General features: G+C 40.0%; 2 protein-coding genes across 4 annotated transcripts; one reads left to right on the top strand and one right to left on the bottom strand.

Moving 5' to 3' along the window:
- Positions 1 to 31,212: 31,212 nt before the first annotated feature.
- ZBED5 (zinc finger BED-type containing 5) lies at positions 31,213 to 36,632 on the bottom strand. Of its 3 annotated transcripts, none has more exons than XM_054440101.2 (3): positions 36,275 to 36,632; positions 34,561 to 34,674; positions 31,213 to 33,502 (listed from the first exon to the last, which is right to left on the bottom strand). In XM_054440101.2, the coding sequence occupies exon 3, from the start codon at positions 33,359 to 33,361 to the stop codon at positions 31,280 to 31,282; it is 2,082 nt and encodes a 693-aa protein (XP_054296076.2). In that variant the 5' UTR covers positions 33,362 to 33,502; positions 34,561 to 34,674; positions 36,275 to 36,632; the 3' UTR covers positions 31,213 to 31,279. The 3 variants fall into 3 exon arrangements, with proteins under 3 accessions (XP_054296076.2, XP_054296075.2, XP_063527223.1); XM_054440100.2 differs by having other exon boundaries at positions 31,213 to 33,534; positions 36,275 to 36,482; XM_063671153.1 differs by having other exon boundaries at positions 31,213 to 34,674; positions 36,275 to 36,413.
- On the top strand, positions 36,388 to 59,226 carry LOC129008642 (uncharacterized). The gene is made up of 3 exons (XM_054441013.2): positions 36,388 to 36,775; positions 45,216 to 45,282; positions 58,334 to 59,226. Exons 1-3 carry the CDS (start codon positions 36,388 to 36,390, stop codon positions 58,383 to 58,385), a joined length of 507 nt encoding a protein of 168 aa, XP_054296988.1. The 3' UTR covers positions 58,386 to 59,226.
- Positions 59,227 to 72,089: the final 12,863 nt, after the last annotated feature.

The following is a 72,089-nucleotide window of genomic DNA, read 5'->3' as shown; positions in this document are numbered from 1 at the left end:
CTAGTTCCTTCAGATGGAAAGTTATGTTACTTATTTGAGATCTTTCTTTTTCTTAATTAGGTATTTATCGCTGTCACTTTCCCTCTTGAACTCCTTTTGCTGCATCTCATAAATTTGTGTGTGTGTGTGATAGATCTCGCTCTGTTGCCCAGGCTGGAGTGCAGTGGTGTGATCATGGCTCACTGCAACCTCTGCCTCCCAGGTTCAAGCAATTCTTCCACCTCAGCCTCCCAGGTAGCTGGGACTACAGGTGCCTGCCACCACGCCCAGCTAATTTTTGTATTTTTAGTAGAGATGGGGGTTTCACCATGTTGGCCAGGCTAGTCTTGAACTCCTGACCTCGAGTGATGTGCCAGCCTTGGCCTCCCAAAGTGCTGAGATTACAGGCATAAGCCACTGCACCTAGCCACATCCCATATATTTTGGTATGTTGTGTTTCCATTTTCATTTGTCTTAAGATATTTCTGATTTCTTCTTTGACCCATTGGTTGTTCAAGAGTGTTAATTCCACATACTTGCGAATTTTCCAAGTTTTCTCCTGTTACTTATTTCCAGTTTCATACCAGTGTATGAAACCTTTCCTTGATGTGGTAATAGATATAAATACACACATATGTATAGGTTTCCATTTATGATTCCTGGCTTATAACTCCCAGAGTCCTTGTTACAGTCTTTTGTTACAATGTTGGTATGTTAGGCCTCTCTGACTTTCTCCAGTGTTCCTTTCACCTGCCCCAAGGCAGGTCTGTAATCTGATTGTGGGTCATAAGACCACTATTCCAGAGAGGGTCCCATCCCATACCCTGGGGGAAGGAATGCTAACGTCATGAAGCTTCTATAAAAAGCCAGGATGACTGGATTTAGAGAGCTTCTGGATAGCTGAACACATGCAAGTTCCTGGAGGGCAGCTCGCCCAGGGAGGGCATGGGAGTTCTGTGCCCCTTCCCCAATACCTCACCCTGAGCATCTCTTCATCTATATCCTTTGTAATAAAATAAATTGGTAAACATGTTTCCCTGAGTTCTGTGAGTCACTATAGCAAATTAATTGAACCCCAAGAGGGAATGTGGGAACCCCAACTTGAAGCCAGTTGTCAGAAGTTCCAGAGGCCCCAGACCTGTGACTGGTGTCTAGCAGTGTTGGGAGAGGGAAAGAAGACAATCCTGGGGGGGCTGAGCCCTTACCCTGTGGGATCAGACACTATTTCCAGGTAGATAGTGTTGGAATTGAATTGGAAGACATCCAGTCGGTGTTTGTTGCCAAACTGATTGCTTGCTTGTTGCTAGGGAGAAATCCCCACATATTTTGGGGTCACAGAAGTTTTCTGTATTGATGGTTGTTGTGCTGGCATGAGAGCAGAGAAAAAACACAGTTTGAGGGTTTTTCCAAAACACTTGGCTATAAAAACACACTGTTCTGGTTGACAGTTACATTTTATTGTGACTGATTAGATAAAAGGTGGAGAAAAAGAGAACATTTGTGAACCAACAAGGAACTCAAAACAGAAAGCAAAAATACTACGGTAAAACAATGTCAGCCAATGCTGTCTCAGAGACTAATCTTGGCCCTAGAGCACTGCACATCTCCATTATCACATTTCTACAGTGGAGCTTAGGGCCTCTAACTACTTGCCTCCCTTAGAAGAGAAAGTGCCTGTCAGAATATACAAATACACAAATATCCCTCCGTTTTGGGAGGAGAATGGTAAACCAAACAAAGAACTGTCTTTTATTTTTAGTTAATTCACTGTATCTTTTTAAATTCTTTTTTCTGTCTCAAGCATCATTTTTACTAGAACTTCATGTTTTTTTAGATAGTGTTCTTATTCTTTTCTGGACAGAACATTTTAAAAGTTTGTGTCTCCTTTTTGCATTCTTTCACCGTGATCACAAGTCAGATATAAAATCCAGCTGGATCTGGCTAACAACTGTTGAGAAAGGGACTTAAATGAAGACATTCAATGGTAAATTCAGTGATGTCTTTCTGGTTACAGCTCACCTTTCTACATTTATGTGTAGCCCAAAGGCAAACACATATATACTGACAAACCACCAAAACAAAACCAGAGTAGGGGCAGGGGGCAGGGGCTCACGCCTGTACTCAAAGGGATACCAAGATTGGAGGAAGGCTTGAGCCCAGGAATTTGAGGCCAGCCTGGGCAACATAGCAAGACTCTGTCTTTACCTATATATACACATGTATTTTATATAAATATAAAAGCCAGATGGGGGTGGAACAGAGTCATCATTTCAAGGTCTGAAGTTATGATTTCTGAGAACTTGGAGAACTGAAAATTTAGGAAAAAGATAAGGTATGCAGGAAAATAGGAAAAGATATAATTTTGACAATCTGATAAATTTAAGAGAGACAAGGATCATGTTTGATGTTTACAGCATGTGCTTCTGATCTTTTGAAGAAGAGAGAATATAAGATAATATTAGAAGTCAAAAGGCAAATGTTCTTTCTTGTATTCAAGAGTCAATAGAGGCAAAAGTAAAGAACTACTTTTTTTAAGAGATGGGGTCTAGCGATATTGCCCAGCCTGGTCTTGAACTCCAGAGCTCAAGCAATCCCCTCACTTCAACATCCCAAAGTGCTGGGATTACAGACGTGAGCCACCTCATCCGGCCTATAAATGATTATTTAAATAAAAAGCTACTCGTTTGCCATCATTACTATCTATAAACCAAATGTCGCTCATTGAAGTCAGCATTAGTTTTTGCTTCATCTCTATGTTCTTCCCAGCATAGTGTGTGATACATTATGGTCATTCAATAAACATTTGTTAAATTATTAGGGTGGTAGAAGTGACGTGGGTCTCTCTCCAACAAGGTCATGGGTGAACTCATAATCAATAAACACTTACTAAGTGCTTACCATCTTTTATACTTTTCTAAGTGTTTTACATGTATACACCACTACAGGAGATGGTTGATATTACTATTCTCTCTTTACAGACAAGGAAGCTGAGGCACAGAGAAATAAGTACATGACAGAATTGGGATTTGAGACTAGGCAGTATGGGTTATAGAGCCTATATGCTATACTAGCACTCATATGATCTCAGGTCAATCAGAAAAATACCCCAGGATAACTCCACAATACATTAAACCAGAGCTAGATACCTGCCTGACCCAAGAACCAAAAACAGGAAGTGTTACACTAGGCTGGAGAGTCACTATACATGTATAAAGTGGCAGTGGGCTAATAGTAAGCCAGGAATCAAGAAGGGCCTCTGCTAGCCTGTAGAGTGGGGCAAACTCACTCACCAATACCCAAAGCTTGTTTAGTGGATATGGTACAGTAGATTTCAGAAGATCTTAAACCCTTGGCTGGGTGCCTTTATGCTGTGCAAAAATTGCAGAGAGTGTAAGCAAGAGCGAGACCAAGAAAATGAGGAGGAAGAGAAAGATTAAAAGCCAAGGACAAAAACAGGCATGGGAGATGGGGGTGAGGGACAGATGGATCCAGAAGGCCAAGTTCAGAAAGTGATAAATCAATTGTGGTCACACCATGCTTCAATTGAGAGAATTTTAAAACTTCCCCCTAACTCCACCCATCAAATCCTGCTCCTAAAAAGCCTTGTTCCTTTTGATCAAAGGAATAATATAAATACTGACAAGTAACAATAAACATGGCCTATTATTTTTATTTTTCATTTATCATTATTTTTTTAGAGACAGCATCTTTCTCTGTTGCTCAGGTTGGAGTCCAATGGCATGTTCATAGTTCACTATAGCTTCAAACTCTCAGGCTCAAGGGATCCTCCTTCCTCAGCCTCCTGAGTAGCTAGGGCCACAGGTATGTGCCACCACACCCAAACTGAGACTATGCCTTAAAAAACAAAAACAAAACAAAACAAAAAACAAGAAAAACACCTCTGTTACAGTCTGAAAGCTTGTGTCTCCCCTAAATTCATACATTGAAATTCTAACCCCCAAAGTGACTGTATTAAGAAATGGGGGCCCTTAGTGGGAGGTAATTAAATCCTGAGGACAGAACCCTCATCAATGGGATTAATTATCTCATGAAAGAGGCCTGAGGTGTTTGTTTGCTCCTTCTGCCATGTGAGGGTACATCAAGAAGGCACAATTTATGTATCAGAACAAGGGCCCTCATCAGACACTGAATCTGTTGGTGTTTTTTTTTTTTTTTTTTTGAGATGGAGTCTCACTCTGTAGCCCAGGCTGGAGTGCAGTGGCATGATCTTGGCTCACTGTAACCTCTACCTCCCGGGTTCAAGCGATTCTCCTGCCTCAGTCTCCTGAGCAGCTGGCATTACAGGCACTCACCACCATGCCCAGCTAATTTGTTTTGTATTTTTAGTAGAGATGGGGTTTCACCATGTTGGCCAGGCTGGTCTCAACTCTTGACCTCAAGTGATCCACCCACCTCGGCTTCCCAAAGTGCTGGGATATAGGTGTGAGCCACACGCTCAGCCTGTTGGTGTTTTTATTTTGGATTTTCCAGCCTCCAAAACTGTCAAAAATAAATTACTGTAGCTTAAAAGCTACCTGTTTTATGGTATTTTGTTATAGCAGCCTGCACAGACTAATACACTTTCAAACCAATCCTTTATAACAGAGACTAGACTAGCAGGTGGAGTGATATATTGATATATGAAATTTAGCTTGACTTTAATTAAAAATTTTTAATTTGGCATAATAATCTCTCCAAGGGAGATTATTAGGAAGAAATGGTACTGATTAGACAAAAGTAGTACACAATTTTTTCCTCATTGACTAAAGATGCTTGCCATTTTCATTGGTCCAACTACTACAGATAGATGCACAGAAAGAAAAACTGCTAATAGGCACAAGGAGAAGAGTAAGAACAACAGTTCATCCAAAAAAAAAAAAAAAAAAAGGCCCATTATCCCATTCATGTGCAATTTTTCCCAGGACTTACATACCTGAGACCTCAGGGAAGAAAGGGGACAAGGGAAGAAAGGGGACCAAGGAAGAACACACTAGCTGAATGGCAACATCGAGTAGGATGTGGAACAGACATCATGAGCCTGGGCATTAATCAGTATGTGTCAGAACAGAAAGCTATACTTAAAAAAATAAATTTTATTAAATAAAGCTGTATTTTTGAAATTTGAATTTTCTTTTTTGTAGTTTGTTTAACTTCCTTTTGGAATCCATTACGTTTTAATAAAACTCACTTTGAAAAAAATCTCAAATACACTAACAAGGGAAATACATTTTGTTATTTACAAATATGGGCCAGGGAGAAATGTGAGACAGTATAACTTGGGGCCAGGCACAGAGTTATTCATTTATTCAATAAATATTTACTGAATGCCTACTATGTGCCAGGCATTATGCTAAGATGCTGGGGATATACCTAGTAATGAAGAAGGAAGAAATTGTCTCTGCGTACATGTAACTAAAAGTCCTTGGGAGAAGAAAGTGAAAAATAAATCCAAATGCGATGTGTTATGAAAGAGGAAGTACAAAGTGCCATGAGTATGAGTGGAAAGAGCAGTTAAAGGTGAGCAGAGGAGCAGCTCTCAGTGGAAAGAAATCAAAAGCTAAGATAAAAACCAGGAACACTCTGGATGGGTGGGAATAGACTGAAATCCATAAAGCCGAAGAGATTTGATTTACTTGACTTCAAATAGGTTGAATATTTCAGTAAGGTAAGGACTCTATTCTTTTTCTTTCTGGGCCGTTGTCCAGAGAGTGGGAAAATTTTGAAAGACTTGGTCTGAATCCAGGTTTTAAAAATTATTTTTATGGATTGACTAATATTGTTATACATAACAGGACTAAAGAATGTAGGAGATGGGGTGACTGTCCCCAAAAGAGGTCATAGCCTTGTTGGAGAGACAATATATAAACACAGAAAAAAATAAAAGAGGTCTCTTAGGAGACTATAAATGAATAAAGCCTTAATGAAGGCAGAGGAAGAAGTTTCTATGGGCACAAATAATAAGTAATGATGTCTTGCTAGAGATGTCCTGTTTTAGAACTTATTGGTGAATTATGACATTCTAAGACAGGCCTAAGTGTACAACACTTAGGTCTAAAATTAGGCATTAGAAACTGCCTCCCTGTTTGGCCTGGCTGATGGCAGAGGGAGGTTCAGCAATACAGGGGAGATTCAGTAGCCAAAGATGGGTCCATCTATAGCTATGATGAGATAAACAGTTGACACCAAGATTATACATTCTTGTGTCTAGAAGGGGGATCTTCGTGTATTCATCTGTTCTCACACTGCTATAAAGATACTACCTGAGACTAAGTAATTTATAAAGAAAAGAGGTTAATTGACTCACAGTTCTACATGGCTGGCGAGGCTTCAGGAGACTTACAATCATGGTGGAAGGTGAAGAAAAAGCAAGGACCTTCTTCACATGGCAACAAGAGAGAGAAGGGTGAGCAGGGGAAATGCCAGATGCTTATAGAACCATCAGATCTTGTGAGAACTCATTCACTATCACAAGAACAGCATCGGAGGGAACCACCCCCATGATCCAATCACCTCCCACCAGGTCCCTCCCTTGACACATGGGGATTATGGGGATTACAATTCAAGATGAGATTTGGGTGGGAAAACAAAGCCTCCATATCATTCCGCCCCTGGCCCCTCCCAAGTCTTTTTCTCAAATTTCAAAACATAATCATGCCTTCCCAACAGTACCTCAAAGCCTTAACTCATTCCAGCATTAAACCAAAAGTCCAAGTTCAAAGTCCCATCTGAGACAAGGCATGCCACTTCTGCCTACTAGCCTATAAAATCAAAAGCAAGTTAATTACTTCCAAGATACTATGGGGGCATAGGCATTGGATAAATGCTCCCATTCCAAATGGGAGAAATTGGCCAAAACAAAGGGGATACAGGCCCCATGCAAGTCTGAAATCCAGCAGGGCAGTCATTAAATCTTTAAGCTCCAAAAGGATCTCCTGTGACTCCATGTCTCACATCCAGGTCATGCTGATGAAAAAGGTGGGCTCCCATGGTCTTGGGCAGCCCTGCCCCTGTGGCTTTGCAGGGTACAGCCCCCGCCCTGGCTGCTTTCATGGCTGGCATCGAGTATCTGCGGCTTTTCCAGGCTAATGGTGCAACCTGTTTGGAGGATGATGGCCCTCTTCTCACAGCTCCAATTAGGCAGTGCCCCAGCGGGGACTCTGCATGAGAAATCCAACTTCACATTTCCCTTCCACGCTGCACTAGTAGAGGTTCTCTGTGAGAGCTCTGCCCCTGCAGAAGACTTCTGCCTGGACATCTGGGCATTTCCATGTATCCTCCGAAATCTAGGCAGAGGTTCCCAAATCTCACTTCTTGTTTTTCTGTGCACCCGCAGGCCCAACACCACGTGGAAGCTGCCAAGACTTGGGGCTTGCACCCTCTGAAGGCACGACCCAAGCTGTACCTTGGCCCCTTTCAGCCACAGCTAGGATGAAGGGTGCCAAGTCCCAAGGCTACAAACACAGAGCAGCAGCGGGTCCTGGCCCACAAAACCATTTTTTCCTCCTAGGCCTCCAGGTCTGTGATGGGAGGGGCTGCCATGAAGGTCTCTGACATGCCCTGGAGACATTTACCCCATCGTCCTGGCTATTAACATTTGGCCTCTGGTTACCCATGCAAATTTCTGCAGCTGGCTTGAATTCTTCCCCATAAATGGTTTTTTCTTTTCTACTACAGGGTCAGCTGCAAATTTTCCACATTTTTACACTCTGTAGCCCCCTTTTTTTGTTTTTGAGATGGAGTCTCACTCTGTCACCCAAGCTAGAGTGCAGTGGCGTGATCTCAGCTCACTGCAACCTCTGCCTCCCAGGTTCAAGTGATTCTTGCACCTCAGCCTCCAGAGTAGTAGCTGGGATTACAGGCACCCACCACCAAGCCTGGCTAATTTTTGTATTTTTCATAGAGACAAGGTTTTGCCATGTAGGCCAGGCTGGTCTCCAACCCCTGACCTCAAGTGATCCACCTGCATTGGCCTCCCAAAGGGCTGGGATTACAGGCATGAGCCACTGCGACTGACCCCCTTTTAAAAATAAGTTCCAATTTCAAATTATCTCTTTGTGAATGTATAAGACTGAACACTTTCAAAATCAACCAGGTCACCTATTGAACGCTTTGCTACTTAGAAATTTCTTCTGCCAGATGCCTTAAATCATCTCTCTCAAGTTCAAAGTTTCACAGATCTCTAGGGCAGTGGCAAAATGCCAGCTGTCTCTTTGCTAAAGCATAGCAAGAGTGACCCTTTGCTCCAGTTCCCAAGAAGTTGCTCATCTCCATCTGAGACCACCTCAGCCTGGACTACATTGTCCACATCATTATCAGCATTTGGGTCAAAACCATTCAACAAGTCTCTAGGAAGTTTCAAACTTTCCCACATCTTCCTGTCTTCTTCTGAGCCCTCCAAACTGTTCCAACATCTGCCTGTTACCCAGTCCCAAAGTCGCTTCCAAATTTTCAAGTATCTTTATAGCAGTGCCCCAAACTCTTGGTACCAATTTACTGTATTAGTTCGTTTTCTCACACTGCTATAAAGAATATTACCCGGCCAGGCACACTGGCTCACGCCTGTAATCCCAGCACTTTGTGAGGCCGAGGTGGGTGGATCACAAGGTCAGGAGATCGAGACCATCCTGGCTAACATGATGAAACCCCGTCTCTACTAAAAATACAAAAATTAGCCGGGCGTGGCGGCATGCGCCTACAGTCCCAGCTGCTGGGGAGGCTGAGGCAGGAGAATGGCGTGAACCTGTGAGGTGGAGCTTGCAGTCAGCTGAGATTGTGCCACTGCATTCCAGCCCGGGCGACAGAGCAAGACTCTGTCTCAAAAAAAAAAAAAGAAAAAAAGAAAGAGAATATTACCCAAGACTGGGTAATTTATAAAGGAAAAAGATTTAATTGACTCACAGTTCCACATGGCTGGGGAGGCCTCAGGATTTACAATCACAGCGGAAGGTGAAGAGAAAACAAGGACCTTCTTCGCATGGCAGCAGGAGAGAGAAGGGTGAGCAGGGGAAATGCCAGATGTTTACAAAACCATCAGATCCCTTGAGAACTTCCTCACTATCACAAGAACAGCATGGGGAAAATTGCCCTCATGATCCAATCACCTCCCATTGGGTTCCTCCCTTGACATGTGGGGATTATGGAGATTACAATTCAAGATGAGATTTAGGTGGGAACACAAAGCCTAACCATATCACTTGGATTCCAGAATGTTGGGATGAAAACTTCCCTTTCAGCAGAAGGCATATAGGAATGAGTTGACCTTGAGACAATGATCAAGACAAGAAAGCTATTCTGGGCCAGTGGAACAGGAAAGATACACATTTAGTCTCACGCAAGGGAAGATAAGAAAATCTACTCAAATAAGCTTTTATCAGGGATCTGAGGTGCAACTGTGTCAATATATAGGACATGGTGTATCAACATGTATAGGAGATGAGCCAGATAAGCTGGAGTAGGTAGAAATGGGAGACGTGAAGCTTCACCTCCTTTGGCTTTCAGCTTATTAGTATTATGCAGCTGGACTAGATAAACTCTTATGTTCTTTACAATTCCAAAATTATATTTATGAGGTGGAGGAAGACATTTTAATAATCGTATAAAGTGTCTACTATGTGCTAGGTACTTCCATACACTATCTCACATTATCCTCACAACTTTGAGGTTAATTATTACTATCCTAATAGTATAGCTAAGGTTTAGAGGCATCAGTAACTTACCCATGATTATATAGCTAGCAAGTGGATAAGCCAAAATTCAAACACAAATTTGTCTGATACCCAAATCCTTAATCTTTCCAATCACTATGGTATTTTCTAAGATGTGATAAGAAATGATGTGGAGGAAATGTCAGTTTCAGCCAGGGGTTGAGTGAAGGCAATGAGTAGCATCTGGCAGAAAAAGGAAATCATGCAAGGATGAGTCTTACATACATAAAGGTTCTTAGTAAGTATTAATAATACAAATTCATAAAATAGTATTGTGTTGGCCGGGCGCGGTGGCTCACGCCTGTAATCCCAGCACTTTGGGAGGCTGAGGCGGGCGGATCACAAGGTCAGGAGATCGAGACCATCCTGGCTAACACGGTGAAACCCCGTCTCTACTAAAACTACAAAAAATTAGCCGGGCATGGTGGCAGGTGCCTGTGGTCCCAGCTACTCGGGAGGCTGAGGCAGGAGAATGGCGTGAACCCGGGAGGCAGAGCTTGCAGTGAGCCAAGATCTTGCCACTGCACTCCAGCCTGGGCAACAGAGCAAGACTCCGTCTCAAAAAAAAAAAAATAGTATTTTGTTTGTGGCACTGCATTTGAGGGAGGCACTGGTAAATGCTGGGTATTCTAAATATGAATAAAATTTTATCTCTGTTTTAAAAGAACTCTCAATCTGATATAATGAATTCTACTAACCAATTCTATAGTACAATATTTGATCTGAACAAAATGTTTTGAGAGCTGTGGACTGATGCTCAATCCATTTCTAATCTGCAAAAGCTGGAAAGCTAACAAGTGACATTTACCAGAATCCCTTTCAGTTAGCATTCCTGCCATGATTTGGTTCAGTACATCTTGTGAGAAATGAATTCAGAACTGAGTCATGTCAGGAGAGAGGAAAGATGCATGGACTCTAATTTGCTATGTGGATTGGCAGAGGTGATTTGTATGATTCTGGAGCAAGTAGTTTCCTATAATAGCAGCAGCAGAAGAGGTAATAAGTTGTGTGGTAAGCAAAAATGGCAGCAGGTTCCTACAGCAATGGTGGCATGAGCTATTCTTTTCTCTCTTTCTTTCGAGACAGGGTCTCACTCTGTGGCTCAGGCTGGAGTGCAGTAGCACAATCACAGTGCACTGTAACTTCAACCTGCCAGGCTCAAGTGGTCCTTACCCCTCAGCCACTGGAGTAGCTGGGACAACAGGTGTGCCCCAACACTCCTGGCTTTTTCTTTTTTTTAGAGATGTGATCTCACTATGTTGCCCAGGCTGGTCTCAAACTCCTGGGCTCAAGCAGTCCTCCTCCCTCAGCCTCCCAAAGTTTTGGGATTACAGGTGTAAGCCACTGTGCTCGTCTAGTGGGAGCTTTTCTAATCATGGTAGAAAGAGTTGTGAGTGATGGAAGTTGTGAGTAGTTGTAAGTGGTGGAAGGTGTTCCAAGGAGTTGGACCTACAGCTTTGCTCCTCTAGTCCTTTCAGTAGTTTTGTACACACTCAATTCCTTGCTTTAAATCCCTTTATGCTTAAACTTGACCAGATTCTCTGTTATGCAACTGAACATGGATTGATGCAGAAATAAGAAAAGTTGTAAGCAATAAACTTTCCACTTGTATCTGAAGGCAGTGAGGAGCTTGTTACTATTAGAGAAAACTTGGCTGGGTATGGTGGCTCACACTTGTAATCCCAGCACTTTGGGAGGCCAAGGCAGGTGGATTGTATGAGGTCAGGAGTTTAAGACCAGCCTGGCCAACAGGGCAAAACCCCATCTCTACTAAAAATACAAAAATTAGCTGGGCATGGTGGCATGTGCCTGTAATCCCAGCTGAGGCAGGAGAACGCTTGAACCCGGGAGGTGGAGGTTGCAGTGAGCCGGGATTGCACCATTGTACTCCGGCCTGGGCGACAAGAGCGAAACTCCATCTCAAAATAAATAAATAAATAAATATTTTTTTTTAAAGAAAGGATCATCGCTGGTCATCTGGAATGAAGTGTCTATTAAAGTCAAGGCTTTGGGGCTGGGTGAAGTGGTTCACATCTGTAGTCCAGGGCTCTGGGAAGCTGAGGTGGGAGAAGTGCTTGAGGCCAGGTGTTTGAGACCATCTTGGGCAACATAGTGAGACCCCCATCTGCATGAAAAAATAATAGGCCTGGTGTGGTGGCTCATGCCTGTAATCTCAGCACTTTGGGAGGCCGAGACAGGTGGATTGCTTGAAACCAAGAGTTCAAGACCAGCCTGGCCAACATGGTGAAACCCTGTCTCTACTGAAAATACAAAAATTAGCTGGGCATGGTGGCATGCACCTGTAATCCCAGCTACTTGGGAAGCTGAAGCAAGAGAATTGCTTGAACCCATGAGGCGGAGGTTGCAGTAAGCTGAGATTGTGCCACTGTATTCCAGTCTGGGCGACAGAGCAAGACTCTGTCTCAAAACAATAATAATAATAAAATTAGCCAGGTGTGGTGGCATGTGCCTGTAGTCTTAGCTACTTAGGAGGCTGAGGTAAGAGAATCGCTTAAGCACAGGAGATGGAGGCTGCAGTGAGCTATAACCACACCAGTGCTCTCCAGCCTGGGTGACAGAGCAAGACTATATCTGAAAAAAAATAAAAAAATAAATAAATAAATAAATAAATAAATAAATTTTTTTTTTTTTTAAATTTGAAAAGGAAAAGGCAAGGTTTTGGTGCACCAACTGGCTGCTGGGAGGGACTATTATGGAAGGTACAAGGAATAGAAGGGCAGGGGTTGTGCTGGTTGCTTCTCTTTTTTTGAGACGGAGTCTCGCTGTTTCGCCCAGGCCAGAGTGCAGTGGCGCTATCTCGGCTCACTGCAAGCTCTGCCTCCCGGGTTCACGCCATTCTCCTGCCTCAGCCTCCCGAGTAGCTGGGACTACAGGTGCCCGCCACCGTGCCTGGCTAATTTTTTGTATTTTTAGTAGAGACGGGGTTTCACCATGTTAGCCAGGATGGTCTCGATCTCCTGACCTCGTGATCCACCCGCCTTGGCCTCCCAAAGTGCTGGGATTACAGGCGTGAGCCACCGTGCCCAGCCTGGTTGCTTCTAACTATGCTAGAAAAGTTAAAGAAAATTATAGGCCCAAGATTTCAAATTTTTAACTCAGCACTTCAGAAAAGCAGGGATTTTCCATGATTGCCCTAAAAAATCCCGTAAAGCCACAAGTCTAACACACCAAAAATTAGAAGCAGAATCTGATTCAGTAGAAAGCTGAATTATGACCAAAGTAGAATTAATGATTTTACTTGATCTCTGATTGTGGAAGTTAGGGCAGTGACTGAAAGAGTAGGACTGTGAAAATGGTATCCTGTGCTCCCAAAATCTACTGAATGTCCCATGTCTACAGAAGCAGCCTGTTTACTCCTCTCATGAGGCTGGTCTTGCCTTTGCTGCAAACTGTATTAGTCCATTCTTATGCTGCTATAAGGACATACCTGAGACTAGGTAATTTATAAAAAAAAGAGGTTTAATTGACTCACAGTTCTGCAGGGCTGGGGACACCTCAGGAAACTTACAATCATGGTGGAAGTGGAAGCAAACATGTCCTTCTTCACAGGCAGCAGAAGACAGAAGAGAGAGCCAAGAGAAGGGGGAAGCCCCTTATAAAACCATCATGATCTCGTGACAATTCACTTACTATCACAAGAACAGCATGGAGGAAACTGCCCCCATGATTCAATTATCTCCACCTGGTCTCTACAATTCAAGATGAGATATGGGTGGGGACACAGAAAAGCCATATCAAAAACCATATTGTGATCCTTCGCTAACCAGTCTCCAAGAAGGCCCCAGTGATCTCCACTTTCTAGTATTAAATGATCTTATGTAGCCTCCTCCCATACTCAATAGGGTTGACCTGTGTAACCTATAGAATATTGCAGACATGATGGTGTGTGACTTCTGAGGCTATAGATATCATAATAGATACTGTCATTTCTGCCTTACATCTGGAGAAACCCAGATGCCATATTGTAAAGACACTACAGAGAAGTTCAAATGGCATGGAACTGAGGCCTGCTACCAAGACCCAGCACAAACTTGCCAAGTATGTCAGTGAACCATATTGAAAGCAGATCCTCCAGCCCGTCAAGCCCCAAATGACATCTTGACACCAACGTTATGAGATAACCTGAGCCAGAATCACCCCCCTAGGCCAATTCTAGATTCCTGACCTAAAGAAACTGTGTGAGATAATGCTTGTTATTTTCAGTTGCTAAATTTTGGGTAATGTGTCACACAATAACAGATAATAAAGGTCTCATGTTGCACAGGGATGGAAATTTTCCTCTTCTCTATCCTATCTCCTATAACTAACTCCAGACTTGTATATTGAGTCGGATCCTCACATGCTGTAAGGCAGAGGTCCCCAGCCTGTTAGGACCAGGCTGCACAGCAGGAGGTGAGGGTAGGTGAGTGAGTGAAGCTTCATCTGTATTTATAGCCATTCCCCATTGCTTGCATGACCGCCTGAACTCTGCCTCCTGTCAGATCAGCAGCAGCATTAGATTCTCATAGGAGCACAAACCCTATTGTGGACTGCACATGTGAGGGATCTAGGTTGCATGCTCCTTATGAGAATCTAATGCCTGATGATCTTCACTGTCTCCCATTACTCCCAGATGGGACCATCTAGTTGCAAGAAAACAAGCTCAGGGCTTCCACTGATTCTACATTATGGTGAGTTGTATAATTATTTCATTATATATTACAATGTAATAATAATATAAATAAAATGTACAATAAATGTAATGAGCTTGAATCATCCTACCCCCACCCCTCCCCACCAATCCCCCATACTGGTCCATGGAAAAACTGTCTTCCATGAAATCAGTCCCTGGAAAATGTTGAGGACTCTAAAGGACCAACAATAAAGTAAGTTTGGGAAGAGAAGGATTACATGTCAGAAGAATGGTTAAGATTTTGCTAAACTGCATTGGCAAAAAGCTGGAGAATATATGTAGAAATAGACTTGAAGATGCAAGATCAAGGAAAAAGGAACATAATTTTGGATTGGGCTGAATGTATTGATATGAGAACATTTGTCTAAGATTCTGGTACTAGTTCAGGTAGCTTTGAGTGTTCTAGTTATGCTCAGTTGATTAAAAACTAGACTCAACTGGTGACTGAAACCAAATAGGATTGAGTTGGCAATAATTTTTTTTTTTTTCTTGAGACAGTCTCACTCTGTCACCCAGGCTGGCGTGCAGGGGCCGGTCTCAGCTTACTGCAACCTCTGCCTCTTGGGTTCGAGTGATTCTCCTGCCTCAGCGTCCCGAGCAGCTGGGATTATAGGCATGCACCACTAAACTCACCTAATTTCTATATTTTTAGTAGAGACGGGGTTTCTCCATGTTGGCCAGACTGGTCTCAAACTCCCAACCTCAGGTGATCTGCCCACCTTGACCTCCCAAAATGCTGGGATTACAGGCATGAGCCACTGCGCCTGGCATGCCCCAAAATTTTCCTTAATTTTTATTTTGGATCCAGGGGTACCTGTGAGGTTTGTTATATAGGTACATTCATGTCACGGGTTTGTTGTGCAGATTATTTTGTCACCCAGGTACTAAGCCAATAGTTATTTTTTCTGCTCATCTCCCTCCTCCCACCTTCCATCCTCAAGTAGGCCCCAGCGTCTGTTGTTCCTCTCTGTGTGTCCATGTGTTCTCATCATTTAGCTCTCACCTGTAAGTGGGAACATGCAGTATTTGGTTTTCTGTTCCTGCATTAGAATAATGGCCACCAGCTCCATCTATGTTTCTGTAAAAGACATGATCTCGTTCTTTTTCATGGCCACATAGTATTCCATGGTGTATATGTACCACATTTTCTTTATCCAGTCTGTCACTGATGGGCATTTAGGTTGATTCCGTGTCTTTGCTACTGTGTACAGTGCTGCAATGAACATTTGTGTGTTTGTATCTTTATGGTAGAATGATTTATATTCTTCTGGGTATCTACCCAGTAATGGGATTGCTGGGTTGAATAAATTTCTTGATACAATGCTGAAGATAAGCTCCAAAGGCTTAGGAAGAAAGAAGAAAGCAAACTCAAGGTGGGTTTTTTGTTTGTTTTTTAAGACAGAGCCTTGCTCTGTTGCTCAGGCCGAAGTGCAGTGGCACAATCACAGCTCACTGCAACCTTGAACTCTTAGGCTCGAGCAAACCTCCTGCCTAGGCCTCCCCAAAGTTCTTGGATTACAGGTGTGAGCCACTGTGCCCAGCCTGAAATGGGTTGTTATTTGCATTGGATCATCAACCCCTGTGTCCCCCAAAGGACCTAGAGCACATTATCTTCACACCATAGCATAAATAAATAGACTGGTGAGTATAGTGCAAGTGCCCCTGAACATTACTATAACGGCTGTCCTCTGGGGATAAAGGTTGCATATGTTGGCACTGAAATGGGCTTCCCCCCTCCCCCTTTCTTGTTCTTTTTTCTTTTCTTTGAAATGGGCTTTCTACTTCCAGTGATGGTGAGGGATCCTGAGGTGGTAGAGGCCAGACAGGAGAACATAACTGCCATAGTAACATTAAGCACAATTACCAACAGTGGTAATTGAAAGGTTTGACCTACAGAAATCTCTGATGGTTGCTAATTGATCATAGTTTTTAATACTGAAACAGATGTGTAGCTCACTAAGGACTTAAAGATTTGTGCAAATGAACAAACTCTAGATTAGGAAAACACAGGCCTGACTAGAGACACCACTAAAAGTCAGAGCCCACATCTATTTCTATTCCTGGGAAGTTCAGAGACTCAGAATACAGGGTATGCTATGTACCTTTGAGAAAGAACTGTGTGATTACATCAAAAGTATGATAAATCTTTCAGCCTTCAATCAAAAGGACATACAGCTATTTGCTAGGGTAAAATTGTGCACAAGAGGAAATATCTTGATCTTTAAGGGATTATCAGACACAAGTGTTAATCCTTGGTGACCCAGAATACTATGCTCACAGACTCACTGGTCTTACTGTATATTCCATCATCCAGAAGCAACTGGTCTTCAGAACTCTTGAACAGCTTTTTGAAGACTCAGTTCCAGCTGTTCCATTTTGTGACTCAGGTACTAAGCCAATAGTTATTTTTTCTGCTCATCTCCCTCCTCCCACCTTCCATCCTCAAGTAGGCCCCAGTGTCTGTTGTTCCTCTCTGTGTGTCCATGTGTTCTCAACATTTAGCTCTCACCTGTAAGTGGGAACATGCAGTATTTGGTTTTCTGTTCCTGCATTAGTTTACTAAGAATAATGGCCACCAGCTCCATCCATGTTCCTGCAAAAGACATGATCTCATTCTCTTTTATGGCCACTTAGTATTCCATGGTGTATATGTACCACATTTTCTTTATCCAGTCTGTCATTGATGGGCATTTAGGTTGATTCCGTGTCTTTGCTATTGTGAACAGTGCTGCAATGAACATTTGTGTGTATGTGTCTTTTGTTTGCCAGCAGGGAAGGAATGCTTTGCAAAGTTAGGATGTTGCCCTATAGCAGAGATTAGCAAATTATAGTCTGAGGGCAAATATGCCCTAAATCCTATTTTTGGACAGTTTTTAAGAATTTTTTTTAATACTTTTTAAGGGTTGTAACAATAACAACAAAAAAGAATACATGACAGATATCAATCATGTGTGGTCTTTAAAGCTTGGAATATTTATTATCTGGTCCTTTACAGAAAAAAGTATGCCAACTTCTGTGCTACAGCAATGTGCTGTGAACCAGCAACCAACATAAAGTGCTGTTTTTCCATTATCTGTATCTGCTGGGAAACCCAGGCATGAGATAAACACTTCCCACTATGATACCCACTGATGCATTCAAAATGTTTTGCTTTCTATTTTCACAACTTTGAGCTTTGCCTATGTAGAACTCTTTATCCAAGGGAGACATGCTCTAACCCAGAAAATCCAAGAATGGTTCCTCTTAACTGGAAGTTTATCAACCAGCTGTGGATGCTGGCAATATGAAGATGGAATAGATAATGAAGGAGGGATGTTCTAGTTTACAAGACCAGTTGTAGAAATAAAGATGTAGTAGCTACCCATCTACTTTATTCTATTTTGTATGTATCTATATAGGTTAATCCTTCCCATTGACTTGTTTTCTCTCCTCATTTATATAAGGTGTATTTGTAATTTAGCTAATGATATTGTACTTATGTTTATTAATTTTGATAATTATACTATAATTATATAATACGTTGACATTAGGGGAAGCTATGTGAAGGTATTTGTACTATTTTTGCAACTTCTCTGTAAGTCTAAATTTATTTATTTATTTTTGAGATGGAGTCTTGCTCTGTCTCCCAGGCTGGAGTGCAATGGTGCGATCTCGGCTCACTGCAACCTCTGCCTCCCGGGTTCAAGCGATTCTCCTGCCTCAGCCTCTTGAGTAGCCCGCCACCACACCTGGCTAATTTTCGTATTTTTAGTAGAGATGGGGTTTCGCCATGCTGGCCAGGTTGGTCTCAAACTCCTGACCTCAGGTGATCCGCCTGCCTTGGCCTCCCAAAGTGCTAAGATTACAGGCATGAGTCACCACACCCAGCCAGTCTAACTTTATTTCAAAATAAAAAGTTTAGGCTGGGCATGGTAGCTCACACCTATAATCCTAGCACTTTAGGAGGCCAAGGTGGGAGGGCCGCTTGAAGCCAGGAGTTCAAGACTGACCAGTCTTGAACATAGTGAGACCCCATCATAGTGAGACCCCATCTCTATTAAATATATATATATATAAAAAGTTTAAAAATGAGCACAATTATGCAAACATAAATATATGATTTAGAAACACATGAAGTGATGAAATTTTTGATGCAATGTGGAATAAAAAATAAGATGCACTAAAATAATGTTGCTCCTTTTTTACATGCAAATGACATTAAATAAATCTTATAAATTACACTAAAGTAATACCAGGAATTTTTCTTTATAACATTTTAAAAATATATATATATTTAAAAATAGAGACAGGGTCTCACTGTGTTGCCCAAGATAGTCTTAAACTCCTGGGTTCAAGCGATCCTGCTGCCTCAGCTTCCCAAAGTGCTGGGATTACAGGTGTAAGCCGCTGCACCCAGCCATGGACTTTTCTTCTATCACTTCTTTAATATTTCCTCCGTAAAATTATCTCATGTGTCTCTCTTTGGAACTATGAGATACTGGAGTCCCTGCATTTATTTTACATGTCTCTGAAATCACCCTCCACCATTATTTTTGTTCTTTTGGAGTAACTCTTTAGCTTACTGTTCCAGTTTTGCTAGTTTGTTCTTCATTGAAGAAATCCATTCACTGTTTAGTCCACCTTTTAATTTTTAAAAATTAATTGTATTTTATTTATTTATTTTTTGGAGACAAGGTCTGGCTCTATGCCCAGGCTGGAGTGCAGTGGCACCATCTCAGCTCACTGCAACATCTGCCTCCTGGGCTGAAGCCATCCTCCCACCTCAGCCTCCTGAGTAGCTGGGACTACAGGCATGCACCACTACCCCCAGCTAATTTTTGTATTTTTTGTAGAGATGAGGTTTTGCCATGTTTCCCAGGCTGGTCTCAAACTCATGAGCTCAAGCAATCCACCCACCTTGGCCTCCCAAAGTGTTGGGATTACAGGTGTGAGCCACCACACCTCGTGTAGTTTTTTAAAATGGTAACTATCTATTTAACTGGTTCTTTTTCATCATTATAATATTCTCTCCTATTCCTCTGGGGATATTCTGTATACAAACTAAATTTTAAAAAAACGTGAGGTGCTTAGAAGAATGCCTGACACCACACCAGGATGCACTAATTATTAATAATTATCATTTCACAGATCCTGTTTACTCTGGTAACTACTTGCTTTTTGTTTGTTGACTGGTGTCATGCTTTCATGGTACTGGTCTTCCTTGGGCATTTGGTTGTTCCTAATTTTGTTCTCATCTTATTTCCTGTTCTCTGTATATGACGCCATTTCTGTTTATCATAGTTTGCTCTAGTGATTGTGAGGGGATAAAATGTAATCCTGGACAGGGTATGCCAGTAGCTAACATTCTGAGTGTGAAATGAGGCTTCCTTTCCTGGACACAGTGTAGCCACTGGGGTACTGCCTGGCTTATTGGCCCCAAGTTTCCAAAGTCACTGTGCTAGCTAGGGGCAGATACCATTCTGGGGTACCCTTGGCTTTGAAGAATGAATGAGGGAAGGAGCCAACCCAACCAGAGGTTTCAAATTCCATTCCCCAAAAGTTATCCTTTATAGTTGTTCTAGGACACTATGCCATCCCCACCCCTGCCTTCTACTCCCCTACTCCATCTATCACTTCACTTTTTTTTTTTAATCTATCACTTCTGAGCCTGAATTATTACTCTGCCAATTTGATCCCATCTCCCTTCTTTCAGAGACTCCCCAAAATTCCAAGTCCGCTGGTAATTTGGACTCTGATAATTTTTAATAATCTTGAGCAGACTGGGCGTGGTGGCTCAGGTCTATAATCCCAGCATTCTAGGAGGCCGAGGCAGAATTCCTTGAGGCCAGGAATTCAAGACTAGCCTGGGCAAAATAGCAAGACCCTATCTCTACAAAAAATTGATAATTAGCTGAGCATCGTGATGCGCCCCTATAGTCCTAGTTACTCAGGGGGCTGAGGTGGGAGGATTACTTGAGGCCAAGAGTTTGAGGTGGCAGTGAGCTATGAAGGCATCACTGCACTCCAGCCTGGAGTGAGATCCTGTCTTTTAAAAACAGACGAGGGCTTTAAAAAAAAAACAGTGCCTTGGTCACCTGATAAATTCAGATTCATGGTTCAAGACTCAAATACAGCATTTATCTCTATGAATTTGTCTTTGACTCATACTTCATCATATTTTTCTCTGAACTTACATAGATCCTTGTATAAATCTTTATTGTTATTTATAAATGTCTGTCCCTGTACTCCATTAAACTATGAATAAATTAACAAATGAAAAAAATGCTCTCCACAGGTCTATTAGTAATACTAGAATATCCACCAGATTATTTTCCTTAGACGGTCTTGGTGAGAGGTAACTTCTACTTTGTGTGCTTTTAAAAATATGAACTAAAACTTGGAATTTATTATCACAGACCAAGAATGAAAAAGATTTAACTGTCCCTATTAAGAAAATTGATTAGGATGAACAATCCTAGGAAAACATTAGAATGAAGGTAGCTTATTCTATGACAAAAAACAAACTTTTTTTTTTTTTTTTTTTGAGACAGAGTCTTGCTTTGTTGCCCAGGCTGGAGTGCAATGGCGTCATCTCTGCTCACTGCAACCTCCGCCTCCCGGGTTCAAGCAATTCTCCTGCCTCAGCCTCCTGAGTAGCTAGGATTACAGGCGCGCAGCACTGCACCTGGCTAATTTTTGTATTTTTAGTAGAGATGGAGTTTCACCATGTTGGTCAGGCTGGTCTTGAACTGCTGACCTCGCAATCTGCCTGCCTTGGCCTCCCAAAGTGCTGGGATTACAAGCATGAGCCACCGTGCCTGGCCAAACATTTTTAATGTTTTAGAAAAATTCATCTCTAGTCAAGTTTATGCTAACCATAAACATAAAATAATATAAAATAAAAATACATACAATTCTATGTATTCACTGAGAGAAGAGTAACAAATGGAAATACTGTGTGCCTTGTAGTCAGACAGATGTAACCTGGAATCTCAGGTTTGTTACTCATTAGCTTTGTAAAACTGGATAAACAACGTGAGCACCCTGATCCTGAGGGAGACGCCTTCTAAAGTGGCTCACTGTGATTTCTGCCTCCTGGTATTCATGCCCTTGTGTAATACCTTCCCCTTGAATATGGGCTGGACCTAGTGACTTGCTTTTAATGAACAGAACATAACAAAAGTAATGGGATGTCACCTCCAAAACTAGGTTAAAAAAATTATGACTTTGGTCTTACTGGTGCTTTCTCACTTGTTCACTTTGATGAAACCTGCTGGAATGTTGTGAGCTGCCCTGTAGAGGTCCATGTGTCAAGAACTTCCAACAGCCTGCAAAAAACTGAATCCTGCCAATAGGAGTAAGCTTGGAAGTGGATCCTTCCCTAGTGGAGTCTTTTTTTTTTTTTTTTTTTGAGACGGAGTCTTGCTCTGTCGCCCAGGCTGGAGTGCAGTGGTGCAGTCATGGCTCACTGCAAGCTCCGCCTCCTGGGTTCATGCCATTCTCCTGCCTCATCCTCCCAAGTAGCTGGGACTACAGGCACCTGCCACCATGCCCGGCTAATTTTTTGTATTTTTAGTAGAGACGGGGTTTCACCGTGTTAGCCAGGATGGTCTCAATCTACTGACCCCGTGATCCTCCCACCTCAGCCTCCCAAAGTGCTGTGATTACAGGCGTAAGCCACCACGCCCGGCTCTAGTGGAGTCTTGAAATGACTGTAGCTCTTGCTAACACCTTCATCGCAGCCAGTGAGAGACTCTGAAGCTAAGCTCCACCTGATTCCTGACGTATAGAAACTGTGAGGTAATAAATGTTGATGTTTTAAGCCACTAAGTTTTGGAGCAATTTGTTAAGCAATAGGTAACTAACACAGCCTTAGTTTCTTCATCTCTAAAATGGGATTGATAGCTTACCTCGCAGAGTTGTTATCATGATTAAATGAAATACATATATAAAGCATCTGGCATCCAATATGTGATCAAAAAGAACAAAACAAAAAAGTTAACTATTATTAACTCAAGTCTACTAAAAATCTCTACCAGGGAATATTGTGTTATAACATTGTTAGTATTAAAACAATGATATTTGATAAAGCTATAACATTTTACATAGGGATTTTACATGTATTACATTATTTGATTCTCAGAGCAGGGCTGTAAAACACAGAATAAAATATTATTCCTCTTAAAAGAGAGGAAGAAACTGAGGGTCAGAGAACTTAAGTGACTTGAACAATGGTCCAGACTAGAAAGTGTCAGAGCTCAGAGTCAAACCTAGTCCTTTTCCCACCACTAACATATCGATACTAAACATCCATTTAATGAACTATTAGGCATCAGGCATTATTTTAGGCCCTGAGAATACAGAGGTGGATAAGAAAGTCAAGGTTCCTATCCTCATAGATCTTACATTCCCTGTTCTACTCTATAGAATTGGAAATAACAATTTAAACTTTTCATTAAACATTTCTTTAGTCTGAATAACATGTTTTAAAATATTTTATGACTTGGAAATGCTACATTAACTTTGTTCAGATTCCTAAGTCCATTTCACTAGCAGTGATGTAATACAAGGCAGAGGCATGGTTGTATGTTTCAGTGTTTGACTGGCTAAATACCAAGTAAATGCTCCATACATACACCAAACAATTGTTCATTGATTTTCACAATAGAGTTTGTGTCTTGAACTTCAAGCCTTAACAAAGGTTTGATAAGCACTATTCATCTCTCATGTTCTTGCATAAAGTTTAGTTGGTGAAATTCCGCCTTTTTTCCTAGAGTACAAAATTAAGCAGGAATAGAATAGGTAGAGTTTAGGGTGCTGCACTATTTAGGAATTGCTGGAATTACTTGATGCATGCAGGAAAAATGTGAGAACTTCATAACTGGTAGCCAGTCTATTGTGAAAATATTATTGTAGTAGGACTCAAAACAGACTAGAGTTCTATATTATATTTGACTGGATACTGAAGCCTGAGAGCAGCTCATTTTCTAAAATAAGTACACAGTATGACTGTCAGAAGTGTTTCCCCCACTCCGAAGTCTTTTTCTGAAAAGGAATGTTGGCTAGTCCTTCAACATAAATGAGATTAAAAAAGAAAATGAAAAGGGATGTCAGCTTAGTTCCTGATGACAGCTGAGTGGCCAAATTATGGTGCTTTGATAGACCATAAATATTTTAAAAAGCTGAGATGGGTATTTGCAAAGTGAGTTTCTGTTAAGGTACATGTATTCTACAGCCATCTTCACTCCTGCCTTTCAAAACAGGCAGTTGGTTGAGGGAAAAAAAAAGGTGCATAAATGTTGCTGAATGAACCTGGGAAAATCTGTCAAGAATTCCAAAAACTTTTGAGACTTTGACAACATACCATTTTTTACTTCTTAGAGTATAAGAAGTGATGTCTAACCTTTACATTTATACATCTAAGAACAGCAAAAACACTTTGCATTTTAAAGGCCTCCTATAAAGTCCCAAAGTGCTTCCGGAAGGTTAGGTGATTCTTCCATAGCTATAAAATGGTTGTTAATTGCCTAACAACTAGGAAGTGCCCTGGAAATCGATATCCAGAGTGATCCTTAAAATATTATTTTAGTAGCATTGAGAAAAGCCTTGAAATAAAATCTTATTCTGTTATTACAAGCTTACTCAGTGCTATATTATTCAGATCAGGGTTCCCCTTACACACTTTGGGCAGGATGATAGGGGCTACTTCTCTATATGAAGTCTTGAAATCATATGATTCAAGATGATTCAAGGTGGAAGGAATTTAAAAATTAAAAAAATAATTCCAACAGTGAAATTCCTAAGGGTGAGTCTTTGCTCTTCTACCCACTAAGAATTCTGGCTTCCTCTTCCCAAAAGAACAGAAGAGTGGGGAAAGATTTGTGACAGCCAAAAGGACATGGTGTAGCAAGCCAACTTGGAAGAGTTACTAGAGATGGTTTAGCAAATATGCCTTCACTCAACTAAAACAAAAACAAGTCAAATTTGGGCATTTTTTATAGATCACAGGCTTTTATCAATGCACTACACTTCTTTATGACAAAAGGTTAACGACAATGATTTTGCATATTCCCAAATTTGGATAGTTGTCCAATTTAACAGTCTCAAGGAGCCTAACATGGTGCTGTGTGGGATGAAGAGGTTCAAAGTATGATCCCTGTCTTAAAATTAAGATACAGAATCTTCCAATTAATATGTATATTTTCTAAAGTGGGGTCCTTAAACTGCTGGATCTCCTCAGAAGTCTTTTGAGGGTCCCAATATCATCCAAGCTTTGAGCTTCTCAAAAGAAAGGGTATATGATACTAATAGGTCTACAATTCTCGTTATCCAACAGCTCTTCCCTCAATTCCCTCATACATTTGTAAATACTCCCTAAAGGAGGTAACCTAACTCTCACCCCTTCCCCGTGTTTAAGAACCACAGTGGCTTCCCAACACAGTTGAAATAAAATCCAAACTCCTTATACTGGCCTATAAGACCCTGAGTGCCCTGCCTCCTTCCTACCTACTGACAATTTCTATGATGCATTCCTCACACACACCTCACTCTTTCCTGCAACAGGGTATTTGTAATTGCTTTCTTTCCCTCTGGAATATTCTTTCCCCAATCTTCATTTGATTGGCTCCTTCTTATTACGGAGATCTCAGCTCAAATGTCATTTCCTTGACCTTCTTAGATCACTCGCAGTAAGGACCCTCCTTCATTTACTCTCTTTTGAAAAAATTTCCTTGTAGCATTTATTATTGTCTGTCTCTCCCAGTAGAATGTAAATTCTTTGAGAGCAAACACATCTTTTTTGTTTCTTGGTGTTGCTATAGATGTAGTCTAAATTTGTTATTTCTTTCAGCATGCCTGAAATTTTAGCAAGTTAGAGACAAATGTAGGCACTCAGGTTACCACATAAGGCCTCTGCCCTCTTCGTTGTGTTGTGGCTTTAACCACTAGCTGGGTAGCTAGAGTGGCATTATTCTTGCTCTCACATACACAGGACACTTATCTCTTCCTTAAGAGTGAGGAAGCATCTTTTTTTAAAGCCCCCATACTATTGCCCTTGCTTTTCTCTGGTTTGTATTGAGTCACATAGTATTCCTGGACCAATTCTGTGGTCAGAGTAATACTATACCTCCAGTAGGCTTTTATCCAGGTTTCTCAACAATTTTTCTAAGGGCAATTGCATTACACTCACCAGTGTCTTTCAAACAGTGGTCCATAACCTGAGAATGAATTAGGAAATTAACTCTTGGGTTATAACCATTACTTAAAAAATTAACTAGACTATTAAATTTGAAACTGCTTAACATATATGATGAGTTAATACTGTTTTATGAAACTTTGGTGTATACACACAAACACACCTGGATCACCATATAAAATCTACTTGTGGATTGGAGTCAAAAAAAGCTTGAAAGCTACCATCTTAGACAAAACAGGTTGACTCCTAAAGCTGGAGTAGGGTCAGCTTCGGATTATGTAGGGAAAGAATGGATACCTGAAGTAAAATCAGGGTATGATTTAGAGGAGGAAAATACATGCTGGGGAGATAGCTAACAATTTCCGCTACAGCCTGCTTGACACTTTAGTTACTGGATTCCAATACGGTCATAACCAAACATTTTCATTTCCCCTCCAATGTCTTCTAAATTTCAAAGTATTTATCCATTCCAAAAAAGCATTTCATTCTTTCAATCCAAGTATCCATGATGAGGCAACTCATACATTTTATCATTTGGTTGGTGGAAAGTGTACATCTTATCACCCTAATCTTTACTTATGTTTAAATTTTGATCTTATGTGATAGGAACTTTAGAACTCAGTCCATTCATTTATTTATTTTTTTGAGACAGGGTTTCATTCAGTCACCCAGGCTGGAGTGCAGTGATGCAATCAGAGCTCACTGCATTCTCTATCTCTTGGGCTCAAGTGACTCTCCTACCTCACCTCCTGAGTTGCTAGAACCACAGCCATGCACCACCACTCCTGGCTAATTTTTTTATTTTTGTAGAGACAAGGTCTTGCCATGTTGCCCAGGCTGGTCTTGAACTCCTGGGCTCAAGCAATCTTCCTACCTCAGCCTCCTGAATAGCTAGGACTACAGGTGCAAGCCAGCATGCTCAGCTAATTCTCAATTTTTTTTTTGTAGAGATGGGGTCTTGCTATGTTGCCCAGGCTGGTCTTGAATTTCTGGCCTCAAGGAATCCTCCCACCTCAGCCTCCTGAATAGCTAGGACTACAGGTGCAAGCCACCATGCTCAGCTAATTATTATATTTTTTGTAGAGATGGGGTCTTGCTATGTTGCCCAGGCTGGTCTTGAATTACTTCTGGCCTCAAAGAATCCTCCTTTGGCCTCTCAAAGTGTTGGGATTACAGGTGTGAACAACCACGCCAAGCTGAGAGCTCATTCTAGTTCAACATCTTTCACTTAAGAAACTAAGGCCTAGAGAAGGGAGTGAACTTACCTAAGGCAGTTAATTAGTAGCAGAACACGTCTCTTGACACCCACTTAAGAATTCTTTCCATTGTACTAATTAACAGTATACTTATGCCAACTTTTAAAAATAAAGGTAAACAAACGTGTAAGTTCCAGAGGCAGCTAGGTTTACATAGCTGACAAATTCTTTCAAGAATTGTAGGTGACTTATATTTGGGGCAGCAAAGCTGCATTTTTAAGGCAACAGGGGAATTTATTAAAGAAATGCTGCTGGCTGGTGGCTCATGCCTGTAATCCCAACACTTTGAAAGGCTGAGGTGGGAGAATGGCTTGAGGCTAGGAGTTCCAGGCCAGTCTAATACCAAGACCCAGTCTCTGCAAAAATAATAATAAAAAAGCTGGGCATGGTGGTGCATACCTGCAGTCCTAGCTGCTCAGGAGGCTGAGGTGGGAGGACACCTTGAGCCCAGGAGTGAGGTTACAGTGAGCTATGATTGTGCCACTGCACTGCAGCTGGGATGAGAGACCCTGTCTCTAAAAAAAGAAATATTGCTTTTGAAGTGTTTGAAGGGCAAAGACTAGTTACTGCCTTATCTGTTTAAGTGAGGTTAAGGCAACCAGCATGCATCACCACACACAGCTAATTTTTGTATTTTTTTGTAGAGACAGGACTTTGCCATGTTGCCCAGGCTGGTCTCGAACCTGTGAGCTCAAGTGATCTGCCCATGTTGGCTTCCCAAAATGCTGAGATTAGAGGTGTGAACTACTGCACTAGGCCAAAGTTAATTTTCGTAATGTTACATATAGTAGGAATTGTGTTTTACCTTAATACTTCACTTTTTAAGCTAGAAAACTCAATTCACTGTTTACTTTTTATATTATTAGAAATTTACCAAAATTTTTGCATGACAGCATACCTACAAACAGCTTATGGTGTATTTTTGTACGTGGGGTGGTAGGGCAAGACTAACTTATGAAATAATCATAATTAAGAAATCAAGGCAATTTCAATTATTGTAAATATAGGGATTAAAAGTGGGAAAGTCCTTTTGCGTTGGACACAAGAGGGGAATTTTACTGTTTTATGCATCAGTTGGAAGAGTAGCTATCATTTGAGGGTGCCATGAGAATATAATTTAGTCCCCAAATAGCTCTTCCATTTATTAAATGGAATGCTATTCATTTCTTCCTCTAAGAGTTGTTCTCTCTTTTATGTGAAAGGGTTTGTCAGAGGTTTCCCTCCAGCTCCAGAGAGTGCTTCATTATTACAGTCTCAGGGACATTACAGTGGCAGAAGGGTAACCAAAGCGCTTTGGAAGTTTGGAAGAAAGGGAAGCTGGCAGTGCTTGTTACTTGGTTTCCTTTGGTTTTATTTAGAGGAAAAAAAGCCAATTCTGAAGGGTAGGTAGGGTTTAAATACAAAGGAAAAGAATCTTCTCTTTGGGATTCAGTCACGGTAACTACATTTAGGTTAGGGTAATCTAGAACTAGTTGCTATCTGGAACTCGACTTGTCTGTTGTCCACCAGACCCACCTTCGGGTGCTAAAAGTCCATTCTCACTAGCTGTGCATGGTATCCATAATTTAGTCCTGATACGTTACAGATGAGGTGAACAGCTGGCATCAAGAACCAAAATGGGTAGGGTCAGCTTTAAAAAGGTCTAGTAGCAGACAGCAGGGTCTCAGTTAATGGACTTGGACTTAAGAGCAGGAATCCAGTCTCCAAGGAGGTTAGGGGAAAAGGACTGGAAAACAAGAATGGTTTTATATTTTAAGAGGCTGACATCTTGGACAAATAATCTAATCAAGGGCTCGAACTCAGCAATCGCAGGAGTCTAGTTACCAGGCTTGAAGGTATATGCTGGACACAGATATTAAGGAACTGCACATCCTTCTCAAACTAGGGTATAATTCTGGGACTAGTAAATAAAAAGCATTGCATATATAAGAAATTATGATACATCTTCTAAGGAATTAGTAGTTGACAGCAATTTACTCTATATTTTACATGAAAATAAGCAGTCCTATTTTAAATTAGACAGCCAATTTCGGTGAATTTAGAAGTAAACACAAGACTTCAAAGAAATGTCCAGATTCTAGTAGGCAGTTTCAGGCTGTACTTCCAAATCACTGTTTGTCTTAGAAAAGTTCAGAAGGCAATGATGGGAAAAGCACTGTATTTGGCAAAGACTTATTTTAAACTAAATCCTGCTAATTACCTATGACCTAGGTCAAGTCCAAAAATGACTGAATCCCATAAGATTGTTGTAAAGATTATAGATCAATACAAAGCAACTATTAAAGTGCCTGACAGGCTGGGCGCAGTGGCTCACGCCGGTAATCCCAGCACTTCGGGAGGCCTAGGTGGGCGGATCACCTGAGGTCAGGAGTTCAAGATCAGCCTGGCCAACATGGTGAAACCCCATCTCTACTAAAAATACAAAAATTAGGCCAGCTGTGGTGGCTCATGCCTGCAGTCTTAGCACTTTGGGAGGCCAAGGCGGGTGGATCACCTGAGATCAAGAGTTCGGGACCAGCCTGGCCAACATGCAGAAACCCCGACTCTATTAAAAATACAAAAATTAGCTGGGTGTGGTGGCACGTGCTTGTAATTCCAGCTACTCGGGAGGCTGAGGCAGGAGAATTGCTGGGCGGTGGCGGGGGGGACTGAGGTTGCAGTGAGCTGAGATCATGCCACTTTACTCCAGCACAAACAAAATTAGCTGGGGGTGGTGGTGCATGCTTGTAATCCCAGCTACTTGGGAGGCTGAGGCATGAGAATTGGTTGAACTTGGGAGGCAGAGGTTGCAGTGAGCCGAGATCGCGCCACTGTAATCCAGCTTGGGTGACAGAGCAAGACTCTGTCTCAAAAAATAAATAAATAAATAAAATAAAGTTCCTCACAGATACATAAGTGCTTAATAAGGCAACAAGGGGGAAAAACCTGGGCTAGAAGTACGTAATCTTGTTGCCTTGGATCAGGAAATGTCCCATGGTCTAGTAAACTGTTGAGTCTCCAGAGAATAAAAATCCAGATTAGAAGTGTAGATTCAAGTTTTAACTGAAACATGGTTGGACATGGCAGAGAACTAATATATGCTGTACACCTATTCCTGATCATCTACTGTTAGGAGCTTTATATTTATACATTCACATTTAATCTTGATAACAACCCTTCAAAGAAGGTGTAATTGTAATTTTATAGATGAAACAACTGAGGTTCAAGTTCAGATTACTGTACCTTACAAAGTAGGTACTTGAACCTAGTCATTTTACCACATTCTGCCTTAATGGTGGGGGGGTGGCACCGCTACTCCCTAAAATGGAAGTTTCAATAAATGAGATTAAATAATGGTTATCTACAGTAGTTCTTGACTACAGGAGTAACATAAATATTTAACACTGAGTTGGTGAACTGTGTTGCATGACGTGATGTAGGAAAAGTAGCCCAGAGACAGGAAATTCAGTCAGGAAATTTTTACAGTATTATAAGAACAAACTGATTTCTGGTCTAAGCATCTCTGACTACAGTAAAGTCTCATTAATTTATACTGCATGTGGAATTTACAATATCTATATAGGAACTGAGAAAAAAACAAAGTATCTGAAAATGCTCTTCACACTTCATCCCCTCTCCCTCAATAGTTCAGCCTGAATCATAAAACTATGACATTCCTCAATGACTTCTGCATAATGGCCACATTGAACTCTAGTTAATAGAATAAGTGAGCCAAAAAACCCAAAGGGTAGCAGTGTGTACACCTGCTACCATACCAATCAATGAATGTAGGAAATCCCCTATTCCATTTTTTGTTGGTTCACTTTCACCAACATTTTTTTTCCTTTACTGAGCATCTAATTTAGTAAAGTCTTTTTCCAGATAATGGAGACACAGATTTGGATAAGACTCGATAAGACTCTCTAAGAGCTTAGTCTGAAAACATTGGGAACCATGAGACCATCAAGTTCACAGTTGAGACAGACACAAACATTAAATACAAGTGTGAAACAGCATCAAAATAGGAAGATACAGAGAATGAAAGTACCTACAAGTCAAAGTTTTGAAGCAAATAGGAGCCTATCAGAAAGTAAGATGGGGACAGAATCGCTTTTTGAGACCTGAAACGATAAAACAGTGTGATATGTTTAGGGAATGGCAAGAAGTTCCATGGGACTGAAGAGCTGCAGGGTAGACATGGAAAGATTGGTAGGGATTAGATCTTGAAGAGATATGTTAAGGGACTGGGACTTTATCTTGTGGATCATTATTTCCCAGTTATGATCATGGAACTCTTTAAAATTACAATGTAAAGAAATACCAATAATAACACAATATGTTTAAAATTTTTGATTCTTTAGCTTTCTTAAAATCTAAATAGTATAAAAAAATTGAATCATTTTATTTAAAACCCCCAAATACCAGAGATGAAGTAAATCATCTTTTATTTTCATCTTACATTTGGTTATCATGAGACATGCAAACTCCTCCAATTTTAATGAGAACAGTGTTTTTGTGTCTTTTTATCACATATCCGCTTAATATTAGGTGTAATGTTGCTAAGTCGGATTCGCATATGAGGTGCAGCATCAAGTCTTTTCCTGTATTTTGTTTTTGTTGCAGCATAATATGAAAACCCCGTTTCACACAGGTGCATTGTAGCAAAAGGAAGAAGTACACGCACTGCACGCCTTGCAATGCTTGGGTATTCCTGAATTAGGCTACTCCAAAAATCATTTAGTGAAAGTTCACTAAAATTTTGCTTCACTTGAGAATCAGATGTTAAATCAATCAGGCTCTCATAGTCCCGTGCTACTAATGAAGCTGGTTTAACAGTAACTGTAAATGGATTTCTAACCCAAGCATTATTGTCATTTGTTACAGGAAAGTATTTTAACAGAGTAGAGCGCAAACCCCTTAGGTGCTGCACAATGGCACTGCAAATATCTTTATCAACTGTAGAATTAATTTCAGTCAAAAAATCACTGAGTGTAGGAAAACAATCAAAGTTTTCTTCTTCTACAGATGAGGCCCAAAATTCCAATTTTCTTAACAATGACGACATTTTATCAAATACTGTAAAAACGGTCACATTTTTTCCTTGCATTGACAAATTAACTTCATTTAATTTAGTAAAAATATCTGCAAGATAGGCAAGTCTTAGCAGCCAAGATGAATTTGTTAAACAATCAGATAGTCGAAAAGCAGAATCCATGAAAACCAAAAGTTCACGACGAAGTTCAAAAAGTCTTACAAGAACTTTACCTCGAGAAAGCCACCTCACCTCTGTATTTAGAAGAAGTGCTGTGTGCTGAGCACCCATTTCCTCACATAAAATTTTTAATAGTCTGGATTGATGTGGTCGAGCTTTAATATAATTGATGATTTGTACTGCCTGGTCTAGCACATTTTTTAGAGATGTAGGCATTATTTTAACTGCTAGTGCATGTCTGTATAATAGGCAGTGACTACTGGTGCTTTCGGGAGCCACATATTTTATTAAGGTGACAGCTTCGGCAATTTTCCCATCCACTGCCCTAGAAGCATCACTACAAACATCAACACATTTTTCCCATTCAATTTCATGTTTCTGCATAAAACTGTTGATACAGTTGAAAATTTCTTCACCGGTAGCATTACTTTGCAAAGATTCACACAGGAGTAGGTCTTCCTCAATAGACTTATTAAACCTATAACGAACAAACACAAGCAGTACAGCAAGTCCTGAAACATCAGCTGATTCATCTAGTTGCAGTGAAAACCCATCACAAATTTTCAGTCTACAAACAAGCTCTTCTTCAATGTCAGCAGCTAGATCTTTAATTCGACGTGCAACAGTACTGTTTGATAGCTGTACTGCATCTATTTTTTTACTATATTGTTCATCAAACATCCGCATCACTACATCTTTTGCACAAGGTTTGATAAGCAATTCTCCAATAGTATGAGCCTCTCCACTCAGCGCTATATGGTAACTTACATTGTATGATGCTTCTGTAGCACTTTCATTATCTGTATTCACAATTTTAGGTGTTGGGGGTTTATTATTTTCAGGTGAATCGAGATGTTGCTTGAAAAAGCTTATGTCTTTGTCTTTATATGCAGCATGTTTAGTTTCCAAATGTCTTCGAAGCTTACTAGGGGCTAAAGAGCTATTTGATAAAATTTTCTTACATAATACACACTGAGCATGAGGTGCATCTCTATTTCCGAAGTAAGTAAATCCAAAAGACAAATAACTTTCATCATATTTTCTTCGTTTTGGTTTTTTACTAAATGTTATTTTGTTGGAATTGGATATAAATTTGACCCTGGAAAGCTCACCTTCTGATTTCTTAGAAACTGAAGGTTGCAACTGTTTATCTTCACTTTGTAATATTCCAACCTTCTGATCATTTGATTCAGATACAATCTGATAACAGAAAGATTCCACTTCTTGTTTAAGACTTCCTTGTTTTAGCAACAGATCCATGGGCAGTGAGTTTGTGGTACAAAACATGGTTAATTTAGAATAGACATTGAGTATCGCAAATGTGTTGAAATTATAAGACAAGATACAAAGAAGAGGAGCAATCATCAAAGAGATGATATACAGCAACACATCAGTTAATTTGTAAATGCTGCCTATTCATCAATGCGCAGATGGAACATCATACGTTCATGTATCAGGTGATCTCTCATGCGACTTCCTGGTGCTCTCAGGTATGGTACACCTTTTCTTAAAGGTAGATTATCACATAAAAATAAAAGCTATAGAAATGAGTTTAGCAGTCTTAATCTCATATTTAAATAAACATATTAAAATCAACCATAAAAAAACTAATATTAGCATCAATCTTTTTCTCAAAACATTTATTAACTTAGAGAATATTAATATTCTATAAAACATAATTTGGGAATCACTGAGCCAAGAAATTATTAAGAGTTGTTATACATATTTTTAAGAAAGGGACCTTGAAGAATATGTCCCATGGCAGGGGTTGGCAGACTTTTTTTGATCAAGGGCCATATAGTCTCTGTTGCAACTACTCAACTCTGTGGCTGTAACATGACAGCAGCCACAGACAATACATGAAAGAACGGGCACAGCTGTGTTCCAATAAAACTTTACGTACAAAACCAGACAGCATGGGCCATAATTTATCAGCCCTGTCTCATGGTATGCAGTATTGTGAAATCTCTTTTAGCTTTCGATGCCTACTGCCATTAGATGTATTAGTTGTTGATACTATTATATATCTGAAGTCCCTTCAGGGCTAGCAACAATTCTGAAGAAGTGAATTAAACACACACACAGTTCCAAGTTTTGTGAGATACATAATTCTACTGTATCCTAAATGCTATGTGTTAACAATGAAGAATAAATTGTATATCAAAAGTTAGGTACTGTTTCTCTGGACTTAAATTATATAAATGTTTATATTCTCCAAATTAAGACTCAATGAAAGTAATGTATATTTTTACAGATTACTCTGCATTCTATTTACACAACAGGTGAAGACTTAACCAGGACCTAAAAAAAATTATAAATTCTCATTTAAGAGGTTTATTTCTCATATAATAAAACAAATCAAAATTAAAAGGATAATGCAATCTAAGGACTGCTAAAGAATACTATTAACTCCATAAATTAAGGCATATAAATTATGTCTGTCCAAACATAGCTACTTTTGATTTAAACTTTATAACCTGGCTATAGAGTAAGTTCTGTATTCTCATGTTAGATCTTGAGTCAAAATGGTTCTCCTATTAAGGGATAGAGGGTAAGTAAGATACCTGAAATAAGGTGTTCTCCTTTCTGTAATCCCTCTCTCCACCTTGGCAGCTTGAAATGCACTCTTCAAAAGAATAAAATTAAGGGATGGGGTGGGAAGGGGATTACCCAAAAGCCTAGAATGAGAAAAATTAAAATTAGACATAGTAACAAGCAGCACTAACTATAAACCCGTAAGATGGGTTTATTCTTTCTGGATCTAAGCAGTGAAAATGATTCTTTACTGCAATGCAGATCCTGGACTGAAAGAGAAGACACCTAGCACAGTAAAAATTCTAACATTTTCATCCTGTTTAATATCTTGGCAATTTAGGTGCTTTGAGATGTTCCCCCATCTACTGACTTCATAGAAACATGTTAAAACAACACTACCACCACACTTTCAAGAACTTAAAACTAAGCCTAATTTTTAAAAGTACAACCTCATCAATGTCTCTAAAACTAGGCCTTGAATCTAAAATGGAATTATACATAGAACTATTACATGAAACAGTCCTTTCACTACAATCATTTTTAGCCCGCCAGTGACCAATCTCCTCAGGTAAACAATGTTTAACGACTGATGATTGTTTACTGTATGCCAATTACTGCTAAATCCCTCATATAGATTATCTCATCTATGAAGAGACAAGGATTATTAATAACCCCACTTTAGAGATAAACAGACACAGGTTAACACATCTCGCTAACACCTCTTGTAAGTGAAAAACCAAGTTCAGCGCCCAAAAAGTTTGACTGCATGGCCCATGTGTCTAGCCATTACTTGAGTGCTCCTGAATACTTTTAATTCCCCAACTACTAAAAATTCTGGTTACTAGGAGTTGGGTTATGCAGAGAAACGGATGAACAATGGGTTAAAACTGCCAGAAAGTCGAGGGTCTCATACTAGCAACAGCATAAAGCCCTACTTCTTATTGGGAGCAAAAAAGCAGATTCTCCTTCCACAGTCTCCTTTTGGATTCTGCAACGGAGAACTTTGTGGAGCTGCTGGTTCACGTAAAAGATTAGGATCCCTCTCGTTGCCAGAGGACACAAAAGAGTAGGAAGCTTTTGTTTTCAGAAAGGAGGTCCTCAACCCCACCTCTTCAAAGGTGTTTCCCCGAATTTCTCGAGGACAAAGAATCTGGACTTCTTTGAAAGTAAAGTTTCCTTTTCACTCCCTGAAGAGCGAGGAAAACTTCCGTCTTTAGTCTCCTTCCGGTTAAACTGACAAGTATCACAATCCTTTCTCTCCTATCTTCGGGCGGTTCCGGCTGGGAACAATACCCTCAGGGTCAGGAGGGCAGGATCTGACTGCAGGCCAGCCAAAAAGGTGGCAACAGATGCTCCAACACCTAAATGCTTTTTTAAACGGTCACCTGGATGTGCAGCCAGGGCCAACGATCCCTCAGCTCCTCCCTGTCACAGGTGCGCGCTGCCCACAGATTGCCACGACTGGGGGGCTCCCTACCAGTCGCAGCCCACCCTCGCCTCAGGACTTCTCTCGCGTCCCTGGGCGGCCGCCTCCGCTAACGACCACAAGAAAACGTCTCAGCACCCAACACCATCTCTCTATTTCATCTCCATCAGCGATGGAGAGAACGGATTTCGCCGCGGCTGGGCTGCACAGCAGCGCCGCGCTCCCCAGCAGAGCCCGCGACCGCCATTTTAGGCAGTTCCAGGAAGCGGCCATTTCAGAGCGCACCGCTTAGCCGCGGCGGCGGCTCTGCTCCTCACCTTCACCGAGGCCTGAACAGGGTCAACAGCCAGTCGTCGTGGACTGGAGGGGGAGGGGAGAGAGGGAGGGGAATGAAAAAACAGAGAGGAAAGAAGGATTCGGGGACAGGGTGATGCTCTCAGCTCAGGGATATCGCCTAGGCCATCTCCATAGAGATCCGATTCGCGGCTGGCGCGGTCGCTGGTCTGAAGATAAATTTAGCACTCTAGAACACCCGAACCCTACAGTCTTCACGAGCGACTCTGCCGCCGCCCAATCAGCGCCAGATTTGCGTCCCGCCACCAATCCGCGCTTAGTAGCGGGGCGGGACCAAAGGAAAGGACCAAGCTCGGTTGAGGCGCGGCCCAGCCGCAGCCGCAGTCACAGCCGCAGCAGCAGCTGCCGTGCTACCTTGGTGATAACGGAGCGGCCGGGTAGGAAGCAATTGTTCTCAAACTTCACTAGCTCCGTCGGCGCGGACGCTTGTCGAGAATGCAGATTCCTGGTTACTGCCAGATACGGTTGGTGATCTTGTAGGGCTGGAGTGGAACCCATGAATCTGCATTTTCATCATTTCTGGCCCTCTGCCCGGACTGGGGTGATTCACGGGAATTCGTAGTGGCCCCAAAGGAGCACGCAGAACCTCGGCTGCTGTGCATTTGTCACCTCTTTTGTTCCCGGAGGCCGCACCCCAGGTCCAGTTTACACAGCTGCCAACTCCTTTTCTTGGTTCCCACTGGAATCTGGGAAGAAAACTCGCCCTTTGCTTCTCCGCCCCACACCCGACGACGGAGTGTCTAGGGGTCTGGTCGGCCTTGGCTGTGCGGAGGGCTAAGCCTGACGAGCGGGCGCTGATGCGGCGCAGACCCCGCCAGACCTCTTGGGTGGCCCGGGATAGGCTGGGGAGCCGCGGGAACAGGACTGAATAGGGAAAGCGGCCCCGCAGCGTCCACGGGCAAGCTGAAAGTCAGCTTGATGTCTTTGCATCACAGTGGCGCCCTCTCCGCAGGAACGCCCGGCCGCCTGCACCGAACGTTTGCCTGCAGGGAACGGCCAACCCACCCTGAAATACTCTTTTTGTGGGCTGCAGCTTTCGGGTATTTTAAGCCATGGTTCTGTGCCCTTCCATGTTTTCAAAAACACCACAGCCAAAGGCTGCGGGTTGTGTGCTTTCATTTTGTGTTAAGTTCTGTGGTGGAGACCTGGAGTCTGTTTTTCCAAATAGGCACCTTGAAATACATACGCTTCTTAAGGGGGGAAAGTACGAGTAGGTCCTATTATTTGCAATGTTTTAGCCTTTCCAGACTCCGTACAAATGACTAAATGAAGATTGGATCGTATTTTCAGGCACTGCACCAATGATAGAAAATTCCCAACTTGGGGTCAAAAGCAAGGGCAGCTTTCGTTTTTCTTAAATATGCTTCTGATCAAATATCTAAAGTGTTGAAAGAAACCTAACCCTTAATAACACAATTTACAGGAGTGCATAATTTCCTAGGACTGACATTTAGTTCCAAATGTTTTAAAGTCAGTTACAACATCATCTCACCCTATAGTAAGCTGTCCATATATTCTCATTATTATTTTTAAGTTATTTCTGTTAAATCAGCTTCATTCGAACTTTAACCATAAATGCATAAATCGTTTTTGGGAAGGGGTACAGTCTCGCTTGAAGAGCAAAGGATTTTATATTGTAATTGCAGGAGTTGTCTCGCTTCAGAATAATATTGGAATAATATATTTTCATGTTTCATATTTTAGAAAAAACTTTTACATATGTGCTCCCAAACCAATCTTTTTTTTATTTTTTATTTTTATTTTTTTATTATACTTTAAGTTCTAGGGTGCACAACGTGCAGGTTTGTTACATATGTATACATGTGCCATGTTGGTGTGCTGCACTCGTTAACTCGTCATTTACATTAGGTATATCTCCTAGTGCTATCCTTCCCCCCTCCCCCCACCCCAGGACAGGCCCCGGTGTATGATGTTCCCCACCCTGTGTCCAGGTGTTCTCATTGTTCTGTTCCCACCTATGAGTGAGAATATGTGGTGTTTGGTTTTCCTGTCCTTGCCATAGGCTCGCAAACCAATCTTTACACATCTAGTTTACATCTTCATGAAGAGGGAAAACCCAAAATATTAAACTGTTAGGCAGAATAGTGTTTAAATAAGTACATCTAAAGTTTAGGAATTAGGTCCTGATATGATTTGACTCTGTGTCCCTACCCAAATCTTATATCGAATTTTAATCCCCATGTATGGAGGGATTAAAGTGATTGATTATGAGGACGTTTTCTCCCATGCTGTTCTGATAGTAAGTGAATTCTCATGCGATCTGATGGTTTTATAAATGGTAGTTTTTCCTGCGGTCTCACATGCTCTCTCTCACCTGCTGCGGTGTAAGACCTGCCCTGTAAGACGTGCCTGCTTCCCCTTCCTCCATGATTGGAAAATTTTGTGAGGCCGCCCAGCCATGAGCAGCTGAGTCAATTAAACCTCTTTCCTTTATAAATTACTCAGTCTTGGTATTTCTTTATAGCAGTGTGAGAATGGATTAATATAGGGCCCCAAATCTGAAGTGTCTCATAATTAAAGTTCATGAAACTTAACTTTTTTTGTAATCGTTTTGTCAAATTATTATAGAATGTTGATGGGACAGATAAGAAAAAATACAGACAATGTAGAACTCAGACCAGTAATACATAGCTAGCATTTATTGAATACATAATGTAGGCCGGGGAGCTATTGTATACACTTTTTTTGTCTTTGATTTTGTTTTTTTGAGTCAGGGTCTCACTCAGTTGCCCAGGCTGGAGTGCAGTGGCACGATCTTGGCTCCGTGCAACCTCAACCTCCCGGGCTCAAATGATCTTTCCACCTCAGCCTCCTGAGTAGCTGGGACTACAGGTGCATGCCACCATGTCTGGCTAATTTTCGTATTTTTTTATAGCGATGGGATTTTGCCATGTTACCTAGGCTAATCTTGAACTCCTGGGCTGAAACGATTCACCTGCCTTGGCCTCCCAAAGTGCTGGGATTACGGGTATGAGCCACCAGGCCTGGCCTATACACTTGTAAATGTATTAAGTCTTTTACTGTTCACAACAATTTTATCAGATGATTAACCTTATTTTACAGATAAGGAAATTAAGCACAAAGAGGTAAATAATTTTCCCCAGTTCCAAGAACTAATTAGTGGCAGAACCTGGATTAGGTGTGATGCTGGTTGTGGGAACTACAAACTGTGTTTATGTGCATACTTGATTTATATTAGGCAGAAAACTATTGTGAATAATATTACAGTAATGTATTAGGTAAGGAGGCTGAGCCTTACCATTAAAAAGGACTCAGTATCTCTCTCAGTTCTTGGGGTAAAAAAAGGACTCAGTTTGTTAACCTGTGGCTCAAGTCAAATAATCGCTGGAAGTAGTAACATGAATTGTGACTGAAACCCCAAATTTGCAGCCTCAGTTGCTGTAGGACATCTGAGATGACAATTGTGTTCACGTTGGTTTTATGAGTTAATTTGTGTTGCACTAGGTTTTCCAGAAGCAGATGATGAGACAGAAAACTATGTAGCCAGTATTGTAGGTCAGAGTGTATCACCCTTACCTTTATACTCCTCCCATCCTCCCTCAGTTACTAGATGTGGGCTGCCCTGGGAAGGGCATGACTGCAGCTGAGGTCCCAAGCAGGGCAGAGTCCTTGCTTGAAGGAATATCTGAGTGGCGCATCTTCATGTTGACCACAATTTGGAACCTTTAATATAAAGATGGTAAATTAATATAGTTTAATGGTTTTTGTGAAAGTTATCATTATTGGGGTATTGTGTTCTTTGTCAGCCTTCGAGATATATAAAACATTTAAGGGAATTTCATGACCACATGTATGATTGGTTTATTGGTATTATATTTGCAAGAGTTATGTGTTTATAAAAATTTCACTGGCTAGATGTTAGATATATTACATTTGTAATTGTAGTTTAAAATGTCTAAGAAAATGTGATTAGTTGATTATGCAAATGACGTTAAATATTTAAGGAATATTTAGTCTGTTAAATTGAACCATAGCAGAGCATAAGTGAAAGTGACTGTTCATGTTTTTATACAAAAATTATGAGATTTATAAATAGACATAATATTTATACATTGAGCTTAAAGGCTTGTGAAATACAATTGTACAATTTCGATATATTTTGCCTATGAATAAACAAACTAATGTCAATTATTAACTTTTTTCTTTTTTTTGAGACAGGGTCTCACTTTGTCATCCAGGCTGGAGTGCAGTGGTGCCATCACAGCTCACTGCAGCCTTGACCTCCTGGGCTCCAGCAATCCTCCACCTCAGCCCTGCGCAAGTAGCTGGGACTACAGGTGCCAGGCATACACTACATACAGGTGTATACTACACCACGCCTGGCTAATTTTTTTTGTATTTTTTGTAGAGACAGGGTTTCTCCATGTTGCCCAGGCCTATCTCAATCTCCTGAGCTCAAGCAATCCTCCTGCTTCAGCCTCCCAAAGTGTTGGGATTATAGGTGTGAGCCACCAGGCTCAGCCATGTCTGACTCTTTTTCTCTTGATAGGCCCTATCTGCATGGCAGTATGGTGGCCTCTGACATCCCAAAACTTACGGAGAAAGCATGTTCCCCCAACTACATTGGAAGAAAGGTTTCATTCATTTTGGGGTTACATCTGTGAAGTAAATACATTGGCCAGTCAAGGAGTGCTCTGAATGGCCAGCTTGGGAGACATGTCTCCTTCAGTTTTGAGGACATGAGTTTTCTGTGCCACCAGAATTTCATGGAGCAGGTGAGTGAGCAGTGCCTAAAAGAAGGGATTCTGGGCAGATGGAAAAGTGAGAGATACCTACTAAATTTCCTTTCCTTGCCCCTTATATCTGATCAGCCACCAAGAACTCCTTGGCCAGGCATGGTGGCCCACGCCTGTAATCCTAGCACTTTGGGAGGACAAGGCAGGAGGATTGCCTGAGCCCAGGAGTTCGACACCAGGGCAACATAGCAAGACCCCATCTCTATAAAAATAAAAAATATGTAAATAATACATAAAATAATAATAATAGGAAAAAGTCCTCCATTGTTCTAATCTCTAAGACCAACTTTCTCTCCAATTCTTCTGCCATCACTCTAGGCTTACTATCAATTTCCTTAACCAATCTCTTAGCTACCAGACAATCTCTATCAAATTTATCCTGCACACAGAAAAGCACTTTATCTAAAATACAGACATTAAAGTCTTTTTTTTTTTTTTTTTTGAGATGAGGTTTCACTGTTGCTCAGGCTGGAGTGCAGTGGTGCCATCATGGCTCACTGCAGCCTCAACCTCCTGGGTTCAGGTGATCCTCCCACCTCAGCCTCCTGAGTAGCTAGGACTACAGGCATGCGCTACCACACCAGGCTAATTTTTGTATTTTTTGTAGAGATGAGGTCTCGTCATGTTGCCCAGGGTAGTCTTGAACTCCTGGGCTCAAGTGATCCTCCTGCCTCAGTCTCCCAAAGTGTTAGGATTACAGGTATGAGCCTACTGTACCCAGCCTAAAGTCATTTTTTTACTCAAAGTTATCCCATTGTTGGGGTGATCAACTCTTTAACTGGGCATTTAAGGTTTTCATTAAACTGGTTTTGCTTTTCTTTTTTTCTTTTTATAGAGACAGGGTCTTGCTATGCTGCCCAGGCTGCTCTCAAACTCCTGGGCTCAGGCAATCTGCCTGCCTCTGCCTCCCAAAGTGCTGGGATTACAGGCATGAGCCACCACACTGACCCAAAACTGGTTTTGCTTTTAAAATTTGTTTTTAATGTTACACAGTGACAGTGCTAGGTGGGAAGTAAGGCAGCTATGGACAGGAATGTCTGTAGCTCCCTCTCGTTAGCTAGTGGTCTTGTGATGTGTAGTTTACTTGTTCTGGCTTAAAGGCCCAAGTTTGAGGTATTCTTTTTGTTGTTTTGTTTTAATTTTAATTTTTATCCAAGCAATGCAAGCATAGAGTTTAAAAATTCAAGTAGAACTAAAAGTATTATAGACAATAACAAAAAAACATTTCTTGGCTCCTTCTTCAGATGCAATCCCTTGCAACATTTTATGCCATTCAGGAGTTCCAGACCAGCCTGGGAAACATAGCAAGACTCTGTCTCAAACAACAACAAAAACAAATCCAATAACTCTTAGGTTTGTGAAAATTGTCAGAATCAAGATAGAGTCACTAGTGTGGGGGAAAAACAAAACAAAACAAAACAAAAACAGACAAATAGAACCCCGGAAGCCCATTAAGAGAGGATTCTCATGCACAGATGCCTGCTAACAAAAACTCTCACAAAACACTGCAAAACCACGACCTTGCACAAACGCTGTCAAAATCTTACACAAAAAATACTTCTTCAAGGACATCTCCCCAGGAACTCCCTGTGCAATCTTGGGCTGGTGTCACCCTTGTTACTGATCTTTGTAGCCAAAGATAATTATCTCAAAATAATTATTATAATCCTCCACACTTTTTCCTTTAAAAACCTTTGTCTTCCCTTACCTCCCTGAATGTGCACATAGTTTACTATGGCACACATATTCCCACTGGAATGCTTTATTCCCAAATAAACATCATTTTCTTCTAGAGAGCCTCCCTCTGTTATTTAGATTGAAAGATTAATACTATTGTTTTTAGTTTCCACTTCCCTGAAGCAGGAAAAAATTTATATTCCTCTACTTGTGTAAGAATTTGCCTATGCAAATGTTAATTGGCTCTATAGTTACTAATTATTCCAGTGATATTTCAGTGCCCCTTTCAGATAAATGATTTGGGCAACTCCCCAACTGCTCACCTTTTAATCCAGATCTGGTTGTGGTTAAAAAAAAGAGCAGGAATATACAAAAATTAATTGGGCATGATGGGGTGCAAGCCTATAATCACAGCTGCTCCGGAAGCTGAAGCAGGAGAATCTCTTGAACCCAGGAAGTGGAGGTTGCAATGAGCTGAGATCACACTGTTGCACTCCAGCTTGGGTGACAGAGTGAGACTGTCTCAAAAAGAAGGCCAGGCGCAGTGGTTCATGCCTGTAATCCCAGCACTATGGGAGGCCGAGGCAGGCAGATCACCTGAGGTCAGGAGTTTGACACCAGCCTGGCTAACATAGTGAAACCCCGTCTCTACTAAAAATACAAAAATTAGCTGGGTGTGGTGGTGCACGCCTGTAGTCCCAGCTACTCAGGAGGCTGAGGCAGGTGAATCACTTGAACCCAGGAGGCAGAAGTTGCAGTGAGCTGAGATTGAACCATTGCACTCCAGCCTGGGCAACAGAGCGAGACTCCGTCTCAAAAAAAATAAAAAGGCAGGATTGGTGTGTACAGCAGGTACAGCAGAAGGTGAAGGAGGGCAGTTCACTCAGAAAAGAACTGTGGCAGATATTGCAACATCTCTAATGTAATTCTCTTTGATTTATAAAAGGCTAATCACTTTGTTACTTTAAATCATGAAATCATGACACACCTCACAAATAAATGTCACATACTCCTTTTCTAGACACTGCAGTTGAAACTGTTGGTCTAGAAAATAAACTAATTATTGGGCCCCAAATTGAGAGGCTTGAATATTACAAATCAGACACTTTCTCATATTTTCGGGGAAAAGGACAGGTTTACTTGTATTGAGAACCCAAGTTTCAAATAATAATAATAATTTAATTAAAATAATTTTTTTGAGATGAGGTCTCTGTCGCCCAGGCTGAAGTGCAGTGGCACAATCTTGGCTCACTGCCACCCCCGCCTCCTGGGCTCCAGTGATTCTCCCACCTCAGCCTCCCTGGTAGCTGGGACTTCAGGTGCCCACCCCCACTCCCAGCTTTTTTTTTTGTATTTTTGGTAAAGATGGGGTTTCACCGTGTTGCCCAGGCTGGATTCAAACTCCCGAGCTCAAGTGATCTGCTCACCTTGGCCTCCCAAAGTGCTGGGATTACAGGTGTGAGGCACTGCACCTGGTCCATTAATAATCATTTGTCTGGAACTTATACAGAGTACCTTCATAATCTCTCTCTCATTTGAAACTTGAGACAACTTATTTAATTAAGCAGGGAGGTATTTTCATCCGTATTTACAAGGAAGGAGGAATCTCAGGTTTAGAGAAGTTGATGGGTTTATGCAAAACTATATACAACATACAGTTTTTGGAATAGGCAGTGCTTGGATCAGTTTTCCTGATTCAGATCAGTGTCTTTTATACTTCCTTTTCTTAAGAAAGTTTTCAGGATTGGGATAATGCAGTTACAGACTACTTCTGCTAAGTTATTGATCTTGGGCTAAATAATATAGTTAGAACTGTCATTTGGAAAAATAGTATGTTCTTCCAGAGTTGCCCTCTTATAGAAGGTGAAAATTAATCTTACTCCCTTAACTTTCTCGGGAAGGTTGATGTTAAACTTTTAAAAGCCACCCCTTTAAAAAGAATGCTAGATATAGACAATTTTTAAAGCCAAAGTGAAGGTTTACAAGTCATTTAAACACTTAATTACTTGGGGAGAGACTGAAATGCCAGCGGATGGGGTTATTTATAGCACTGTGCTGAGAGCCAGTATATATATTTGTTTGTATGAGAGTGGAATCCTGGCTCTAGATCATTTCCTGACTTGTTTGAGACTCTGAGCAAGTCATTTATTATGTCTGTATTTTGGAATTATAGCCTTGCCTCAAAGGTGTGCTCTGTGATTAAATGAATTTGTATTTGTAAATCTTGTTTAAATTTCTCTGATGAAAGGCATATCAGTGTTGATAGCTGTGGAGGATAAGAACGCTGACAATAATAACGAGTATGATAATATCAGTGCCTTGAATTTATGCAGTATCATTACTTCGAGGCTTTGTGTGCCTTCTATGTAGCATGTAGTCTATAACAAAAAATTGTAATTACAAACATTTCACAAGAAATCATTCTTATTGTGATTTTTTTTTATTGCAGAATTGAGCATACCACAAAAAAGTTCTCATTTTGTGTCCTCCCATCCCATTCTCCTCACTAACCAAAGGTAACCACAGTTAATTGTTTTTTATATATCCAGATGTATATGTATACATATTAGTGTATATGACTGATATAAATATTTTATAAATTATTCCACAATTTATAAAATATTTATAATATTTTGGCCTTATCAATATTTCTTGAAGAAATTTTCATGTCAGCATGTAAATCTTTCTAATAGGTGCATAGTTTCCCAGTTGATTTATTTAATCATTCCCTTATGAAAAGATTCTTGAATTGTTTCTAATTTTTCAACATTAGCAACAATGCTACAATGAATGTCCTGTATATACATCTTTGCACATCTATGTGTGTACTCCTGTAGGTTAAATTTCTAATATGGCTTAAACTTTCAGGCTGAAAGGATATGTATTAAATTGTACCCCAGAAAGCCTTACCAGTGTACACTTCCATAAATAGCACACAAGAGTATCTTTCTCCTATGGTCAACATTGCTTTGTATAGTATCAGTCTTTATAAATTTTGCCATGAAGATTAAAAACTCATTTTAATTTTCTTAACTACTAATGAGGTTGAGCATCTTTTTGTAAGTTTATCAACCATTTGCATTTATTCTTCTGTGAACTGCCTGTTCAGAGGCATTCCCATTTTCCCTCTGGGGTGAGTTTCTGTTTCTGTTTCTCTTTCTTTCTTTCCCTTTTCTCTCTTTCTTTCTTTCCTTCTTTTCTTTTTTCTTTCTTCTGTTTTCTTTGCTTTTCTCCTTTTCTTTCTTTCTTTCTTTTCTTTTATTTCTCCTTCTTTCTTTCCCTCCCCCCTTCCTTCCTTCCTTCCTTCCTTCTTTCCTTCTTTCTTGACAGGATCTCACTCTGTCACCCAGGCTGGAGTGCAGTGGTGCAGTCATGACTAACTACAACCTCAATCTCCTGGGCTCCAGTGATCCTCTTGCCTCAGCCTCCCAAGTAGCTGGGACTACAGGCGCATGCCACCATGTCTGGCTGATTTTTATTTATTTATTACTTCCATTTTTTTGTAGAAACGAGGTCTCACTAAGTTGCCCAGGCTGGTCTGTGTCTTATTGATTGTAAAACCTCTTAAAATATTTTGATTATGAATACTGGGTTAGGTATGTTTCCCACGTCACTGTTACATTGTTATCTTTTTTCTTGCTGAAGAAAAAGTTTTTAATATTTATGAAATCAAGTCTGGTGTGGTGGTGCACACCCACAGTCTCAGCTGCTTGGGAGGCTGAGGCGGGAGGGTTGCTTGAGCCCAGGAAGTTGAGACTGCTGTGAGCCATGATGGCACCACTGCACTCCAGCTTGGGTGACAGAGCAAGACCCTGTCTCAAAAAAAATAAATAAAATTATGAAATCAATCTTTTCATTTGTCAGGCTTTTAAATAATTTTTAAAAAGGCTTTTAAAGAATTAACATTAGTTAATTCTCAGAAGTTACAGTGTTAGTTTTATTCAGAATCTTACTGAGCACTGCAACCCGGGAGAGTCTTTCAGAGAGTCTGTGTTAGACTGCTCCAAAGCAGCGTTTCAGCCCTCAGCTTCTACACAGGCGGTGGAGGTTCTGCATGTGCTCGGAAGTTACCTAAAGGTGCTCAGAGGTTACATTAGAGCAAAATCTCATCAAAGTCCAGGAGCGAGAGTACGTCTGGTTATAGATTACAGAGGTATATTCATTAATCTTGTCAGATGTTATCTTATGGATAGGAAAAGGCAAGGGCTCATTGAACTTATCTTTTCCAAAAATGCAGTGATTCAGACATGGGAAACTGTGCTCTATCCTGCTTATGGTCTTCAAGCATTTTTCCAGAGAGCTGAGCTCAGACACTGAGCCAGGGGTTTGGGAAGTTTATGCTGACAAGCAGAATGAGCAAACGTGGTTCTTCACAGCAAGGGCGGACTGTGTGGCTAGCCAGAGACAGATGTTTGCTACTTTGCCTCACACATTTATGACTTTTGGGATTTGTGTCTTCTTAAGAAGGAAGCTCTTCTACTACCCCTACCCTAAGATTATAAAATAGTGTCCTCATATTGTTTCTGCTATTTTTAAAAGCATCAAGTGCTCTTTAATCCTTGTGAGGTGCATTCTGAATAGCTGTGAGAAAGGAACCTATTTTATTATTTTACCAAATGTTTAGCCAGTTGCTTCAAATATGCTAATTAGTTCATTTTAATCCCAGTAATTTGAAATGCCATCTTTCAAAAATATCAAACATTCATAATTCTTGATTCTATTTCTAGACAGAGCCATTTGCCTAATTCAGTATTAATATTGCATTATTTAATTTTTACTGTTTTCTGCAACTGCATAATCTATCTTGATATCTGATATACAATGTTTTCCCTCATTCTTTTTTTCCCCCCAGAATTGCAGGGCAAAATCTTGTGCATTTTTTCTTCAATAGTAACATTAGAATGAGCTTTTTAGATTCTATAAATAATAACACTGGGATTTTGGTTAAGAATTATAGATTAAATGTAGGAGAGTTGGCATTTTTATAGTAGTGAGTCTTTTCAGTTTGGATCATCATGTGTTTTTCCATTTATTTAGGCCACCATTTAGGTCTGCTTTTGTCTTTTTTTTTTTTTTAGGATTTTCAGTATATTTATTTAATTTTCTTTATCTGAGTCTTAACGTTTATTACAAAGTTAATTCTCTGTTATTTTATAGTTATGGTTTTTATCATGAATACAGTTGTAAAATTCTATTTTCTAATAGTTAATTATTGATGAGAAAAGTTATTTATTATTAATATTTTTTCTGTATCCTACCTGATAATTTAATTTTTCTTTTATTATGGAAGATTTCAAATATATACAAAGTAAACAGAATAAGTTATGAACTGCCACGTACCTACCCCAAAGTTTCAACAATGATTAACATTTTGCCATTCTTGTTTTGACTCCGTTCCTACTTTCCACTCCCAAAATTGCTCTTACTTTTTACAGTTCTTTTTTACCTCTTAGATTAAAAAAATTTAAAGTTTATTTTGAGATAACTGTGGATTCACATGCAGTTGGGAGAAATAATACAGAGAGATCTCATGTACCCTTTACTCACTTTTCCCCAGTAGTAAAATCTTACACAACTCCAGTACAATATCACAAGGATGTTGACATTGATACAATCAAGATAAAGAGAATTTCCATCACCTCAAGAATCTCTGGTGTTGTCCATTTATAGTTACATTCATTTCTCTGCCACTCCCACTTAACCCCTGGCAACCACTAATCTGTTCTCCATTTCTGTAGTTTTGCCATTTCAAGAATGTTATATAGGCCAGGTACAGTGGCTCATGCCTGTATTCCCAGTACGTTGGGAGGCCGAGGCAGGCGGATTACGTGAGCTCAGGAGTTTGAGACCAGCCTGGGCAACATGGTCAAATCCCCATCTCTACTAAAATACAAAAAATTAGCCAGCGCCTGCAGTCCCAGCTACTCAGGAGGCTGAGGCAGGAGAATTGCTTGAACCCTGGAGGCAGAGGTTGCAGTGAGCTGACATCATGCCACTGCATTGCAACCTGGGTGGCAGAGAGTGTTATATAAATGGAATCGTACATTATTAGATAACTTTTTGAGATTGAAGTTTTTTCACTTAGCATAATTCTCTGGAGATTCACCCAGATAGTATAACAATAGTTCATTCCTTTTTATTGCTGATTAGTATTCCATGGTATGGGTATACCACAATTTGTTTAACCCGTCACATGCTGAAGGACATCTTGGTTATTTCCAGTTTTTGGCTATTATGAATAAAGGTGCTATAAACTTTTGGGTACTGGTTTTGTGTGAACATGAGTTTTCATTTTCCAGGATATATGCCTAAGAGTGCAATTATATGCATGGTATAATGGATGGTAATTGCATGTCTAACTTTTTAAAAAATTGAAAAACTATTTTCCAGTTTGGCTGTATTGTACCATTTTACATTTCCATTAGCTATGTATGAATGATCAGGTGTTTCCACATTCTTGCCAATATTTGGCATTGTTACAATTTATGTTTTAGCCATACTAATAGGTGCATAGTGATATCTCACTGTAGTATTAATTTGCATTTTTCCCATGGCTAATATGTTGAACATCTCTTAATGTGTTATTTGCCATCTGTATACCTTAATTGATAAAATGTCTCTTCATGTCTTTTGTTTTTGTTTATTTTCTAATTGGATTTTTTTTTTTTTTTTTTTACTGTTGTGTTTTAGGAATTTTTTTTGTTTTGGTGGGGGGACAGGATCGTGCTCTGCCACCCAGGCCGGTGTACCTTGGTGCAATGATAGCTTACTGGAAACGTAAACTCCTGGGATCAAATGATCCTGTGGCTTCAGCCTCCCAAGTAGCTAGGATGCTTGGCTAATTTTGTATTTTTTTAGAGACAGAGTCTCACTATGTTGCCCAGGCTGATCTCGAACTTCTGGTCTCAAGCAGTCCTCCCTTCTTGGCCTCCTAAAGTGCTGGGATTATAGGCATGAGAATTCTTTACATATTCTAGGTGCTAGTCCTTCGTTGAAGTTTAATATTGTTCTATTTGTCTATTTTGGTTTTTGTTGCCTGTGTTTTTGAAGTTTTAGCCATAAATCTTTGCCTGGACTAATGTCCTTGAAGCATTTCCTCTATATTATCTTCTAGTATTTTTTATAATTTTGGGTCTTAAGTTTATGTTTTTAATTCATTTTGAATTGATTTTTGTATGTATGATGCCTCCAGCTTTGTTCTTCTTGCTTAGGATTGCTTTGTCTATTCAGGGTCTCTTTTGGTTCCATACGCATTTTAGGATTTTTTTTTTTTTTGAGACAGTCTCCCTCTGTCACCAGGCTGGAGTGCAGTGGTGCAATCTTGGCTCGCTGCAATCTCTGCCTCCTAAGTTCAAGTGATTTTCCTGCCTCAGCCTCCTGAGTGGCTGGGACTACAGGCACCTGCCATCACGCCTGGATAATTTTTGTGTTTTTAGTAGAGATGGGGTTTCACCATGTTGGCCAGGATGGTTTCTATCTCTTGACCTTGTGATCCACCTGCCTCAGCCTCTCAAAGTGCTGGGATTATAGGCATGAGCCACAGCACCCAGCCCAGGATTTTTTTTTTTCTATTTCTGTAAAGAATGTAATTGGTATTTTTATAGGGCTTGCATTGAATCTGTAAATTGCTTTGAGTAGTATGGCCATTTTAACAATATTAATCCTTCCAATTCATAAGGATGAGATGTCTTTCCATTTTTTTGTGTGTCCTCTTCAATTTCTTTCATTGGTGATTTATAGATTCCCTTGTAGAGGTCTTTCACTTCTTGGCTAAATGTATTCCTAGGCATTTTGTTTGTAGCTATTGTAAATGGGATTATTTTATTGATTTGTTTTTCAGCTAGTTTGTTATTGGTATGTAAAAATGCTACTGATGTTTGTATGTTGATTTTGTATCCTGCAACTTTACTGATTTCATTTATTGGTCCTAAAAGTTTTTTGGTGGCATCTTTAGGTTTTTCTATATATAAGATCATGTTGTCTACAAAGAGGGACAATTTGACTTCCTCTTTTACTTTTTTTTTTTTTTCCTGAGATAGAGTTTTGCTCTTGTTGCCCACGCTGGAATGCAATGGCGCGATCTCTGCTCACTGCAACCTCTGCCTCCTGGGTTCAAGTGATTCTACTGCCTCAGCCTCCTGAGTAGCTGGGATTACAGGCACATGCCACCACACCTGGCTCATTTTTGTATTTTTAGTAGAGACGGGGTTTTGCCATGTTGGCCAGGCTGGTCTCGAACTCCTGACTTTGGCTGATCTGCCCACCTTGGCCTCCCAAAGTGTTGAGATTATAGGCGTGAGCCACGGTCCCGGCCACACTTCCTCTTTTTCGATTTGGATGCCTTTCATTTCCCTCTTTTGCATGATTGCTTGGGTAGGACTTCCAGTACTATGTTGAATAAGTGTGGTGAAAGTGAGAATTTTTGTCTTGTTCTAGTTACTAGAGGAAAGGCTTTCAGCTTTTCTCATTGAGTAGATTAGCTGTGGGTTTGTCATATATGGCCTTTAGTACTTGTTTTGGTATGTTCCTCCTGTGCCTAATTTGTTGAGAGTTTTTATTGTGAGAGGATCAAATGCTTATCTACATCTGTTGAGATAACTGTATAGTTTTTTTGATGTGATGCTGCAACTGTTAATGTGACATATTAATTCAACTGGTACAATAACAATCAATGAGTGGTGGAAAACTACCTATTCCATTTTTATTTGTTCACTTTCATCAACATTTTTTTTCTTTATTGGGCATCCAATTTAGTAAAGCCTTTTGCCAGATATTGGAGATAACATTAATCTTTATCTGAGGTGGGAAGATTGCTTGAGTCCAGGAGTTTGAGACCAGCCTGGATGTCTTGGCAAAACCTCATCTCTATAAAAAATACAAAAATTAGCCGGGCATGGTGGTGTGTGCCTGTAGTCCCAGCTACCCAGGTGGCTGAGGCGGGAAGATTGCTTGAGCCTGGGAGGCGGAGGTTGCAGTGAGCCGAGAACAGGCTACTGCACTCCAGCCTGGGCAACAGAGTGAGACTGTCTAAAATCAAACAAACAAACAGAAAACAAAAGTTATTATTGATATGTGAGAACTTATTTCTGTCATTTTGATGTTTTCTGCTTGTCTGTATACCCTTTGTCCCTTTCTTCCTCTTTTACTGTTTACTATTGAGGTTTAGTAGATTTCTGTAGCAGTAATGTTTGACTTCTTTCTCTTTCTTATTTATATATCTACTGTACCAGTTTTATATTTGCATGTGTTTGCTTGTTGGCATATATTGTCCTTTTGCTTTCAGATATAGGACTGACTTAAGCCTGTCTTGTAGGACCAGTCTAGTGGTGACGAATTCCCTCAGTTTTTGCTTGTCTGGCATTTTATTTCTCTTCATTTTCGAAGGATAGCTTTGCTAGGTTTAGTATTTTTGGCTGATAGTGTTTTTCACTCAGCACTTTAAACATACCATTGTATTCTCTTCTGGCCTGTAAAGTTTCTGCTGAGAAATCTGCTGTTAGATTGATGGGGATTCCCTTATACGTGACTTGATGCTTTTATCTTGCTGTTTTTAGAATTCTCTCTTTGTCTTTGACTTTTGATAGTTTGACTATAATATGTCTTGGAGAAGACCTTTTTGGGTCGAATCTGTTTGAGGATCTCTGAGCTGTATCTGGGATGTCTAAATCTCTTGCCAGACTTGGGAAGTTGTTAGCTATTATTTTGTTAAATAGATTTCCTATGCCTTTGCTCATTTCTCTTCCTTCTAAAACTCCCAGAATTTGAACATTTGGTCACTTTATGGTGTTCTATATGTTATATAGGCTTTCTTCATTTTTTTTTTCTGAGCTGTCTTCAAGTTCAGAAATTCTCTCCCCTTCCCTTTCCCCTTCCCCTTCCTCTTTCTTTGCCTGCCTGCCTTTCTTTTTCTTTCTTTCTTTCTTTCTTTTCTTTCCTTTCTTTCTTTCTTTCATTCTTTCTTTCTTTCTTTCTTTCTTTCTTTCTTTCTTTCTTTCTTTCTTTTTCTTTCTTCTCTTTCTCTCTCTCTCTTTCTTTCTTTCTTTTTTCTGAGATGGTGTCTTACCTTATCACCCAGGCTAGAGTGCAGTGGTGCAATCTCAGCTCACTGCAACCCCCGCCTCCTGGGTTCAAGCGATTCTCCTGCCTCAGCCTCCTGAGTAGCTGGGACTACAGGTGTGTGCCACCATGCCCAGCTAATTTTTGTATTTTTAGTAGAGACATGGTTTCACCATGTTGGCCCAGCTGGTCTCGAACTCCTTACCTCAAGTTATCTGCCCACCTCAGTCTCCCAAAGTGTTAGGACTACAGGCATGAGCCAATGTGCCCAGCCAGAAATTATTTCTTATGCCTAATCTAGTCTATTGTTGAAGTTGTCTATAGTATTTTTTATTTTATTCATTGAATTCTTCAGTTCCAGGATTTCTGTTTGTTTTTTCTTTTTTTTTTGAGACAGAGTCTCGCTCTGTCGCCCAGGCTGGAGTGCAGTGGCACGATCTCGGCTCACTGCAAGCTCCGCCTCCCGGGTTCATGCCATTCTCCTGCCTCAGCCTCCTGAGTAGCTGGGACTACAGGCGCCCGCCACCACGCCCGGCTAATTTTTTTGTATTTTTTAGTAGAGACGGGGTTTCACTGTGTTAGCCAGGATGGTCTTGATCTCCTGACCTCGTGATCTGTCCGCCTCGGCCTCCCAAAATGCTGGGATTACTTTGGCGTGAGCCACCGCACCCGGCCACCTGTTTGTTTTTTATTAAATGATATCTATTTCATTGTGGAATTTTTCATTCAGATCATAAATTGTTTCCTTGATTTCTATTTTTTACCTGTGTTCTTTTGTAACTCACTGAGTTTCTCTATTCTTTTCAAGCATTTCATAAATTTCCTTTTCTTTCAGATCTGTTATCAGAGAATTATTGTGTTCCTTTGGAGGTGTCATGTTTCGTGTGTGTGTGTGTGTGTGTGTATGTGTGTGTGTGTGGTTTGAGACAGGGTCTATCTTTATCACCCAGGCTAGAGTACATAGTTTGCTGCAGCCTCAAAGTCTTGGGCTCAAGGGATCCATCTGCCTCAGTCCCCCAAGTAGCTAGAACTATGGGCATACACCACCAGGCCTGGCTAAGTTTTTACTTTTCATAGAGATAGGGTCTTGCTATGTTGCCCAGGCTGGTCTCCAACTCCTGGCCGTAAGCAATTCCCCTTGTCGCCTTATTAAGCACTTATTTATCTGTCAGGCACTTTATTTTATTTTATTATTATTTTTTGAGATGAAGTCTCGCTCTGTTGCCTAGTTTAGAGTGCAGTGGCATGCTCTTGGCTCACTGCAACCCTGCCTTCTGGGTTCAAGCAATTCTCATGCCTCAGTCTCCCGAGTAGCTGGGAATACAGGCATGCATCACCACGCTCAGCTAATTTTTTGTGTTTTTAGTACAGATGGTGTTTCACCATGTTGATCTTGAACTCCTGACCTCAGGTGATCTGCCCCCCTCAGACTCCCAAAGTGCTGGGATTACAGGTGTGAGCCACCACATCCAGCCTCCAGTGCCTTTAAATAATTTTAATTTTTTTTCCAGATTTTATTATTGTTATCTAAACGAGGGTTAGTATAACCAAGGTACTCTGCCAGTATGGGCAGATGAAAGTCCCTAGTTGCTGAATTTTGTGTGTTGATCTTTTTTTAAAAGTTTTAATTTTAAAACATTTAAATAGTTTTTGGAGTACAGGACAAGTTCTTTAGTGGTGATTTCTGGGATTTGGTGCATCTGCCATCTGAGCAGTGTACATTGTACCAAATATGTAGTCTTTTATCCCCCTCCCACCCTTCCCCCACCCCAAGTGTCAAAATTTTGTTAATTCATTCTTATGCCTTTGTATCCTCCTAGCTTAGCTCCTCTCCACTTATAAGTGAGAACATATGATATTTAGTTTTCCATTCCTGAGTTACCTACCTTAGAATAATGGCCTCCAGCTTCATCCAAGTTGCTACAAAAGACATTATTTCATTTTTTTTTATGGTTGAGTAGTATTCCGTGGTATATATATACACCATATTTCTTTATCCACTCGTTGGTTGATGGGTACTTAGGTTGGTTCCACATTTTTGCAATTGCGAGTTGTGCTGCTATAAACGTGTGTACTTGTGTCTTTTTCATATCATGACTTGTTTTTCTTTGGGTAGATACCCAGTAGTGGGATTGCTGGATTGAATGGTAGTTCTATTTTTAGTTCTTTAAGGAATCTCCATACTGTTTTCCTTAATGGTTGTACTAGTTTACATTCCTACCAGCAGTGTAAAAGTGTTCCCTTTTCACCATACCCACACCAGCATCTATTGATTTTTAACTTTTAAATTATGCCCATTCTTGAAGGATTAAAGTGGTGTCTCATTGTGGTTTTAATTTGTATTTCCCTGATAATTAGTGATGTTGAACATTTTTTCGTATGTTTATTGCCTCCTTTTTTTTTTTTTTGAGACAGAGTTTTGCTCTGTTACCCAAGCTGGAGTGCAATGGTGTGATCTCAGCTCAGTGCAACCTCTGCTTTCTGGGCTCAAGTGATCCTCTAGCCTCAGCCTCCCGAGTAGATGGGACTACAGGTATGAGCCACCATACCTGGCTAATTTTTGTACAGATAGGCTTTCACCATGTTGCCCAGGCTGGTCTTGAACTCCTGAGCTCAAAGTGACTCACCTACCTCAGCCTCCAAAAGTGCTGGGATTACAGGCTACCACGCCCAGCCTGTATATCCTCTTTTGAGAATTTTCTATTCATGTTCCTTGCCCATTTTTCAATAGGCTTATTTTTTTTTCTTTGTTTGAGTTCCTTATAGATTCTGGTTATTAGTCCTTTGTTGGATGCATAGTTTGCAAATATTTTCTCCCACTCTGTGAGTTGTCTGGTTACTCTGTTGATTATTTCTTTTGCTGTGCAGAAGCTCTTTGTTTAATTAGGTCCCATTTATTTATTCTCGTTTTGTTGCATTTGCTTTTGGGTTCTTAGTCATGAATTCCTTGCCTAAGCCAATGTCTAGAAGGGTTTTTCTGATGTTATCCTCTAGAATTTTTATGGTTTCAGGTCTTAGATTTAAGTCTTTGATCCATCTTGAATTGATTTTTGTGTAAGCTGAGAGATGAGGATCCAGTTTCATTCTCTATAGGTGGCCTGCCAGTTTCCCCAGCTCCATTTATTGAATAGAGTATCCTTTCCCCAGTTTGTGTTTTTGTATGCTTTGTCAAAGATCAGTTGGCTGTAAGCATTTGGTCTTATTTTTGGAATCTCTATTCTGTTCCATTGGTCTACATGCCTATTTTTATACCAGTAACATGCTGTTTTGGTAACTATAGCCTCATAGTATAATTTGAAGTCAGGCCGTGTGATGCCTCCAGATTTGTTCTTTTTGCTTAGTATTACTTTGCCTATGTGGGCTCTTTTTTGGTGCCATATGAATTTAAGAATTGTTTTTTCTAGTTTTGTGAAGAATGATGATGGCATTTTCGTGGGAATTGCATTGAATCTGTAGATTGCTTTAGGCAGTGTGGTCATTTTCACAATTTTGATTCTACTCATCCATGAGTATGGCATGTGTTTCCATTTGTTTGTGTCATCTATGGCTTCCTTCAGCAATGTTTTATAGTTTTCCTTGTATAACTCTTTCACCTCCTTGGTTAAGTATATTCCTGAGTATTGTATTGTATTTTGCAGCTGTTGTAACAGGGATTGAGTTCTTGATTTGATTCTCAGCTTGGTTGTTGGTGTATAGCAGTGCTACTGATTTGTGTACATTGATTTTGTATCCTAAGATTGTACTGAATTCGTTTATCAGATCTAGGAGATTTTTGGATGAGTCTTTAGGGTTTTCTAGTTATATGATCATATTGTCAGTGAACAGCAACAGTTTGATTTCCTGTATGTCTATTTGGATGCCCTTTATTTCTTTCTCTTGTCTGATTTCTTTAGCCAGGCCTTCCAGTAGTATGTTGAATAGAAGTGGTGAAAGTGGCATCTTTGTCTTGTTCCAGTTCTCGGGGGAATGCTTTCAACTTTTCCCCATTCAGTATTATGTTCAGTGTGAGTTTGTCATCTATGGCTTTTATTGCTTTGAGTTAGGTCCCTTCTATGTTGAGAGTTTTTATCATAAAGTGATACTGGATTTTATAAAATGCTTTTTCTGCATCTATTGAGATGATCCTATGATTTTTGTTTTTAATTCTGTTTCTGTAGTGTATCACATTTACTGACTTGCATACATTAAATCATTCCTGCATCTCTGGTATGAAACCCACTTGATCATGATGTATTATTTTTTTTTTAGGATTTTTGCATCTATGTCTATCAGGGATACTGGTCTGTAGTTTTCTTTTTTTGTTAAGTTGTCTCCTGGTTTTGGTATTTGGATGATACTGGCTTCACAGAATGACTTAGGGAGGATTCCCTTTTTCTCGACTTTTGGAATAGTTTCAGTAGGATTGGTACCAATTCTTCTTTGAATGTCTGATAGAATTCAATTGTGAATCCATCTGGTCCTGGACTTATTTTTGTTGCAATTTTTAAAAATTACTGATTCATTGTTACTGCTTGTTATTGGTCTGTTCCAGGTTTCTATTTCTTCCTGATTGAATCTAGGAGGGTTGTATATTTCCACAAATTTGTGTGTTGATCTTGTATTTGCCCATTCTTTACTAAATATCTTATTAGTTCTAAAATTTCAGCTGTAAATAATATTTCCCTTTCTCATATTGGTACCTCTTAATTACTTTTCTTATCAAATCTCATTGTCTACAACTTATAGTCTAAACTTGGAGATGACACAGCAGGTATCCTTGTCTTGTTCCTGACTTTAGTGAGAATACTTCCAGTGTTTCATCATGAAAGCATGATATTTTATGTAGGCTTCTAATAATTATTTGTGAAGGAGGAGTTTCTCTTTTTAAAATTAGAAGTAAGTATTTAATCTTTACAGTGCTGTTATTAGCATTTACTGAGATGAACACATGATTTTCTCCTTCAATCTGAGTTTATGTAATTAATTACATTATACATTTCCCAATGTTGAGGCATCCTGATGTTCTTAGAATAAATCCTACTGGGTCATGATGAATTGATTTTTAAAAATATCATAATGTTAGATTTAATTAGGTAATACATTATTTATAATTTTAAAATTCATATTTGTAATTGAGACTTGCCAGAGATTTCTTCTTTTGTTTTCATGGTCTATTGTCCTCCAGCTTTGACATCAGGTTTATGCTAATCTTTAACAGATACTTAGCCTGCCAACTCGATGTAATCCACAGTAATGTCTCCCTATAAGATTTCTGAAGAGATTGGTGTGAGGTAGATATTATTATCATCAATTTTTGTTCAGATGTGGTAACTGAGGCACATTGAGAATTATAGTGTCTAATGTTTATGATGTAAGTCAGTGACTAGCAAACTACTTATTTATGAAAATACTACAATTATTCTTTTAATTTCTGGAGTTGAGAGGAGAGCAAAGAATAATTACTCCTCTGATCCTCTCCAGCTACTCAAACTAATATTGTTGTTTATTTCTGTTTCTCTCTGTTTTTACTAGGCTAGGAATTATCTGTGAATGTAGGACCACTGGATTTGCAGTCTTCCTCTGACACTGTGGAGAGTTTCTAGGAATGAAACACATATATGGCCTTGGGTCTGCTTTTTTTTTCTTTTTTTTTTAATAGAGATGAGCATCTCACTATGTTGCCCAGGGTAGTCTTGAACTCCTAGCCTCAAGCAATCCCCACCCGACCCTGCCTCTCAAAGTGATGGGATTACAGGCATAAACCACCATGCCTGGCCAGAAGGTGCTTTAACAACAAATCTGAAAATTGTTCAGAAGAGAAACGTTGAGCATGAACACCATCTGTGCGAGTCATTTACCTATTGTCCTCACCTCTAAATCTACCTTCTGTACTCTTCCCTGTAATGATGGGGCTAGGTGTCCTCAAACTGTTTCTCAGACTTCTTTGTAAGCTTGCTTCCTGTTCAGTTCTGCCAATAGGGGTCACTAGAGAGAGACTGGGAGGCAGAAGGAGAGGAGAACATGCTTCCTGTTTTTTCTGTTCTTGTTAATGTTGCTTACAGGACCAGCAATGCTTCTTCACCTAGAGGCACTTCCCCCAGCAGTGGCAGTTGGTTCTAGCCTACAGCTTCTTTCAGCACTACTGGAATCAGCCTCAGTGATTCCCCCTGTACCCGCTCAGAGATTACCAACAGCAGCCAGATGGTTCTACCTTCCACAAAGATTGTGGTTGCAATTCTGGGCTTCTAAGTTCTGGTTACTTCATATTTTTCCTTTTGTTCCTCCAGCCCTAGAGGTGGTAGCTGCTTCCTGAAGTTATTATTTCTAGATGACTTTTGCTTTTTCAGCCTTTGTATTTTGCTTTGCAGCCCTCTAATGCCTGTATAACCAATTTCCCTGTAATAAATAAATTTCCTCCATTGAAATACCTAGTGTGGCTTTTTTTTGTTTGTTTTTCTGACTGGACTCTGACATAAAGAGGACTGCTCATTATATGCCAGCTTAGAACCACTTAATTATGAAAATAGTATATTCATTCTCTCCACTCCTCCAAAAATTCTGAGATTAATTTGTAGATGTTGCCGGCCTTGAATGAAGTGCTTAATTCCTTGCCAATGGAAAACAAAATTCTGGTAATCTATAACATAAGTAGGATCATGATTAGTTAAAGTATCATCTATGGTTTCTTGGGAAAAAATACCTATTGAAGTAGTTGCCTTCAGGGATCAAGTGGCTGCTGCATTTTACCATTGTGGTAGTACAGATGACAACAAGGACTGTGAGTGGGATGACATCTATGACTGCATTGGAAACCTTACAGACAGAAGATGACAAATTGAAGGCTTTGAAGTCTAAGTTCAAGTCAAATTGAGACAGAGAACTTCTATAGCAACTTTGAAAAAAGTTTCTGATTTCTTATAGCTATAAGATCAACATTATTAAAAATATAACTAGGTGGGTTGCAGGATTAAAATGGAAATTAAATTTAGAGACTCATCAAGTCATTTATGTGACAATCAGGGCACTGGGAGCAAGCGGGATTCTAAGACTTGCGTTGGACTTGGATGAAGCTAAATGCCCAGGTCCCTCTGAATAAGCAGAAGCAGCCCCACTTAGAGAAGATCGCCGGGCGCGGTGGCTCACGCCTGTCATCCAGCACTTTGGGAGGCTGGGGAGGGCGGATCACCTGAGGTTGGGAGTTCAAGACCAGCCTGACCAACATGGAGAAACCCCGTCTCTACTTAAAAAATACAAAATTAACCAGACGTGGTGGTGCATGCCTGCAATCCCAGCTACTCGGGAGGCTGACGCAGGAGAATCACTTGAACCCGGGAGGCTGAGGTTGTGGTGAGCCGAGATCACGCCATTGCACTCCAGTCTGGGCAACAAGAGCGGAACCCCATCTCGGGGAAAAAAAAAAAAAAAAGGCCAGGCATGGTGGCTCACACCTGTAATCCCAGCACTTTGGGAGGCTGAGGCGGGTTGCAGTGAGCCGAGATCGCGCCATTGCACTCCAGCCTGGGCAACAAGAGCGAAACTCCGTCTCAAAAAACAAAAACAAAAACAACAGAGAAGATATACCTTTCCTTCTTGAAAACTCTATGATCAATTCATCTGAAGCAGCTGCCTTACAAGGGATACTTATTATCCTTAAGACCCATCCCCATTGCTGATTATTTTTTAGTCTAGACCTAAACTTGAGTTAGATCTCAGCATGCTCAAACAGAATGGAGATTCAGACCTGGGGAGAAATTGCCTATACCTAAAAAAAAAAAAAAAGGCAGGATTTTGATAATTCATATAGAAGAAACCAAGAAAATATGTGTGAGAATAGATTCCAAGGGTGTTAGGCTAAAAGGAACAGAATATAATTTTGTCTCAGGATTAACATATTGATATAAGAACATTTACCAGATAGTCTAGATTTCATGTTTTAGATAAAGCTAGAAATGGCTCTAATGGCTTTCTGGAATGACTAAATTTTTGACTCATTGATGGCCTACATTCAATGAAGTTTGGCGCCAGAACTTCTCTTGCATAATATATGAAAGGACTCCAAAAGCTAAAGAGATAGGAATGTTGGAATAGATTTTCATATGAGACCAGTGTACCCACTTCTCTCTCCTACATCTTTCAAGAAGCCTCAGAGGAGATTTCCTTCCCTAAGGCAAAAAGAAAAACATTAGTGAGGAAGATACGAGGATCCTTGACAAGCTCTGTGGTGTGTGTTCTTTATAGCCCAGGAATGATCATGGAAGATATTGGCATTGAAATGGACATAATACCACCGTTTATTCACCTTAATAATATTTCTCTGCCCGCTTTTCTTTCATAAACACACATGAAGTCCTATTCTCCTGGAGCAAGAGGAATTGCTAGAGGAAGTGAAAAGTGTTTGCATTTCAGATCTCTCTTATTTTTGCCACCGACTGCTGAAAAATTTTGTCTACTCTAGGGAGAGGTGGGAATTTCAAAGATTGCTGAAGATAATAGCAGACCTGGCCCAAGTGTTCTCAAATCCTAACTCTTAGTTACTGAAATGAAGATGAAAAATGAGGGCAGTTATACAAGAAACTAAGATAATGTGTTATCAGTTAGGACTTCCATTTTTCCAATTCTCCCAGGACTTGTAACTCTACCAATGACACCCTTTTAAAAATTTCAAATTAAGTCACCAGAATTGAGATAGAGAAAGTAGTTAATTTTATCACTCTTCAAAGAAACTACATTGGATTTTTCTGGAGAGCCAAGCCATTTCACTGATAATTTTAGTAGAATGATTTGCTTGTTCTCAGAATTATTGAAACATTATTGATTTACTGAAGGGCCTTATCACTGACATAGTAATAATTTGTTTCCTTCACTGAAAATAAGAAGTCACTTTTAAAAGGAAAAGAAAATTTGTGATAGTCTGAAGGAGAATGTATCTTGTAGCAGATTCATATATATCTAAATTTAAAAAATTCAATACCAACTTTTTCTTGTCCGTAAATGCACCAAACCTTGGTTAATACATAGAACTCTTGGTGATTAAATGCTTAACCATCATCATCTGTTAGAATCCGAATGCTTGTCCTGAGGCTTTGCCTGTGCCTTAAAATCCTGCATATTACTACTTTACCATCTTTACAGCTCAGGGCTTGTAAAGCCTAGGGCGCTAGGGGAAGAAAGTACCTGCCAGGGTATACAAACTCATGGTACATTTGCCTAAGGGTAGGGAGTCATAAACTGGCAGCAGGTGATTTTCTTTTCTTTTCATTATGGGTCATGCATTTGATCTCCCTACTTTTGTCAAATTTGTATGGGGCCGGGCCAGCAGCTCTGTGTATGAGTGGGTTGTATGGGAATGTTTTCATTTTCTCCCCTAAACCTGCTCTCAAATGATCACTTTCTAGCATCTACTGATGGATCTTAGGGATGATGGATCTTAGGGATGTTCATGTTTCCTAAGAAATTTAGCCCCATAAAAGGTATGAAGAGATTTACCCAAGTAGCAGATAAAGTTAAGGGATGTCACTTGCATGATGTGCAACTCTCCCACTAGGGTTGCAGCTGGGACACTATCAATGTTCACTTTTCCACCCCTCCCATCTCCTTTTTACCCCTAGCCATGGCAAACATGGAATAAATACAGCACCGATTCTCCACATTTTTTATCTCAATATCACTTTGCACACTTAAAAATTGAAGATTCAAAGGGCTTTTGTTTGTGAGGGTTATATCTATTGACAGTTGCTGTATTAGAAATTGAAATGAGAGAAATTTTTAAGAATTGATACATCCTAAAACACAATAACAAACCTACTACATGTAAATATAAATAACATATTTTATGAAAAAAGTACTGTTTTTCAACATAAGAAAATTAAAGAGTAGCACTGTTTTACATTTTTACAAATTTCCCTAATGACTACTTAACAGAAAACAGTTGGATTCTCACATCTGCTTCTGCAATGGGTCTATTGCAATATATGGCTTTGGTTGAAGTATATGAATAAAATCCAGCATTACACAGATATGTACTTGAAAAAAGGAGGAGTATTATAATAACTTTTTCAGATAAATGGGGATAATCTTCTTTGATACTACACCAAAACTGGACAAGTCCTAGCTAGTTTCTTAAAGGATGGTTCCAATGTGGAATCTGAAACCATAGCAGTGAAGGCTATGTAGTCTATTATGTTAAAATCTAGTGCCCTATTTTGTACCTTGAAAATTTCGATTACCCATGCATGATTTTGTACCATGATGCACTGGCCATTTGGAAAATATTGGTTCATTGAATTATGCATATCTTTCAAATGTTGACACATTTCTTTGTACAGCATCAAAAATCATATTCATTAATATTACCACTGATTTCATTAAAAAAGTCATAGTATTGGGATGATGTCAAGCTTATAGTGGCATATACAAGTTTCCCAAAATTCTAATTTTTGCTTGAAAGCTAGAATGTTATCATTGGATACAAATACTGCTAGTTGTTTTTCTTGCAGACTCACTTCATTCATTTTTGAGAAAATGTCTGACAGATAACCAAGTCTGAATTACTGTAGTTTGGTGTCTGTTGTTCTTTCAAGAAAAAAATGGTGTTCCATAAAAAAAGCAGCTAATTCAGCTTGCAGCTCAAACAATTAATTGTACAAGTGCTTTTTCTTGAGATAATCATTAGATTTTGGTATTCAATAGAAGCGCCTTATACATCCCATCTGGTCACACAGAATGTTAAAAAGACCCAAAGGTTGAGATTTTGATGACATTAATAATTTTTACTGCTTCACCAGGGCATTCTTATGTGAAACAGTTTTTTTTCCCCCTCCTGTGGGTACCTGGCGATAAAGAATATAATGACTATTAGTATCAGTTAAATGTCTGCTTTGGTTTAAATGTTATTGTTTCCTCTAAAATTCATGTGTTGAAAACTTAATCCCTATGGCAACAGTACTGGGAGGTGTATGGATTAATGATGTTATAAAAGGGCTCACAGGAATGAGAGTGGCTTTCTCTCATTTCTGCTCTTCTGCCATGTGGAGACCTGGCCTTCCTCCTCTCCAAAGGACACAGCACTCAGGTGCCATTTTGGAAGCAGAGAAACTGGGCCTTCACCTGCCAGTGCCTTGATCAACTTTCAGAATTGTGAGATGATTAATTTCTGTTCCTTATAAATCATGTAGTCTCAGTTATTCTGTTATATTAGGTTGGTGCAATTACTTTTGCACCCACAATTTTTTTTTTGCATTATCTACTGGGGGAACCAGCCCCCAGTATTTCAACATAGGTTCTTTCTATTTTCTCTAAGTGTTGGCTGGTCTGAGAAATAAAGAGAAAGAGTACAAAGAGAGAAATTTTACAGCTGGGCCTCTGGGGGTGCCATCACATATTGGTAGGACTGTGATGGTGACCCTGAGCTGCAAAACCAGCAAGTTTTTATTAGGATTTTAGAAGGAGAGCAGATGTATGAACAGGGAGTAGGTCACAAAGATCACATGCTTCAAAGGGCAATAAAAGATCACAAGGCAAGGGCAAAATTAGAATTACTGATGAGGGTCCATGTCCCGCTGTGCATGCATTGTCTTGATAAACATCTTAACAGGAAAGAGGGTTCAAGAGCAGACAACTGGTCTGACTAGAATTCACCAGGCTGGAATTTCCCAATCCTAGCAAGCCTGAGGGCACTGTGGGAGATCAGGGTGTATTTCAGTCCTTATCTCAACCACATAAGACAGACACTCCCAGAGCAGGCATTCATAGACCTCCCCCCAGGAATGCATTCCTTCCCCAGGGCTATCAATTATTAATATTCCTTGCTGGAAAAATAATTCAGCAATATTTCTCCTACTCACACATCCGTCTATAGGCTTTCTGCGAGAAGAAAAATATGGCTCTGTTCTGCCCAAACCTGCAGGCAGTCAGGCCTTATGGTTATCTCCTTTGGTCCCTGAAAATTGCTGTTATTCTGTCCTTTTTCAGGATGCACTGGTTTCATATTGTTCAAACACACGTTTTACAATTTGTACAGTTAATGCAATCATCACAGGGTCCTGAGGTGACGTACATCCTCAGCTTACAAAGATGGGATTAAGAGATTAAAGACAAGCATAAGAAATTATAAGAGTATTGATTGGGGAAGTGATAAATATCCATGAAATCTTCACAGTTTATGTTCAGAGATTGCAGTAAAGACAGGTGTAAGAAATTATAAAAATACTAATTTTGGGAACTGATAAATGTCCATTAAATCTTCACAATTTATGTTCTTCTGCCACGGCTTCAGCTGGTCTCTCCATTCGGGGTCCCTGACTTCCCACAACAATTATCAAAACAAATGTCAATACAGTGAAAAAGGCAAATAACAGCTTAGTATTATTTTGAAAGTAGTTTCTATCTCACAGGCCTCACACATTTAGAAGTACTGGTCTATAGGTCTAGCATATGAGACAGTGACACAGTTCTAAAATGTAAGTCTTTTAGTGTAATTCTCTTGAGCTTCTCCCAGCCTACTTTTTATGTTCTTGTTGTGCTAAGTCTGATTTTTTTTTCTATAGGTCTTTTGGGGAAACCTATCTACTTACTTCCCTGTTCTCTTCTGCCTGTGTTGAGTGCTCACCCTTGGCACTAACTGTCTTTTTGTCAGTTTGCTCCATTAATCAAATATTTATATTTAGACATATGTTAAAAATATATATCAAGAATTATATTTGTCTTGTCTGCTTCGTATCTTCCAGAAATTCAACATTTATTTGGGGGTCATAGAATTCTTCCTGATTTTTTTAGTGTTGCTATTTTTTTTTCTTTTTTGTATCTTTATTATTTCAATGGCATTTTTGGAAAAAGTGGAAAAACTTTGATTCCATTTGTCATTTTTTTAAATCCAAAAGTATTTCCATTTGGAAATAATGGAAATTTGGACTTTCCACTAGTTTGGATGGATCTTTCTCCCAACTAGTTGACTTGAATAGTGAGGTTTAGGTACTTTATGACTTGGAGGTGCACTCTTCACCTCACTGTCAACTTTGGTTGTGCTGCTTCCCTCCAGAGTTCACATCAAGGGCAGGGAGGTTATACAAGCCAGAGATGTCATGGTGTATCAGTCTTTCTAGTTGGCTCAATCCCAGAGCAATGCTCTGTTTTTACTCTAAACAATCCCTCACTGAATTTGGCGGCAGGGATTGAGTCTGGTTTTTAAGGTCCTGTTTAAAAAATATCTATCCTTTTCAGTATGTTTTCATGACTTCTTTCATGTTTTCTGGTATGAAATTAAGATAAAAATATCTTTCTTTTCACCAAGTTTGAAATCAAACAAATAAATGGAAATCTTTGTGGGAGAGCTATTGGAAGGATGGTTGTAGCATGAAAGGAGGCTATGTATCATTAACTGACTGACTAATGCAGAATTCAAGATAAGGTCATCATTCACAATGAGTTTTTTTTTTAATTGCAATTATTAGCAACATATCGAGGTCTTCAAGGCCAGGAAAGATTAGACTCTGTATTGTATTTATATTGGATACTTTTTACTTTAGTAGTGATAAAATTCACAAAGATTCTTTCGAAGGGTTGAAATTTTCTACAATAAGTCTAAAATTCAGATGTCAGAGAGATTTTTCTTTTAGGAAGATTTTCAGAAAAGGTATATTAATTCAGTTCCTATTGATGGTGTCAGATCCACTTCTGGTGCTTTGATATAGTCTACAGACATTTTAAAAAGTTCTTATCCAGTACTAGAAAATAAATTACATTGAAGCAAAAGTTCTTCTTGAGCTGATAATGCTACTCAGCTAAGAAAAAATTGGTGAGTTGAATACTTGTTGATTGAATCTGGGTAAAATAGCTTTGAAGAATCTGACATTTCTAAATGGCTCTTAGTAGTTACAAATACAGTAAGAAGACGAGTCTTACTCACTTATAACCAACATGGTTGATAACAAGATATTATTGTTTGGCATCCACAGCAGTGACCATAGCACCATTTCTCAAAGCTTTTCTCTAAGAGGGCTGTGAAGTAGTAGATTGTTGTTCAGCAAATATTCATTCCTTCCCCTCTAACTCCTATAGTAGGGTTGTATTCTTCCTTTTCCTACTGATGTTGGACTTGGTTGTGTGACTTGCTTTGGCCAATGGAATGTGGGTAGAAGTGATATCATATAAGATCTGAGCCTAGGCCTTAAGAGGAATTATGTACCTTCCCTCATTGCTCTATGAGCTTTTGCCCTCTGCCATGAGAAGAAAATGCCCCTGGGGGCTGTGGCTCTTTCAGCCTGACTATCCACAGTTTCTTCACAGAGCTGCAGCCTGAAGCAGCCTATTATTCTATCTGAAGACTTGTGAACATGATGATAAATGCTTATTGCTGCATGACAGAGTTTTAGAATGGTTTGTTATTCAGTACAATCTGACTTGTATAGGGACACAGATCATTTCCTAGACATCGTCCAATAGTGGCTTTTAGGATATTAAGGTCGTAGGTACTATAATTACTAGATTGCTCAAAGAGGCAGAATTTTCAAAATTTTGCCAATCACTTCTTTGACACATTGATTGTTAAAGAATGTGTTGTTTAATTTCCATATAGTTGTGCATTTTCAGATTTCCTTATGTCATTTATTTCTAGTTTCATTGCATTATGGTTGGGGAAGATTCTTTATATGATTTTGTAGAGGCAGAAGCAACTCCATTTTGGATGCTAATCCGCTATGTTGACTTCTGATTAACTCCAGTTCTGGGAATGCCTCTGAGATTTCTAGTTTATCTACTGTGAAGAGCACATACTTACCGTAAACCCTGCCCTTAGGTTAAAACAACCTTGATGATGCATTTTTTAAATAGATATATGAAGCCCATATACCCTTTCCCTGTGGTATATAAGCCCTGAGTCTGGGTGTTAATGGTGCAGGGATCTACTGTTTTGTGGCTGCCTGAGTCAGAGCTTCTGTTTGTAAGTCCCTTTTTAATGTTTCTTTCTGGCTAGAAGCAGTGGCTTATGCCTGTAATCCCAGCACTTTGGAAGCCAAGGCTGAAGGATTGCTTGAGGCCAGGAGTTTGAGACCAGCCTGGGCAACATAGCAATACCCTGTTTCTACAAAAAATAGCTGGGTGTGGTGGTACGTGCCTGTAGTCCCAGCTACTCAGGAGTCTGAGGTGGGGGGATTGCTTGAGCCTAGGAGTTCGAGACTGAAATGAGCTACGTTCATGCCATGGCACTCTAGACTGGACAACAGAGCGAGACCTTGTGTTTATAAAACAAACAAACTGTTTCTTTCTGAGAAACTGGATTTGGTAGCCTCTTTCTTTGGCCTCTTGGCCTTTAGGAGTAGGTTTGCATAGACCTGCTCAGGTTGGAACAGATTTTAATCTTTTAAAATTTATTGAGACTTGTTTTGTGGCCTAGCACATCATCTATACTAGAGAATGTTCCGTGTGTACTTGAGAGAATGTGTACTCTGTTGTGGTTGGGTGGAGTGTTCTGTATATGTCTGTTAGGTCTAGTTGGCTTATAGTTTTGTTGGCAAGTCCTTCATTTGTTTCCCTGTTGATCTCTTAATAATTGTTCTATCCTTTATTGAAAGTGGGAGTATTGAAGTCTCTAACTGTTATTGTAGAACTGTCATTTCTGCCTTCAATTCTGTGAGTTTTGCTTTACATATTTTAGGGCTCTGTTATTACATATATATGTGTTTATAATTGTTATACCATCTTGATTGACTGATCCTTTTACCAATATATATAATACCTTTCTTTGTCTTTCTGTTCATAGGTGCTTTCTAATATAAAGTGGTACATTGTAGATATTCAACCCATCTAATTGCCCACTAACATCTACTTTAAGCTTATCTTTTATGCAATAAATTCCTTAACATTTGCTGCACAAAAAGGTACGAATGAGATTGGTATTTAAAGGATGGAAAGAAGACTAGTGTGGCTAACAGTGGTATCAAGGGGAGTCAGAGAAGTGGGCAAGGGCTTTGTAAAATAAGGTAAGAATGTGGATTTTTTTGCCAATGACATAAATATTTAGTGGAGGATTTTAAGCATGATATTTACAATTTAAGAAGATCACTCTGGGGACTGTTTTAAGAATGGGTCATAGACAGGTAGGGAGAGGGGTAAGGCTTTCTCTATAGTGTAGGCAAGAGATGTTGATGGCTTAGACCAGGGGGGCAATAATGAAGATTAGGGAAGTGTAGGCTTTTAAGATATATTTTGTATATACAGTGGATAGAACTTACTGATGAGTTTCTGTAGGGAATGGAAGAGATGACTCAGGGATGACTCTTGGTTTTTTTTGTTTGTTTGTTTTGTTTAGTTTTTTGGTTTTACCTTTGTAGTATTTCCTCAGACAAGGAGAGCATAACCGACAGTGGGTTCACCTTGTCCACTGCCTAGACAGAGCCCATTTATCAAGACAGGGGAATTTCAATAGAGAAAGAGTAATTCATGCAGAGCTGACTGTGCAGGAGACTGGAGTTTCATTATTACTCAAATAAGTCTCCCCAAGGATCAGAGGATCAGAGTTTTTAAGGATCAGAGTTTTTAAGGACAACGTGGTGGATGGGGGGAAACCAGTGAGCCAGGTGTGCTGATTGTTCAGGTCAGAGATGAAATCACAGGAAGTCAAAGCTGTCTTCTTGCACTGAGTCAGTTCCTGGGTAGGGACTACAAGATTAGATGAGCCAGTTTATTGATCTGGGTGGTGCCAGCTGATCCATCATGTGCAGGGTCTGCAAAATATCTCAAGCACTGATCTTAGGAGCAGTTTAGGGAGGGTCAGAATCTTGTAGTCTCCAGCTGCATGACTCCTAAACCATAATTTCGAATCTTGTGGCTAATTTGTTAGTCCTACAAAGGCAGTCTAGTCCTTAGGCAAGAAGGAGGTTTGTTTTGGGAAAGGGCTGTTATCATCTCTGTTTTAAACTATAAACTAAGTTTCTCCCAAAGTTAGTTCAGCCTATGCCCAGAAATGAACAAGGACAACTTAAAGGTTGCTAGCAAGATGGAGTCAGCTAGGTTAGATCTCTTTCACTGTCTCAGTCATAATTTTGCAAAGACGGGTTCAAGAGGAGGAGTAGCAGGTCTATTTGTTTGTTTGGCTAGTTCCTTGGTGGAGGAAGATAAATCAAGTGTTCTTTTTGTTTGTTTGTTTTTTAAGCCTGAGATACCTATTTTAGTTTAGACAACCTTTCAAGAAGGAAGGATTAGTTAGTTGGGTCAAATGTTATGAGACGTGAAGTAGGATGGAGACCAAGAAGTGACCACCACTTTGTCAATATTTGAAAAGATCAGTCTCTGGTATAAACAGACAACCACAGAATGAGAGAAAATTTTTGCAAACTATGCATCTGGCAAAGATCTAATATCCAGCATCTATAAGGAACTTAAATTTACAAGAAAAAAATAAACAACCTCGTTAAAAAGTGGGCAAAAGACATGAACAGACACTTTTCAAAAGAAGACATACATGTGGCCAACAAGCACATGGAAAAAAGCTCAACATCACTGATCATTAGAGAAATGCAAATTGAAACAACGAGATACCATCTCACACCAGTCAGAATGGCTATTATTAAAAAGTCAAAAAATAACAGATGCTGGAAAGGTTGCAGAGAAAAAGGAACACTTATATGCTGTTGGTGGGAATGTAAATTAGTTCAACCATTGTGGAAGACAGTGTGGTAATTCCTCAGAGACCTAAAAACAAAAATACCGTTTGACCCAGCAATTGCATTACTGGTATATATCCAAAGGAATATAAGTACATGCATGTGTACATAAAAATACATGCATGTGTGTGTTCATTGCAGCACTATTCACAATAGCAAAGACATGGAATCAACCTAAATGTCCACCAATGATAGACTGGATAAAGAAAATATGGTACATATACACTGTGGAATACTATGTAGCCATAAAAGAATGAGATCGTGTCCTTTGCAGGAATATGGATGAAGCTGGAGGCTGTTATCCTTGGCAAACTAACACGGGAACAGAAAACCAAATATTGCATGTTCTCACTTATAAGTGGGAGCTAAATGATGAGAACTCATAAACACATAGAGGGGAACAACAGACTTAGGCCTACTTGAGGGTGGAGGGTGGGAGGAGGGAGAGGATCAGAAAGAATAACTATTGGGTACTAGGCTTAATACCTGGGTGATGAAATAATTTGTACAACAAACCCCTCTGATGGAAGTTTACCTATGTAACAAACCTGCACATGTACCCCTGAACTTAAAAGTTAAATTAAAAAAAAGGAACAGTTTCTAGTAAGTGATGGGGGCAGTAACTTGATTGGAGTGGGCTGAGAAGAGATTGTGAGATGATGGGGTGGAGACGGTGTTCATATATAACTCTATCAAGAAGTTTTCCTGTGGTGGGTTTGAGTAGTTCATAATAGTTGAATGAGATTGCAAGGTTTAAGGAAGTTCTCCTTTTTAAAATAAGATAGAACATAATCCCCTGACCTCCACCAAATGCCACTAGGGCTCCATGGTCACCGTGACATCAAAATGCATCATCATTCATTTCCAAATTTTCCTTGGAGAGGGAAATTGTGTTCCCCTCCACTTCCTCAACTACAACATGTTTGTGTAACAATGCAAATAATCTAGTAGAGAGAGAGAGAATGTGGAGAGAAATGGGACAATTGCAGGAGTGAAGACTGAGAATGCCAGAGGGGATGGAATTTAGATGGGACAGGGATATTTTGTCCATTGTGAAAGAAAGAAAGCAAAGAAAATATGTACTGAATGAGAAGGTTGGTATTTTGTTGATGAGAAGATGAGGGAGATCTGTTAATTGCTCTTTTTCAAAAAAAATGAGGCAGGAGGGTAGATTATCTGCTGGGTATAGGGGCAAGTATTGGGGCAATGAATTTGAAGAAGGAGAAGAAGATGGGACCTACTCATTTTGAATGTGAATGCTAGGAAAGTGTTCTTGGATTGAAAGAAGCTTGAGCATCCATTTAAGATTTGATTGTGGTCTGTTTCCATCATTCAACCTAGCTCCATGAGTTCAGAAACCAGGTATCTCTTGTTGTACAATAGCATACCTATACTACCTGACATGGTATCTAGTGCTTTGTAGGTACTTGATAAATATTTATTCTATAATTTAATAGTGCTTGGCTTCCTGTTGAAATTGCTATCCTAGAAGACACCTATTCACCAACTTTACCAGTATTCCATAGACTGTTAATGCTGGTCAGTTGTGCCTGAATTCCAAAGGGAAGAGGGGATAATGAGACATGTCTTGTTCTCCCTACCCATCATGGCCTGACCTAGTTTTTCAGGAT

This window comes from Pongo pygmaeus, chromosome 9 (assembly GCF_028885625.2).
Source record: "Pongo pygmaeus isolate AG05252 chromosome 9, NHGRI_mPonPyg2-v2.0_pri, whole genome shotgun sequence".
In the NCBI taxonomy this organism is placed as follows: domain Eukaryota; kingdom Metazoa; phylum Chordata; class Mammalia; order Primates; family Hominidae; genus Pongo; species Pongo pygmaeus.
This window is presented reverse-complemented; position numbering and strand designations above follow the sequence as displayed.

Bases quoted from the DNA above. Each gene is read 5' to 3' on its own strand.
- ZBED5 (XM_054440101.2), bottom strand. From the start codon at position 33,361: ATGATTGCTCCTCTTCTTTGTATCTTGTCTTATAATTTCAACACATTT.
- LOC129008642 (XM_054441013.2), top strand. From the start codon at position 36,388: ATGCTCTCAGCTCAGGGATATCGCCTAGGCCATCTCCATAGAGATCCG. The intron at 36,776-45,215 runs GTTGGTGATCTT...TTTTTATTGCAG, and splicing joins CCTGGTTACTGCCAGATACG to AATTGAGCATACCACAAAAA. The intron at 45,283-58,333 runs GTAACCACAGTT...TGTTTTTACTAG, and splicing joins ATTCTCCTCACTAACCAAAG to GCTAGGAATTATCTGTGAAT.